The sequence below is a fragment of the Wolffia australiana genome, chromosome 6 (assembly GCF_029677425.1).
Source record: "Wolffia australiana isolate 7733 chromosome 6, ASM2967742v1".
NCBI lineage: Eukaryota > Viridiplantae > Streptophyta > Magnoliopsida > Alismatales > Araceae > Wolffia > Wolffia australiana.
The window spans coordinates 16756128-16828216 of NC_135840.1; the positions used below are offsets into that span (position 1 = coordinate 16756128).

The 72089-nt window shown below is 40.3% G+C and overlaps 3 protein-coding genes and 1 non-coding gene across 15 annotated transcripts; 2 read left to right on the forward strand and 2 right to left on the reverse strand.

Moving 5' to 3' along the window:
- Nucleotides 1-19955: 19955 nt before the first annotated feature.
- On the reverse strand, nt 19956-49190 carry POK (Vps52 / Sac2 family). Its single transcript, XM_078577477.1, has 20 exons — nt 49136-49190; nt 48173-48264; nt 47459-47516; nt 45993-46088; nt 45311-45412; nt 44794-44877; nt 44156-44236; nt 43335-43478; nt 42360-42451; nt 41818-41899; nt 40401-40586; nt 38587-38702; nt 38459-38517; nt 27930-28030; nt 26911-26961; nt 22113-22292; nt 21720-21854; nt 21566-21640; nt 20580-20637; nt 19956-20465 (listed from the first exon to the last, which is right to left on the reverse strand). Exons 1-20 carry the CDS (start codon nt 49160-49162, stop codon nt 20164-20166), a joined length of 2121 nt encoding a protein of 706 aa, XP_078433603.1. The 5' UTR covers nt 49163-49190; the 3' UTR covers nt 19956-20163.
- A 64-nt stretch (nt 49191-49254) lies between these two features.
- TRNAK-UUU (transfer RNA lysine (anticodon UUU)) lies at nt 49255-49327 on the forward strand. The gene has a single exon. It is a non-coding gene; the product is annotated as a tRNA-Lys (tRNA).
- Nucleotides 49328-52921: 3594 nt separating this feature from the next.
- On the reverse strand, nt 52922-55853 carry LOC144704460 (O-fucosyltransferase family protein). Of its 12 annotated transcripts, XM_078576899.1 has the most exons (5): nt 55668-55802; nt 55506-55584; nt 55278-55363; nt 55144-55174; nt 52922-54361 (listed from the first exon to the last, which is right to left on the reverse strand). In XM_078576899.1, exons 3-5 carry the CDS (start codon nt 55322-55324, stop codon nt 53297-53299), a joined length of 1143 nt encoding a protein of 380 aa, XP_078433025.1. In that variant the 5' UTR covers nt 55325-55363; nt 55506-55584; nt 55668-55802; the 3' UTR covers nt 52922-53296. The 12 variants fall into 12 exon arrangements, with proteins under 12 accessions (XP_078433025.1, XP_078433015.1, XP_078433023.1 ...); XM_078576889.1 differs by adding an exon at nt 55818-55835 and having other exon boundaries at nt 55144-55436; nt 55506-55711; XM_078576897.1 differs by having other exon boundaries at nt 55506-55811.
- A 7764-nt stretch (nt 55854-63617) lies between these two features.
- LOC144704623 (uncharacterized) lies at nt 63618-65668 on the forward strand. The gene has a single exon (XM_078577100.1). It carries the CDS (start codon nt 64371-64373, stop codon nt 65022-65024), a length of 654 nt encoding a protein of 217 aa, XP_078433226.1. The 5' UTR covers nt 63618-64370; the 3' UTR covers nt 65025-65668.
- Nucleotides 65669-72089: the final 6421 nt, after the last annotated feature.

The window sequence follows — 72089 nt, forward strand, 5'->3', positions numbered from 1 at the left end:
ACCTTTTGGGGAACTCGTTCCACCCTTGACTTTGCCGCTCCGAGTTTGTTCTAAAGCCGTTCACGCGTCTAGCCTCTAGAAGTATCCACGCGATCACTTGACGCTTGGATCTCCACGTCGTCTTTTTCAAATCTTATTAAAAATATAGAAGATCTCCTCACCATGAAGACGCTCTTCCTTGGATGAGTGGAAAAGAAAGTGGAGAAAGGGAGAGGGACTCTCAAATCAGGCTTGCATGGGTACTTAAAATGAGACCCTATCCCTCTTTATATTTCACTTAACATTTTTCTCAAAAACCCTACAAAGTAAAATATACCCACCAATGCCCTTATGACCTTGTGCATGTGACCCTCTAGGCCCATGTATCATTCTAGTTAATAACTTTAGTGGTCCAATAACATTTATTGACCAACCATATTAATTAACTATATCAACATATAGATTAATTAAATAAGGATCAATTTAACCCAATCGATAGGTTAAGTTTCCAGCCCGTGGGGTGCCAAGCTACACATGGTGCTCTAGAAGATACTGAGTAGTCATGATGCGAATATATGTGGCCATTAAGCCACATATATTCCACATCTTGTTCCATGTTCACAAATACAACATATTTATTATGGTGCACGTGTGATGCTTATAATTAAGTCCTTGAATACATGATCGAACTAAGTGAATTATGATGAGATCGTAATACAGAGATCACTAGTCTTTAAGCATGTGTTATAAACATTCCTATTCAAAGGATACACAAGAAGGACATCGAAATATCCGCCTAGAATAACACTATCTAGTCTCACTCATATGATGATTATGGACTGTATCGTAGCCATTAGTGCGATGAAGTCCTTGGCCAAGGCAGTGAAATATCAGAGGATACACGAGAAGGACATCGCAATATCAGGCTAGAATAACACTATCTAGTCTCACTCATATGATGATTATGGCCGGTACCGTAGCCATTAGTGTGGAGACACTAATGATAGATAGCGGGTGCTCTTTAGTGTAAAGAGTTCACTGAATTGATCTGTACGAATCCCTGAATGGTATTATACCAAACTATCAATCATGTCAATTCACGTCATGGTTGTGTAAGTGGTCCTTAGACCTGAGACACCAAAGACGTCTTATGGACGGACAGTTGTACTTTGGCTAAGGCCAACGAGTCTCTAATCATGGGATTCTAAACGGTCTTAGTTCGGGTACATCAAGAAGTTCACGACGACAATTGAGTGGTCAAGATGGGATCATCGACCCTCAGTATAAGAGGTGATAGCTCAAGGAAGATGATGCAATGAAGTCCTTGGCCAAGGTAGTGAAATATCGAAGAAGAGTTCTCCAATGATTTCTGAATGCATCAGTACTAACTCGGATGACCGATTAGGATTTGACAGTTGACCATGCCCTAAGTCGTCCAAGGTGCGTCAAGTGGATGAGGGATTATATGTATACATTAACTGATGAGTAACAGGTTCCATGAGTGAGTCGATACACACTCCTTTGTATATTCTAGAACACGAGGTGTAGCTTGGCACCCCACATGTTGGAAACTCAACTTAGCGATTGGGTTAAATCGATCTGACATTAATTAATCTATATGTTGATATAGTTAATTAATTTGGAAGGCCAATAAAGGCTATTGAGCTGCTAGAGTCGTTAATTAGATTGATACATGGGCCTAGAGGTTCACACACAAATGGTCTTATGGGCGTCGAAAGATATAATTAAGTTTTAGGGGTTTTATGAAAAATACCTACTTCGTATAAATAAGGGAAGGTCCTGAATGAAATTAAGCCAGGCCAGAATTGTTCAGGGACCTTCCCCTTCTTCTGCCCTCTCCCAACACCCCTCTCCATGTCCGATGCGATCGAAACGGCGTAACGATGACGGTGGAGGTAGAACAGGGCTCGTCAAAGAGAACGAGGAGATTCGACGTGCTGAGGATCGTGTGGATACGTCTAGAGTCTGCAACACTTGAGTAGCTCGACTCGTCTCACTCTGGGTTCCAAGAAATTACGTATGCAATTCGTGCGAACGTATATCGTTTCATGGTTTTAATGATACCGTTCAATCCGCAAAAGTCTTCCGCTGCATGTCGTTTTGATTTCTTCATCCATGTCAAGGGCTCTAGAACCCAACACTCTAGAACTCTCTCATGGAACCTTTACCATCATTGGTTATCGTATATGTATTATCCATCATCCGCGTGAGACTCTCGAGTGACTTAGGGTATAGTTTATCTTCAAACCCTTATCCGTCATTCGATTAGTACTGATGTGTAACAGGGATCATTGGAGAAAGCCTTCTCCAATATCCTCAATACCGTGGCCAACGATTTTTCTACATCGACTTCCTTGAGTCAATCTCCTCTTATACTGAGGGCAGATGATCTTGTCTTGACCACTCAATCATCTCCGTAAGCTTCTTATTACATCCAATCTATAACTTCTTTGAATCCCATGATAAGAGGCTTGTAAGTCATAGTCAAAATGTAATCGTCCACTCACAAGATGTCCTTGGTGTCTCAGGTCAGTGGATCACTTATACAACCATGACTTGAATCAACCTGATTGACGTTTAGGTATAATACCATTCAGGGATTCATGCGGATCAATTCAGTGAACTCTTTCTCCAAAGAGCATCCATTATCTGTCCTTAGTGTCACCACACTAATAGCCACAGGATCAGCTATGCTTATCATATAAGTAGGATTAGCTTGTGTTATTCTATGCAGATAATTCAATGTCCATCTCGACTGTCCATCGAATAAGAATATTTATAATACATGTTTAAAGACTAGTGATCACATTATTATGATCTCATCATAATTCACTAAGTCATTGCACGTATTCATGGACTTTATTATAAATATCACACAAAATAATAATGAACGTAAACATTTTATTCAATGAACTTAAATAAACATGGTTGTGTGATTGGTTTGACACCCACATAATATCCATTAGAGTTCTCATGTCGAGTGGAGTTAATTTTCTTAAATGGAAGGAAACATTACTTTTCCAACTTCGAGACATGGATTTAGGCATATTATTTAATGAACCTAAGCTTATGAACCCTACGGAGGAGAGAGATGTAGAGTCACCTACCCAAAACAAATGGATTAAGCCCAAAAATTTGTTTGAATCCTACTTATTGTAACATGTTCTCACATATGTTAGGTTTTCCTTCTAAGTTTTACCTAGAATCCATATATCTAGAAATTATCAAGCGACAACTTGTTGGGAATTAGAAAGCTAAAGCTGGTGCTGGCGTCAGCTAAAACTAAAGCTAAAGCAGTAGGAGGAAGGCATTGTTGGCCTGATGTCATCCATTAATATTGTCTATGTTAGAACATATGAATCAAATCTAATGTATGTTCTTGAACCAAGTAGAAGAATTGAATCTAATGCCCTAGTGCACATTTAAACCACCTTGTAGGGATTTCACACAAGGAGGTCTCAAACTAAAAATGAAGCATTTATCATCTCAAGCAATAGGATGCATCACATGTCAAATCTATGGGAGGTTACTATGTTGCCCTGCACAACAGAGAATTCCTAATTTTGGAGGATTATTTTTTTCTTTCCATCATTTCAAAGAAATTTGATCTTTGTGACCAAATAATTGAAGACACTCATAGAGTATCTTTTGATTCATCTGGAATGCCTTTAATGAGTGGAAATACTCATATTGGTAAATCAAGAATCAAAGGATTATTCAAACTTAACGTTGCTTCAATTGAATCACTCATGTGCGTAGGTCAAATAAGATGACAAGAGTTGTACAAGATTGTGGTATTTTGTGGCGAAGACAGTTGTGATGCATATCCCAATAAAGACTAGAAAACTAGTAAATACGTGAGTTTTAAGTTCCCATATTTCTCTTACTTATATAAGTGTATTGATTTTGTAAAGGCTATGGCAGTCAATGTCTTCAAATTCTGCTAATAGAAGCCGCAATCTACCAAACGAAGCTAGAATCTTCAATATTTGATACACTGATCTATCTGGATCCGTTGATCATTGCTTCACAGGCCATAAATATTTTGTTACCTTCATTATTGATTAATACGTACACATGTATCTTTACCTCATCTGTGAGAAATGTGACGCCTTTAGAATGTACAAGGATTTCAAATGTGAGGCATAAAAACAACTGGGTTAATCCATCAAGTTAGTGTGATCTGATCAAGGAAGCAAACACTATGGTCAATTCAGTGGTGAATCAAAAAACCCTAGAACCTTTTGCTCTATTTCTAGAGGAACATGGCATAGTTCCTAAATATATCATACCAAGAAGGCTCAAAATGAATGGAATATCTGAGCAGAGAAATAAAACATTTAAGAAAATTATTATTGCTATGATGAGTCACTCAGTCCTAGCAGTCCATCATGGGGTGAAGCATTGAGAAAAATTGTGCATGTACTAAATAAGGTTCCTACTAAATCTATATGGAAAAATCCTTATGATGAATAAATAAATGACCTTTAGGTTACATGCATATTTTGTGGTTGCGTATCTGAAGTCCAGCTTTAAAATCTAAGTGAGAGATCTCTGGATTTGAAGACATTGAGTGCTGTTTTTTTGTGTGTCTAGAGAGGTCAAGAGGGTACGGGTGATATTGTACTACACATACCAATAGGATTATTGATTCTGATCAAGCCATCTTCTAACAAGAACCATCATAGCTTAGAAGTTTTTGTTAGTGTGAGCATACTAAAGGGTTTTTTTAGGAGTTTTTAGAAGACACCTTGGAACCTCATCATGGTACAGAGGATGTCTATAGATATCCTCCTCAAGTGACATGCACATCCTTACATAATATTATTCAACTAATGTATATTATGCTTCCTGAAAGACAATCACACAACCATATCTCACTCATATTATTGAATGAAACTTTATTCATCATTATTATTTTGTGATACTGATGATGAAGTCCTTGAATACATGCAATGACCATAATAATTATGATACGTACATCACTGGCCTTTAAATATGTATTCAAAATCTTGATATTTGAAGGATACTCAAGATGGACATCAAAGTATCTGGAAAATAATATTACTATGAAGTCTCATTCATATGATTAGTACAGCTACTCACATAGCCACCAAATGTGGATATACTAAGGATAGATTCTGAGTGATTTTTAGCTGAAAGAGTTCATTGAGTTCATTTTTACTAATTCCAAAATGGTATTATACTAACCTGTCTTTCAGGTTGATTCATGTCACGATTGAGTAAATGGTCCTTAGAACAAAGACACCAAAGACATCTTGTGGATGGATGGTTGTACTTTGATTGTGATCTTAGCATTCTTATTCATGGAATTCTAAAAAGTCATTGCTTGGGTGCTGCAAGAAGTTCACGAAAATAATTGAGTGGTCAAGATAAAATGGTATGCCCTTGATATAAGAAGATATAGCTCAAGGAAGACTATGTGATGAAGTCCTTGTCCAAGGTAGTGGAATATTGGAGTAGTTCTCTAATGATTTCCCAAATGCATCAGTACTAATTGAAATGATAAACTAAGGTTTGAGTGCTGACCATACCCAAAGTCATCAGATCATCATGGGAATGATGGATTATACATCCATAGTAACTGATGATAACAAATTTATACAACAGAGTGCTCATACTCCTTTATAGATTTTAGAGCATGAGGTATAGCTTTGCACCCCATGGGCCAGCAACTTAACCAATTGATTTGGTTAAATCAATCGTTGGTTAATTAATCTATAAGTGATTTATTTTACAATTGAAGTTGTTAAGTAAACTGATAAATATGCTTAGAGGATCGCATGCACAAGGTTTTTAGATGTTGGTTGGTACACAAGAAATTCTAAGAAAAATTCCCCAAATAATATAACAGATGGGCACCTCATTTAATCATTGAGTGACACCAGTTTCATCTCTTGCTCCTGCTCGTAATTCTAACGTTTCATTTCAATGGGGTGAAGTGGATATTCTTTGTTCTAAAGACCATGTGATACATCAAGAAGTCGGGCATCTGAACAGCTTGAAGAAATTCATGACAATAACCATGCGATTGAAAATGTTGTTCTACATTAGGTGATGTGGTGATTCATACTTTTTGATTTAAGGTTCATCTTGAATTCAGTATTCTTCTCTAAGGGTAAATGTACCAGGTCTCGAACAAAGTCAAATAAAACCATTGTAGGAACTTCAAGTAGATGAAAATCTAGATCAAGATCAAGAGGTTATCAAAAAAACGTATTATAGATGAAGAAGGTGTGAAGTTCTGTCAGATTATGTTGTATACTTGTTACATGAAGATATGGTTCATGGAAAAATGATCCTGGTATTTTTTTCAGAAGCCATGAACTCAACAAACTCTGTTCATTGGCTTTAAGTGATAAAATAGGAGCTTGAATTGATAACCAAGTTTGGGAAATCATGAACTTAATGTTAGGGAAGAAGATGATCATGATGGGACAATGAAGAAACCTAATGCCAGACTTGTCATGAAAGTGTGTACATTGAGAGAAGTCATTTACTAGTAGGAGACCTTTTTCTTATATGATCAAAGGAGTCATTTAAAAAAGCAATGGCCTTAGTAGCTAAATTGAATTTGTAGATACATCATATGGATGTGAAAATGGCCTGCTCTGAATAGTGAGCTTAAGGAGGAAGTGTGTATACAATAACCTCAAGGGTTTGGGATCAATGGAAAGGAAAATATGGTTTTCAAGATAGATAGATCTATATATTGACTGAACCAGCCTCCAGACAATGGTACTTCAGTTTTCACGGAGTCTTCACAGTTTCTGGTTTAAGGAAAATATTGTTGAACAATGTATGTACCTTCCACCGAGATCCGTAGGTACTCTAGGACTATCACATAGGTCTTACATAGTAAATGTGTTGTGGAGGTTTTTAATGGAAAACTTTTATCTTGGAAATGGCCTTAACGTCAAGGTGAAAGACTTGATATGAAACAAAGTGTATGCTACAACTGGTCTCTTAGTTATCCCAAATGTGTGCACAAACAGACCTTGCTTTCATCATTAGGTGTCTTGAAAGTCACCAAAGTGGCCTCAGATTCATGCATTTGCAAGCTATAATAAGATTATATGACATGTTAAAGAAACAAAGAATCTGATGATTATGCACAAGTGAACAGATCATCTCAAAGTAGTGGGATTCTCTAAATAAAACTTTTCCAGATGCTTAGATATAAAAAGATCTGGTTGTATTTTCATACTTTCTCGAGTAGTTGTTTCATGTTCTAGTATAGGTTGGAAAGAATCCTCTACACAAAGAATATGGATTAGGAGTTGATGAAACCAAAATGAGGCATAAAATTATACATTTATAAAGGCCATTTTGGCATCCTTTTATTGATGATTCGCTCACTTTATATGGATTCTCATTTCATGCATTCAAAGGAGCACTAAATCAAAACAAAACTTTTTAACCTTATGTTTCGCATATTTTACCAGCCTATCAGTCCCCTATGAAAATACATTTAAATATTATTAAGGAGTTCAATTCCTCTCTCTATGATGGTATTATATATTTTACAGGGCTGAAGTCAAATTTAGAAAAAAATAAATCAAAAGAGAGATATAGAAGAAGGAAACAACAAAAAAAAATTTGTTTCTAATGAGTGCTACCAACGAAGCATATCAAGTGTTGCGGCACTCAAGCCTGCTGCAGGCAGGTGGCACAGAGTGCTCAAGCCTGCCCGCGGGTGGCAGGCACCGGGCAACAAGTGCAAGCACCACTAAAAGCAGAGCACAAAGCCCAAAAAACATGTGTTCAATCTTTGGCCCATGTGTAGGCCAGAGTCAAAGGCCCACATTATTGTATGTTTCTTAGTTCTATTTGATATTCATATATAAATACAATTTTTTGATATAAGAATCACAATGGTCACTTTAAGTTCTAGGATTGCACGGGCTGGTCCAAGGAGAATAAGAAATGGATTATGGGCCAACGGGCCGTGATCTTAAGAAAAGAGAAAGACATTATGACCAAGCTTTGAGCTTACCTGGCCTGAAGCCCATGTCATAACGGGCCAATTTAAGTTTTTTTATATAATCTCATCTGATTTTTGTCAGGAAGATCGGAAGGCAAGGGGCAGATACGTCATATTTACCCCTGGCCGTCATCCTCCTTTGGCCGGATAGCAGTTTTTGATCGAGGAAAGATTGCCATAGCCGATCAGATGGCCCGGGCCGGCCCCCAAGGCCAGTCCATGCTATCTACGGCCGTTGGAGATCCTTCCCAGGCCTTAAAAGGGACACCATGGCCTCAAAATTCATCATCTTCTGATCAAGACATAAGGTGACAACAGGAGACCCTTCTTGCAAAGGGAAGAGCCAAGGGAGTGTTGTGACACCTTCCCGATGGCTCCAATTGCCCAAGACATCACCTTTGGAGGGTGAGAGCTTCTTGGATTTGTGCAAGCACAGAGGAAGGCGTAAGGAGACGCACTACAAAGCTTGGGGCTGGCAATCAGCACCACCATTCCTCGACTGCCTGAATCAAGGCAACTGAGGAGAGCTTCTGAATTCCATAAGGTAGATTTCTATGAGTTTGCCCTCACTAGATGCGTAAGTTTGATTCAAATCAAAGTTGGTATTGGTTTTCAATCTTGTTTCTAAGTTCGGGCTCTTTAAGGAACTCCATCAAACATGTTCTGTGCATTGGGCATTTTACACAATTTTCACTATTTTTCTCCCAACACCTCCTACAAATATATAAAAATATATAAAATTTATTAAATGTATAATATATATATTATATGTAAGCCGCACATGATTATCAAATTCTACAAATAAATCATCTAATATAATAATAATACTAGTAATTAGATTCATTAACCCTAATTATCCTTTCTCATGATCTCCCTCTATATGTAATTCAATAAAATCTATCTTGCTATAATCAATATTCTTATCCCCTTTCTTCTTCATGTTTTCTCTTATATTCTGATAAAAATAATATTCCTATTAATTAACTTCATACATGTTATTAAAATAAAATATTATTCACTGAATAAATCTTAATATCCATTTTTATTATATCTATATCATATCTTATTTATTACTTACTATTAATTCAATAAATAATGTTCCTGTCTTCTATCAAGTTTTGTATTTTATTATTCTCTCTATCTTACTAATTTTATATAATTCTTCCACTAACTATCTTAATACATACTTTAATGATAATACTTAAATAAATTTTATCATCTTACTTACTTACTATATCCGGTATCTATAAAACTATTTGTCCTAATAAATGATACATTTAACATCGTACTTATAACTATCTCATATCTTTTTTGTACTACTATTTTCTCTTACTACTTATTATTACTTATTATCATATCTAATCCAGATTTCTCCAATTCCCTATCTACCTCTTTTTACTTACTATTCTTCACCATTCACTATCTTTATTACAATTGTCACTTATTTTAGTCAAATTTTATCTAATGAGTTTAATTTCCCTTATTCTAATCCTAAATTCACCATTAACCTAACTTAAGTTTGAATTCACTTCTAAATGCCAGTCCTGGTGGAAATGACCTCACTTTCATTATACAAAACTAAGTGAGTTTCCTATAATCAAGAATTTTATTTTATTTGGGAAAATTAATTCACAACAACATTACAATTAACATCATAATTTTCTTTCATCAGGAATTCAATAAATGAAAGAAAAAATGAAAGGGATGGATATAAATAAAGTGAGAGGAAGTCATGGGAATTTAGCCTACCCAGGATTAGGGGAGGATGATATATTGTCTTAAAGTGATTTTAAGAAGATTGGAGAATACCGGAGACTCAAAGGACACATATCCATGTCTCCTATAATATCCTATGTCATGCTCATGAACAAGGTACATAGGAATGGTAACTCCCACTTTTCTCAATACACATCATGCACATTTCCTGAGATCCCTTTTCTAAAACACAATTTTTAAGGTCATCATGATTAAAAATATCATTCTGCACCTTCATGATTTTTTAATCCTCCAAACGAAACAAAAAAATCATTATTTAACTCCAATTTCTAATAATGTGAATTAACAATATAATAAATATTTGTGAATTAATAACATCATTGTCAATAATTTGGGAATGAATTTTTTATTCTATTAAAAAATATGATACACTGATCAGAGCGTATTATAAAGATATCACATACAACAGATGAAAAGGCCTCTCAAAGAGAGCTTGAGAGACAGAAAAAGAGAAATGACTCTCCAAATCAGAAGCACATATCCACAAGACAACAGCAGCAGAGTGCAGCACAACTGCAAGAGGACACCAAATAAAACTGATCAGCATATTTAACTACAAAAATCCCACAAGCCATATAATCCAATATTATAAAAAGGAGTACAGAAAGCAATTTAAATTATAGTACAATCCAATTTTTGATGATATAATATTCCAACCCACGTGTTAAAGTCCGGGACGCTTGAATATTAACAATGAACCCAGAGAAAAAAATTAGGAAATATTTTTGAAGTTTTTTCTAAAATTTAAGAAAATGTTTATTCAGAAGATTATACTCACCATCCTTTCCAGAACCCATCTCCTCGGCTTCGTGTCTCTGCAGGGACCGTTGATGAGTACTGAACTTGATCTTTAGTTGGATAACCAACAGGCGGTGGTGCCACGTAAGCCGGGTACCCCTCGGCTGGCGGTGGGGGGTAAGCTGTATAAATTTAACCGCATGAGAAGAAATATTTGTTCCCTTAAGAAGAAAAAATATTTTACATATTTTACATAAGAAGAAGAAACTATGGTTGCATATTTAATATGTTTTGAACTTGATAAATATTTTTTCTTGGTTAGTGAGAACTAAGTTATGTTGATTTGTTTCACTGTATCAAGTAAGGATGGATAGACAAAAAAAGATTAGCCTACAGCAAATGAAATAAGGTTTAAATAAAACAGGGAAGGGTAAGTAATTGTGATCTAAGAGGCCAGTAGGACACATAGGGTCGTAATCTTTTGGTCAATAGTCATGTGTAGAGAGAGGGAGAGGGGTATGGAGCGATACCTCGTGAGAGAGAGAGAGAGAGAGAGAGGTGCCTGGTGTGTGCGTGTATGACAGAGTGATGAAGAGATAGAGAGAAAGAGAGAGAGATGACTGAGTTATGTACATCTGTTCCCCTGACAAACCCTAATTGAGTGTGAGAGAGAGAAGCCTGGTGCGTGAGAGAGAGAGAGAGAGAGAGAAAGAGAGATAGAGAGAGGGAGAGAGAGAGAGGGAGGGAGAGAGAGAGAGAGAGAAAGAAAGAGAGAGAGGAGAGAGAGAAAGAGAGAGGGAGAGAGAGAGAGGGAGGGAGAGAGAGAGAGAGAGAGAGAAAGGGTACCTGGTGGGGCGGCCTTCTGATGATCGTAGTAACTCATGTTTCAAAGCTGAGGAAAGAGAGAGAGAGAGGTTTTCTATTTTTTTGGGCAGGACTAAAATGGATGAGAAAGCGATGAATGAAATGACAACCAGTCCGTGGCAATTTATAACGAGCTTTTTCCGATGGGATTACTTGGACTTGAATTCTCTCGCCGACCGCGGCTTGTTTCCTTGCCGCGTGTTTCGCCAACTCCAGTCATCCCCGTGGACGACTCGTCTTCTTCTACCGCTCAAAGTCTCTCCCTCTCTGCCTCTCTCTCTCCTCAACGCTCTCTCGCTCTCTCTTTTTCTGTCTGTCTGTCTGTCTGTCTCTCCTCCCCTCTCTCGCTATCTATCTCTCTCTCCTTCCCTATCTCGCTATCTATCTCTCTCTCCTTCCCTATCTCGTTATCTATCTCTCTCTCCTTCCCTATCCTGCTGTCTATCTCTCTCATCCCCCCTCTGTCTATCTCTCTCTCTCCTCTTCCTCACTCTCTTTTTCTCCGTACGTCTCTCTCTCTCTGTCACCTTCCCCCTTCTCTCTCCATCTCCTCGTCCTCTCTCTCGTTTTCTCTATCTATCTAGCTATCTATCTCCCTTTTTGTCTATCTCTCAGTCTCTATCTCTCTATTTATCTTTCTCTCTCTATTTGTTTCTGTCTCTGACTCTCTCTCTCTTTCCTACTTTCTCTCCCCCTCTCTCTGCCTGTCTATTTCTCTCTCTCTCTCTCTCTCTCTCTCTCTCTCTCTCTCTCTCTCTCTCTCTCTCTCTCTCTCTCTCTCTCTCTCTCTCTCTCTCTCTCTCTCTCTCTCTCTCTCTTCTCGCGTTCTCTCTCTATCTCTCTTCCAAGTTCCAATGAGTATTCTTTAGGAAAGCGCGTAAGAACCTGATGTGACGAAGATACTTCTATGAAAGGGAAGTAAAAATGTACGAAGGTATCTTTCTACCATCAGAAAGAATTTCCGGAAAATATTCACCCGGTATTGCAATCCAGAAACCTGGAGGGGGGGGGACATAAGTTCTTGTACGCCACTACTTTCTCTATTAGGAATATACCTCACGTAAACGAAGATGAGATAATTGCCACACAAGTTGATGGAGTAATCGGTGCATAGATTGAGGGTAAGATAGATAATAAATACATTAATAGATAGATATAAAGACAGATAGATAGGGAGATAGATACATGATCAGACAGATAGGGAGATATATGTAGACGGATAGATAGGGATATGGATATAAAGACAGATAGATAGGGAGATAGATATGTAGACAGACAGATAGGGAGAGAGATATATGCAGACAGGTAGATAGGGAGATAGATATAAAGACAAATAGATAGGGATATAGATATATAGACAGGTAGATAGGGAGATAGATATAAAGACATAGATAGGGATATAGATATATAGACAGGTAGATAGGGAGATAGATATAAAGACAAATAGATAGGGATATAGATATATAGACAGATAGATAGGGAGATAGATATATAGACAGACAGATGGGGAGAGAGATATATAGACAGGTAGACAGGGAGATATAAATAAAGACAAATAGATAGGGATATAGATATATAGACAGGTAGATAGGGAGATAGATATAAAGACATAGATAGGGATATAGATATATAGACAGGTAGATAGGGAGATAGATATAAAGACAAATAGATAGGGATATAGATATATAGACAGATAGATAGGGAGATAGATATATAGACAGACAGATGGGGAGAGAGATATATAGACATGTAGAGAGGGAGATATAAATAAATACAAATAGATAGGGATATAGATATATAGACAGATAGATAGGGAGATAGATATGTAGACAGACAGATAGGGAGAGAGACATATATAGACATGTAGAGAGGGAGATATAAATAAATACAAATAGATAGGGATATAGATATATAGACAGATAGATAGGGAGATAGATATGTAGACAGACAGATAGGGAGAGAGACATATATAGACAGGTAGATCGGGAGATAGATATAAAGACAAATAGATAGGAATATAGATATATAGACAGATAGGGAGATAGATATATGGACAAGTAGATAGGGACATAGATATACAGGCATATAGATAGGGAAATAGTTATATAGACAGATAGATTGATAGAGAGATAGAGAGATATGAGAGAGATAGACATCTAGTTTAGGCTTGCCATAGTGGATATCTAGTGTATGGAACTTCACAGTTAATCTTGTTGCAGCGGGAGCTGTCCAAGATGGGTGACCTCTGTGGAAGTATGTTTTAGCATGCATGGTGCATGCTAGCCAGCACCTTGGAGGGACTGGATGCTAAAAACTTTAAATGCTTGCTTAAGTGGATATCCGGAATAAGAATATACATAGTAGATTGGGCCTCGAGGGCTCAAAAGTGCATGAGTAGGTAGACTGGGTATACCTTGGGGGGACAAAACACCAAAAAACTATACCTTGGAGTGGAGTTGTGGATATTAGACATGGTTTGAATACATAGAAATCAAATGGTCGAAGCTTGACTAGGTCCCCTTGCTTAGGGTTTATGTGGAATATCATAGAGAAACCAGGTTGATAATATGTCGCAAAACAGAGAAAACTGATCACAAAGAGGTCAAGGGTTTAAAATCAACACCAAACCAACCTAAAAAAAAATGGGACAGCAGAAATCCATCCAGGTGACACAAGAAACTATTCCAAGATCAAGGCAAATCAACCGGAGAAAACCTCAGAAGACACCACTGCCAGTAAGAGTGAGACTAATGTGCAAAACATGGTAGGGATAATGTTTGTAAACTGGTTTTAGAAAAACACTGATTTGGAGCGTAAGTTGTGGTAGTTAAATGATTTGGATTGAAATATCAAGAGAAAAAAATAAATTGGGTAGTTTAAGGTATTCAGTTGATTGGAAGCCTGACATATTGTATTGGGGTGAAGATGTGAAACATGTGAAAAGTTTAATAGAAAGGGGAGAGATATTCTTAGAGTGCAACATAAAAAAGAAGTGAGCTTGGCTGAATTTTATTTATGTGAGAAGCAGAGAGAGTTTTATAATTGGATCTACCTGGATCAGGATAGAAAGACTTGAAAAAAGTGTATTTACATTATTTGGAAAATTCAGAGAGGAAATTGAAAAACTATGATCTAGACAATATTCAATCGGGGATAAACTCTTAAAATAGGATCAATCATCAAATTCGTATGTAGCTGAAAAAGCAGAGAAAGGTCCAGATCAAGTCATTTAATGCCTGTGCGGCTTAGGTTAAAGAGTTAAGGTATTGAGCCATTAACTATTTTTAACTTTGTATCCTATAGATTGCTCCTATACATTGGGATAATGTATTTTTTTATACAAATTTGATAAGGAAAAAGTGAATATCTAAGGATTGGAGGTTCTTTGCAAACATAATGATGGCATAATTAGGTGATATCCCACATCGATATAAATCACTGGTCCCTCATCTTATCTCTTGACTCCACTAAAATTATATTCAGTGTAACTTAGATTAGTTATGAGGTATCATTATCACATATTTAATATTTTTACATGCCAAATTCAGATCAAGATTCTGATGGCCATGAGTTTTAGGTTAAGATTTTAAGGGCTTCTTTTTCTATCTTATTTCCATGCATTAGATTGGATCTATAAATACACCCCTCCATTCATGTAAAATTCATTCTGAGATTGCTGCTACTAAGGTAGCCATTGTGAAAGAAAGTAATTTTGGAATACATCAAGTGTTATTGGTGAAGTTTCTCTAGTGAAGTGACAAAGCAAAAAAGAAGGGGAGATGTTAGCCCATTATCACAAATTCCTTGATCATGGCAAAATATAAGGCAGTGAGCTTTCTTACACTTTTTTGTTATCCTCTTCTTGAAATCCACCTCCATCCATATCCATACACAACCATCATTTCATATTTCCATGTCATCTTTCTAAGTTTATTGAAATTAGTGTATTAATTTATATTCTTGTGTGATATTTATAATGAAGTCATTGAATATATGCAATGACTTATTGAATTTTCATGAGATTATTATATAGTTCTTGTCAGTCTTAAACATGTATTAAAAAATTCCTATTTAATGGATACTTGAGATGGGCATCAAATGTCAAAAAATAATAACACTATCGTATCTTAGTTATACATGACTGATCTTGTGGCTACTAGTGTGCATGCATAATGACAGATAGTGGGTGCTCTTTAGATGGTGGGTTCTATAAGTAGTAGGTTGACTTGAGACACAAAGGGCATCTTATATAAGGGCAGCTATGTTTGGACTAAGACATACAGGTCTCTAATTATGGGATTCAAACATATCTCAGATAATAAATAGTAAGAAATACATGAATGTGATAGTGGTTAAGACGGATTATCCATCCTCAGTATGAGATGAGATTGACTAGAAGAAGAAGAAGATGCATCAAGTCTCTTTCCAGGGTATTATGGATATTAGAGAAGGTATTCTTCCATGATCCATATTACACATAGTACAAACTGAAGGATACATTATGACAACAAACTGTACCCGAAGTCATTCGGGAGTCTCACACAGACAAAATGTTAAATATATACAATAACAAATGATGAAAAATGTTCCATGAGATAGTTCAATCACTACTCTGTATCTACAAAAATATGTGGTGTAGCATGGCATCCCATGTGTTGGAAACTTAACTTATTGATTATAAATCAATCCTTGATTTATTAATGCTACGTCTCTCAGAAATCTAATAATACACATCGTTTGATATATAGTGTCACATGTCATAAACTAAGAAAAGGTTTAAAGAGCTTATAGGATAAAAACTTTTATTAAACACAAATTCAAGGTAAATGTATTAGCATGAACTACAACATATGAACGGAGATAATCCCCATTCCCCACTCCAAATTCTGTTATTCATTGCAATATTTTTTCTATGTGAAATAACTCAGTTTATTCCAAAGACCAGTTGAGGTATCCGTTAAGTAAACAGAGGGTGCACTGAAATAGGAAAAATATAATTAATCCATTATCAAATCTTTTTTAATTCATATAAAGGTTTTTATTCACGGTCATAGAGAGAAAAATCAAAAAGTATATGTTAGATTATTATATAACTTCAATGATTCTTCATGTCATATTTTTCGTGCCCCCCAATTTCTATAAGACTCATTTATCTAGATCATTTGGTGTTGTCCCAATAATGATGTGTGGGAGTGACATCTTGATTGAGAAAATGCAACCAAAATTTCTGGTTCTCAAGAAAATCCATTTAATTGAGTTCATGAAACATTTAAGCCAATTAATTTGACCATTCCAGTTTACGATGTTACAACTAGGGATCGCCCGTCCAGATACCGACATCGGATCACGGTATCGGGACGGATGCTGTACTGGGTGCCGGAAATCAAATTTTTGGTATCCATTTTTTCTGATAACCGGATATCGGATAATGATATCCGATATCAGTTGCTGCAGTACCGATATCTGATATCAGTATCCATCTCGATGTCATCATCCGCCTCTGTCTCTCGGGGAGGATGAAGATATCAGATATCGGAGTTGGATATCGGATTTTGATATCCAACATAGAAGGATTGTAAAAATATAATTTAATCGTTGCAGTCGTCATCGTGCAACGGTTTGAAGAGGAAGTACGTGGGACAGAGGGTAAGCAGAGAGCTTTCTAAGTTGTTAAATAGCTCGTTTAATATTTGCAGCTCAAACTTTTTGTTTTCTTCCCTATGGGATAACAGGATTAAGAGTTTAACATTAAACTCCAAATCCTATTATCCCATATGGAAGAAAAAAAATATTGAATTGTATATATTAAACGAGGTAGTAATATTATATATATATATTTATTAAATATATTCTGTATCAAACGAGGTAATACTATAGTAATTATTTATTAAATATATTATTAAACTATTTAATATAAATCCTACCTCGTTTAATATATACAGCTCAAAATTTATGTTCTCTTCCACATGGGACAATAGGATTTGGAGTTTAATGTTAAACTCCGAATCACGTTATCCCATATGGAAGAAAACAGAAAGTTTGAGCTGTATATATTGAACAAGGTAGGATATATATAAAAAACGCATGGCATTGTTAACATAAATCATCTAAAATGATGATCAATACTGATTTTTTCTGTTGATACCGAAATTCGATGTCCGGATACCAGTTCTGATATCTGGATATCGACATCCGATATCCGCCTTGTCCCTACCCATTCGATATCCGTCCCTGATATCCGTTTACACCTGCCAAACAAAATCCGTGCGATATCCGATATCAGACACCGTCCCGATTTTTTCTGGATATCGAATGTCCAATACTGGATATCGAACAGACATTCAGTTACAACGATGAGGAATAGGTAAAAACGTGTTTTGAAGAGTTTGAATCCCACAAAAATTTAGAATGACTTAAAATTGAAGCCCTCCAAAAACTTATCAATCTGAAATATTTTGAAATTTCAGTGTCTTGGAGAGAGAAACCTGTGGAGCTAACTTGGATTAACGATGCCAAAGGATTTCCACAGTTTTCATAATTTTTGTGTTGACCTTTTTATTCATCAAATAATTTTATGTGATGACCTTATCAAAATAGATTTTCAAGGTATATCTAGTTTCTAGGAGTCGTTAAGATATTTCTTAAGTAGACCTAATTTATGGAATTTTTCATTATTTTTCTGAATGAACAGTCATTTTCCATTGAATTGTTCATCCCATTCTATTTCATCAGTCCCAAGGCACAATCACTATTACATAGAAATGTAATAGGCTGGTCTATTAGTCATCGTTAAACTTATTGACAGCACTTTTCCTTGCAACCCTGTACATAAAACTCCAGGATTTATCATCATTTAAATGGATGATTCAGTTTTAAGTGTTTTAAGAATATTTCTATGTAAATTTGCATCTATCCTGACAATATCTTCTACAGTGTCTTAAAATTATATCACCTAAAGACAATATTTGTAATGCCCTTTGATATATTGAAGATTTTTGGGCATTTATAAGCTGAATCGATGTCTCAAAAACCATTTGGAGTAGTAAAACTGTGTTAGAAATAGTTGAATACTGGGCATTGTAAAATTATTAACTTACCCCTTTTATTTTCAAAGCCCATAGGCAAAAAATCACAGTACAAAGTGCTAGCTTCAGATCTACCTTGTACTGAAATTAACTACCTATTTTTAGAAAAGTTTCAATACTGAGTTTTTTTCTAACATCATCCCAAATCCATAGGATTAGAAATTTTGTTTCAATACAAATTAAAGTAGAGCATTCTAAAATCATAGAGAAAAATAAATAACCAACTTGTAAGATGATTTACATGAGATTCACTCAAAGAATCATGACAGAATCAACTTCTGATTATTATCCAAGTTCTCATGATTATGTGGATAGTCTATTTTTTTTTTTAGCAGTAGTTTGAAAGTTATGGGTAAAAGGAGGAACATCCAGAAGTGCTCCACCAAAGTTTCAAAACAAAATTCTGATTTCCACAACTTCAATTGGTGGTGAATCAATCTTGAAAAGCTTAAGTATACATCAACATACAGTAAGAGAAGACTAATTAAGAGATAGGTAAATGCAAGATATATTGAACCATCTTGTTATAATTGATTGTATATTTAAAGCATTTGCTATTGAAATACCTTCAATGAATATGCCTTAGTGAAATTCCTCGCAAAACTATTCAATTGAAATTTTCTACATATTTGTGAGTATTTAGATTAAGTAAATACAAACTTATTGTAGCCTAGTAGACTTTAGTGGTCAACTAGGTGAAATTTTTAGGAGATAAAGCAAAGAAGGCTTTGGGGCCCAAGTTGAAGGAGGTTATGCATCGTAGCTCCATGGAAGACTTTGGGGGTCGAGGATCACAAAGCTTCACCAATATATTTTTTTTCTTGGCATTCTTGTTGTGCTTTATTTCCAAGTGTTTTACTTGGGAGGCATTCACACAAACTTGGATATGCCAAGCATTATCAAGGGATAACCCAAACAGCAATTCATAAATAAATTGAGTCTCCCTATCCTCTATCTCATTACATATATAGCTAGACCATATTTCACATATTTAAAGTGACTAAATTTGGAAAACCTAATTCACCCTCATCCTTTTAGGTTATACCATAGCCACTTAAACTAACATAAAGCACTAAGAAACAACACCAATAGGTTTCCTTTTCGGATCAGAAACCCAAGTCAACTATAATTGATAAGAATTGGTACTAACAATAGCCAACCATTGCACTAGTTTAATCACAAGTTCACCAAAAATACCCGTCTAATTGAATTACTAATGTTTATCATGATCAGGTACAATAAAATTATGATAAGGAATATTAAAAGAATAAAAAAAAACCACACGAAGAACAAAGGTCAAGAAATTTTCTTGTTGGATCAGAAACCCAAGTCAACAATTGTATTTGTTAAAACCCAGTTATAACAATAATAACCCTCTAACAGTGGATTTTAGTGCTCCAAATCACACTCACCAACGAACTATGCATGATAAAGTAGTTCAATAAAATCATCAGTCCCATGAGGTTTTTTTTCTAGGACGAAAAACACAAGTCAACCAATATTATTATTATTTTAGACTCAATTGCAGGACAGAAAAATAACCCTGTTGAGTGAATTTCCTTCATACATCATTATTGCAGGAGAAGTCATAGAAGAAACATATTTCAACAGAGAAGACAGATGTGTCTTACTACTGGCTAAACTGGGACAAGTTATATCTTGAAGAAGCAGATAAACTAAAAGTCTGGGTGACCTTTAAAACGTCCTAGAATACTTCTTGATCTCATATAAGATGGAAGATATTGAAACTAGATCCTTGTTGAGGGAAGAGCCCCCACTAATCCTCTTCGCACACTCGGATAGCCTTGTGTAGTAAAGCAAGAGCTGGGTCAGTGCAGCCTTCAGAATCTCCATTCCACATAGAAAGTTGCTGAAGGAAGTTATGACATTCTTGTGCATAAGCTCAATGGCTGTTTTCCACCTAACCGAGAAGTCCTTCACCAAGGGCTCTACCTCAGCAACAGTGGGTGCCTCCACAGACCCAGAAGAATCTTCGGCTGGAGATGGAAAAAGAATAAAAGGTAATCAAAAACATACAAAAGTGTGGAAAACTAATTCACATTTATTTGGGTTGGTTTAATTAGATGAAGTAGAGTCCGCATTCAGCTCACAGGCTCGGGTCTTCACGAACTTGATCAGAGGACTAAAGTGCTCAAGCAGCAACTCTTCCTGTAAGATGTTAGAACGGTGATTAAATAGTTTCCATGAAAAAAATTGTTCTTTTTTCTGAAAGCTGGCAGGCAGATTGGTAACCAATCATGGCAAGATTGTTAGGACTTCAATCAGTTTATAGGGTTTTTTTGCAAGAAATGCATGTATGTATAACCTTCGCCAAAAACAATAGGCACGTGGCATTGATATAAATGGATAAGCAATAAATTAACTAAAAGATTCCGAAAAAATATTTTAACTCAACTAAGAAAACCGAGCGACAACTTCAGACGCATTAATAGGAGGAAAGCAGATTGATACTCATGGTAACGCTGGGAAGAAATTAATGAGATTATCATTGTTCTTTCTGCCAGGTAGGGATGTTTGTATAACCTTTGTCACAGAAAGTAAATCCACGGCATTAATTTAAATGGATACGACATATATTTCTGAAAAGTTAAACTAATACTATCACTCAACTAAGAAGACCAAACAACATCTTTGGAAACAATGAAAAGTTTGAAATCAAAATAAATAATTTTCCTAATAGCAGGCAGGCAAATTGATAATAATGATACTGCGGTGAAGAACTTGAAGATTTTATTGCAGCTCTTTCTGCAAGATCTACGTCTGTCGATTTTTTTGCCAAAAAGTTTAAGTCGACATTGGCAAAAATGGATAAGACATAATTTAACATAAGGTTTGTGAATTAATATTTAACTCAGCCAAGAAAACTGAACGACAACTTTGGACACATTATCATTACATTCACCACCGCCTCTTTCTAATTTGGATCGACCATCTTAAATAAGGTTGAGTTGGCCTTCCTTTGTTATTGGAATAAAAATAATCGTTGAGGTCTAATTCCCGTTTTCTGAAAATATTTGCAATAATTTCGCAGTTGGAAATTAAATAAACTTGAATTTAGCCTGGAGAAATGGCTTACCACAAAAACAGCGGTATTAGTTTTCAACATTTCATCAAAGTAAACCAGGGTCTTTCCCCCATCAGCATTCGCTTCCTGAAAAATCAATATAATATATAGGCTATAAAATTCAACATTTACTGGAAGGCGATTCACCAATGATTTAACTGATTACCTTCAAGATAGAAATGATCATGTCGTAGTTATTGATAAGGAAAACAGTTTGCAGCTTGAGCTTGGGGAACAATCTGGCCAATTTGGACAGCAAATCATCAGCAGCCATCCGCAGCCGTTCCAAGTTCAGATCAAGCTGTGCAAAAAGCATAGAAACAATAGAAGATAAGACTATTGAATAATTTATATATTGTTAGAAGTAGGGGCATCATAGGAATTTCCGTGTCTTAATATAAGTGTAGGGAACGATTTAGTTAAATATAGTTTGGTCTTGCTTCCTCCCGCCGCTCTACTCTATCCTCTCTTGTTTCTCTCACTTTTACATGGTATCTTCGCCACTGGGGAGTTCAACATATACCTATAACCTTAAACCCTCAACCTCTCAGATTCATACCTGACCGTCTCCATATTCATGATTGAGGTGGACGAGGGAGGCAGTGAACTCAGCATATCGTCTCATCACATAGTGAGGATGAACATCATCTTCCCATAGTGCCTTCACATTGGCATTGCGCAGGCTGCCGAGGTGCATGTCAAATACCATTTTGAAGCGTGGCCACAAAGAAATATTGACCTGATTTCCCAACGACTAAAGTCAACATGCTGGCGGTGGCAAGGAGTGAATTTTTAAGCCATAAAGGAATAAGAAATAAGACTCTATTACCTGTAGATGCTGAAATTAGACTAAAGTATAGATGCTGAAAATAGATTACGGGATGGACTAAATTAAATTATCTTAAAGAAAATAATAAAATAATTTTAATGTCATTTTCAAGATAATCTAATAAAATCAAAAAATTAACACCAATCAAGTATAAGATGAGTATGAAGGGGAAACCTGTGAGGATCAGCCCACTATGGAGGAAAACACGAAGGAGCAGAATAAGATGAGTATGAAGGGAGCAGCGGCGGGGCAGGAAGTGGAGGCAGCTTCTAGATGCGAAAGCTATGATAAAAAAGGCAAGAAACCCATATACGAGACAAACATTGAGATAGATGATCGTATGACAGTGGATGATGTGGTAATCGGATGCCGGGGTGAAGAAGTCAGGAATTCCGACTCTCCGATTCAAAAAGTAGCTGATGGATCGGGATACTGGGGGGAGCAGAGCAAGGAAGGGGTAGATCCGGTACTTCCATGGAATGTGCGAGGGCTACAAGACGAGCAGAGAAGAGGAATAGTGGGGAGATACCTGCGTGAATGGGGAGCAAATGTGGTGTGCTTGCAGGAGACTATGTTGGAACAGTGTGGAGATTTCCTCACTGGATACTTGCCTGTGAATGCGGTAGGAAGATCCGGAGGACTGATGGTGGCCTGGAATGAGACAGTGTTTTCTACAGAAGACAGTTGGACGGGACTATTCACGGCAGCAGTACAATTGAAGAGGAGAAGGGATAGTTTTCAGATGGTGGTCATATCTGTCTATGGGCCGGTGAACCCGGTTCATAGGATATCCCTCTGGGGAGAGTTGGCAGAGGTGGCGTCAAAATATCAAGGATTACCACTACTGTTTGGGGGTGATTTTAACGTGACATTAGAGGCGGAAGATAGGCCTAATGGAGCGGGAGGACGTGACCCTGGATCTGAAGAATTCTGGGCTCTTATCGCAGATGCATCACTAAAGGAAATGGGGCCGGGGGATTGCACATACACATGGAGGAGCTTGGCAGGCCCTACAACTCTCTCGTGGCTGGATCAATTTCTATGCTTGGTGGAGCTCCTTGAAAAATTCCCCCTGGCAGATGTGAGATCGCTTCCTCGACCATTGTCAGACCACACTCCGATAATTTGGCATTCGCAAGAGAGAACCTCGCGATCCACATATTTCAAAATGGACAGGTCTTGGCTTCTAGAGGAGGGCTTCAAGGAGGAGATAACACGATGGTGGACTGATGTTCTACAACAGGGGTCTGCCACAACGAATCTGTCCAACAAAATTGGAGCCCTACGCAACCATCTCTTGGAATTGAGAAAACATATAAGAGAGAGGCGAAATAGAAGGCGAGTCGAAGCTCTGGCCAAAATCAGGGTTTTGGATGACCTAGAAGATGTTAGAGTTTTAACACAAGCGGAATCAAGAGAGCGCCACAAACATAGAGAGATAATTGCCGATGAGGATAAGAAAGTGGAGATGGATTGGAGACAGAGGTTGAGACAACTGTGGCTGAAGGAGGGAGATGCCAACACAAGATTCTTTCATCTCGTAGCAAATGGGAGGTGGCGAACAAATCAGATATTGAGGGTGCAAGCAGGAAGCCAAGAGTACATCGGTGCCCGAGCTGTTGGCAGAGCACTGACAGATCACTTTAGGAGCTTCTCAAGACAAGAGGCTAGACACCAATGGAGGTGGAGGAGCAACTATACTAAATGTGACACCGTAGAGAGACCTGGTGCGTCCTTTCTCAGAAACAGAAGTCCTTGCTGCAATCAAGGGACTAAATGGGAAAGGAGCCCCGGGGCCTGATGGCCTCCCAGTCTTCTTTTATAATGTCTTTTGGGAGACAATCAAGGCAGAGGTAATGGCTACGGTGGAAGAATTTCAACAAGGAAACTTTGGGTTCGAAAAAATCAACTGTGCTTATTTGGTTCTCCTCCCAAAATGTCAAGGAGCTACTAGAGTGGGAGATTTTTGACCTATAGCACTATCGAATTCCATATATCTTATCGTAGCCAAGGTCTTGGCCAATCGGCTCAGGGAAGTGATAGGCGACTTGGTAGGTCCTTTTCAATCTGCCTTTATTCCTGGGAGGGTTCATGTGGAAAGTTGATTTTGCAAAGGCATACGACTGCCTTGACTGGGAATTCTTATAGGCCTCTCTAAGGCGTCGTGGTTTTCCAGCCGAATGGGTAGGATGGATGAAAAGATGTATTACATCCCACTCTTTCGCGGTGCTGGTGAATGGACGGCACGATGGAGGTTGGATTCAACCGCAACGAGGGGTTAGACAAGGATGCCCTCTAGCCCCGTTACTTTTTGTCTTGGCTGTGGATGCCCTTTCCATAGGCATAATGGAGGCCTGCTCCAATGGTCTGCTAAATGGTTTTCGGACCCCAAGTTTCCCGGCAGGTATTCCTCTTCTACAATATGCGGACGATACCACCTTTTTCATAGAGGGGGCTGGGGAGGAGGCCAAAAATCTATCCATCCTACTTGACATTTTCACAGACTGTTCAGGACTACACATTAACCGTGCCAAATCAGCCTTTGTCGGGTTCGGATTATCGCAAGAGGAGGAAGCTCTCTGTTCTAGAGCCTTGGGGACACCTAGTGGTACACTTCCCATGAAATATCTGGGTCTTCCATTGACAGAGGGTCGGATCAAAGCTGTAGACTGGCATCCAGTAGTGGAGAAGATAGAGCGGAAGTTGGAGGGATGGCAAAGCAGAGTGTTATCAAGGGGGGGCCGATTGGTGCTTCTACGCCACGTGCTGTCAGCGATACCTATTTTCTACCTCTCAGTGTTGAAACTACCAGTGGGGACCAAGAAGCGTCTAGAAAGTATGATGAGAAGATTTCTATGGAAAGGTTCAGGATCGGAGGAAGGGAGGGGGATATCCCTTGTATCGTGGGATATTATATGCAGACCAGTTCGTTTGGGGGGACTAGGAGTTCTTAAATTGCAAGATCTCAACCTAGCATTACTGGCCAAGTGGGTGTACAGACTTATGGGACACGATACATCGATGGCTACACTAGTTTTGACAGACATGTATGGCTCGAGTTTGAACTGGGAAGTTCGCTGATATCCAGTCCGAGCAGCCTCTGCATTCTGGCAAGGGTTGAGATATGTGTTTCCTCAAGTCCGTGATTTCTTCGAAGCCAAGCTAGGAGATGGCACGTCATTCCGTATTTGGCTAGACGCATGGATCCCCCTGGGCACATTGAAGACAAAATTCCCACCCTTGTATGCCCTTGCAAGGACCCCCCCATGCCACAGTGAGCGAGTTTTGGGATGGCACATGGACCCCATGCCTAGGCGACACCTTATCCAGCCAAAGACTGGAAGACTATACAAGGTTGCAGCAAACAATAATCCACCTACACCCGCGAGGAGGGACACAGGATGGGTGGAAGTGGATAGGCGCATCCTTTTCTGTTCGAGATGCTTATGCAAAGCTTAGCCGCAGACAGGAATGGGAGGAACCGAGGATACTTTACGCGTGTCGCACCATATGGTGACAAAAGTTTCCCCTTAAGGTGAAAATATTCTGTTGGCTGCTCCTCCGACGAAGAATAGTGATGAAGGTTTTTCGGAGGAGATGGCTCCCAGAGGCTTCGGCATTGTGTGCTATGTGTACAAACGGTGATGAGGATTGCGCTCACCTCTTTTTTGATTGTTCCATTGCCTGAACGGTATGGACCTGTGAGCCACTCAAGGGGGTGAATATCTCATTAGAGGTGGCGTTTTGGGAGTCACTACAAAATGGAGCACCTAAGGGGCGAGCTGGACAGGTTCGGCCCTTCGCAGTGCTATGGGCATTATGGCTGCACAGGAATGAAGTCATCTTCAACGAACGGGAAGCATTGACGGATGGGGTGATACAAGCAGCTGCGGGTTTTACAGTTGCATGGTGTAAAATCCCAAGGCCAAGGCCCTGGACGGCCTCTTAGGCCCTTCATGTACTTTTCTTTTATATTTTTATCTCACAGGGAAGGTCACCAACTTTGTGTGATCTCCCCTATCCTTATTTCAAAAAAAAAAAAACCAATTAAGTATAATATATAAGTCAACATAACAACTGAAATACTTTTAAATTATTTAATTTTAAATGATTTGTAAATCTCTGCTTTCACTTCGAATTTTCACTCATCATGGAAATTACTTCGATAAGTATATAAAAAATAAACCCCAGAAACAAGTAATAGCTACGGAGTAAGGCAGCAATTTCTGTGTATTTCTGGAAATATGGATGACTGGTGAAGTAGGTAATTGTGCAGACCACAGAAAAATGAAATTTAAACCACCAAAAGTGTTCACTTTTTATGGGATCGTGAACAGACGCTAAAACATCATATTCTTAATCATACGTTTTTTTAGATATTACAAATGTTAAAACTTAAAAAGCGAATGCAGACAAAAAAAATCAGGAACGAATAGTATTCTAGGATGTATAGAAACATAAATAGAAAAAAAACAGTATTTATCTGATTTCCCACAAGTTCACTTCAGTGATGATGTAATTGGCATACCTTGTCCAGGAACGAATCTAAGCATGGAATCCGCCGACGAGACATGATTAGCTGTTTAAATAAATAAATATAAGATTAACATGACTAAGTTTCAGTCTGGCAAAATGATATATTCTAAATTTACCAAAAATTGAACTAGAATTATTAATGCGCTAGTATCAGATCTAGGCCGACAAAAGGTCATAAATAGAGCACATAACTGATTGGAGTTGACAGTGGAGGCAGAAGACATACAAAGCATTACCAAGTAATAAAAAATCCATAAAATCAACAAACAGCTATGATCCCATGGAAAACATATGTGAAGAAGGGAAAAGATAGGTCAACGGAAAGAACTAGTCAGCATGTCAATACAACACATGCTGACATAAACGGGAATAAAGACAAAACAAGTCAACATGAGGATGCGGTTGACTCATATGTCCATAGGGCAAGAATAGAGCCTCATCATGGGGGATGAGCCTATATAAAGGGGGAGAATGGGAAAAGAGAAAACATCTTGGAGGTTTCTTCAAAAAAAAATCTTCTTGGAGGTTTCTTAAAAAAAAAACTCTTCTTCTTGGAAATGTCTTCAAAAAAAATTCTTCTTCTTGGAGGTTACAGCAAAAGGAAGAAGGAGATGCAAAGCTGTTGCAGTTCAGATCTTCAGCAACTGAAGAGGTACGTGAATCTTATCCAATATACGGCTGAATTCTTGCATAATTTTTTTTTTTTGCACAAATATTTCATAAATTTAACCAATGTAACAATCTGATAGAATCCCCAGCCCCTTCCAGGGTTTTTATGTCATTTTTCATTTTCATGTACTTTTTCTTGAAATAATTGTAGCCATTGTAGCCTCCCTCCCCCTTTCTTCCTTCTTTTTCAAGATTATCCCCGATGGAGAATCACCCATCGGGGATTGTCATAATCCAAATCCAAAATATTGGGGGTATTTCCAAGAAAATAAGAATTTAACATGAAGATGCCATCAAATATACAAATGCACAGTCCTGGAATCATGGCAAAGCAGATGATACCTGGTGCTGATGTATAATGAGTATCATAAGCATTAAGCCATTTGCGTCAAAGCAGTTCGTCAAAAATGTATTTGTGTGTTCGTCAATCACTCCAAAAGGTCCTGCGACAGAAATAATTAAAAAGACTTGTAACAATCCAAGAGAAAACGTTTTTCCATACTTAGGTGTGTTCTTTCGTAAATCAGTGAGGGGTCTTTCGCAAAAGTTTATGGATTGGTTTTCTGCTATTCATTTTTATTTTATTTTTTTGAAAGAAGGTAGGGCAGGCCACCAGGAAACCGGTGGTCTACCTATTCCATTAAAAAAACAAGCATAATGTACATATCATCTACAGACATGGCCATGGATGGCCGAGAGGAGTTACCCCCCCAGCCCCAAAAAAGATACTAAAGACTCAATGTCCGAGAGGACGCTGACCACCAATGCTGCCCCGCCTTTGAACACCACATCATTTCGATGCATCCATACCTCCCAGAGTATCGCCAATATTTTCCCCCAGTCCGCTCGGCGCCGGTGTCTACCTGTCGTGAGTGACGTCCAAAACACGGTGTCGGAGGAAATATCCACCCCGTGGACGCACTGTGATGCCCATACTCCCCTGGCAAATGGACATGTGAAAAAAAGGTGCGAACAGTCTTCCTACCCCCCCCCACACAGACGGCACGAGACAGGCTCCGTTGGTGCCCATCGCCTGTGATATACCCGTGTGACCACTCGCCGTCTCCTCAACAACCACCCGAACAGGCGCACCTTTAAGGGGATTTTTTGTTTCATCATGTGGTGACATGCAGCACCGGTGGACTTGTCGTCCCTCACTTCCCCACGGATTTTCAAATAAGCCGCTTTGTCTGAGAACGGTGGCTCCCGCCATGCCCACCCGTCTCGGGATGCTCCAGAGGGGCTAAGATGGAATATGAGCTCGAGCATCCTCAGCAACTCCACGAACCGTTCCTCCGACAGCGACCTAGGGAGGTTAGGGACCCACGCCCCGTCCCAGCATTCGCTGACGGTGATATTAGGGTTCCTCGCCAGCGCAAAAAGCCTCAGGGTGCGTCTTCGGGGGGCGTTGTTTTGTCCAGTTGTCTGCCCAAAACCAGAACCGTTCACCGTCCCCCAACTGAGGATCAAAAAAATCCTGGATGTGGGGAATGGTTTGCCTCAGGCTACGCCAGAATGGGGATTCTCCTCTCTTTTGCGCCCATCCCCTCTCCCAATTCAACGGCGGATCATACGCATCCCTTAAAACTTTGAAAGCCAGCCCTTCCGTCGATGACATCATCCGTTCAACCCATTTGGCGAGCAGTGCAAGATTCATGGACTCTAAATGAAGAATCCCCAGTCCTCCCTGTTTCACGGGTCTACATACCACATCCCAGGCCACTAGGGGTATCCCTCCTGTGCCGCCTTCTCCCTTCCCGCCCCAAAAGAAACGCCTCGTTAACCCTTCAAGTCGATTGGCCACTCCTACCGGCACCTTAAACATCGACAGGTAGAAGATAGGGATAGCAGAGAGCACCGATCTCAGCAGTACCAGGCGACCCCCACGTGATAGTATCTTGCTTTGCCAGCCCTCCAACCGCCGCTCCATCTTATCGACCACTGGTCTCCCTGTGAGCGGGAGCCCTAAATAACGCATCAGAAACGAGCCTCGCGGTGTACCAAGCGCACCAGCGCATAGATTCTCCTCGTCAGCAGATAAACCGAACCACACGAATGCTGATTTTTCCCGATTGAGACTTAGTCCCGAGAAGTCCGCGAACAAATCCAGCAAAGACGAAACGGTGTGAGCTTCTTTCACCGAACCTTCCATAAAGAAGGTCGTGTCGTCTGCATACTGGAGCAATGGAATGCCCCCCGGATAGCTTGCCGTGTGAAAGCCTCTTAATAGGCCGTGCTCGCGCGCCTTGATGGTACAGCTAGCCAGAGTGTCTACCGCCAGGACGAACAAAAGTGGAGCTAGAGGGCAGCCCTGCCTGACTCCTCTCTATGGGTGGATCCATCCTCCTTCTGCCCGGCCATTGACCAAGATCGCAAAAGAGTGGGATGTAACACACTGTCGCACCCATGTCACGCACCTCTTGGGGAAACCCCTCCTTCGCATGACGGACTATAGGAACTTCCAGTCAAGCGAGTCATAAGCTTTCGCGAAGTCCACCTTCCACATAAAACCCTTTGTCCCACTTCTTTTCCATGCGGAGATGATCTCTCCCGCCACCACTGCGCTCTCCTGCAATTGCCTACCGGGGGTGAAGGCCGATTGGAACGGACTAACTAGATCCCCGATGATCCCCCTCAACCGGTTGGCCAATACCTTGGCAATGATGAGATAGATGGAATTCGACAAAGCAATGGGTCTGAAATCCCCCACATTCACTGCCCCCGTGCACTTGGGCAGCAGAAATAAGTATGACTGGTTAAGTCTTTCCAAGCCAAACTTGCCCCTCTGGAACTCGTTCAAGGTATCCATCACGTCAGGGCCGACAACTTCCCAGAATTCGCTGAAGAAAAAGACTGGGAAGCCATCAGGGCCCAGAGCTCCCTCTCCATTCAAACCCTTGATCGCCGTCCTCACCTCCTCCGCACTGAAAGTCCTCACGAGCTCATCTTGTTGTGCTTGTGATAATCGGGATACCCCCCCACCCTCCCATCGCCACTGGTTTCGGGGTCCTCGCTTAGTTACTGTTTGGAAATGGCTCGCTAGTGCTGCTCCCACCGCTTGTGCCCCTACAAACTCTTGATCCCCCACTTTCACTGTGGAGATGTGATTTGACCTCCGCCTTCCATTCGCCACCATATGGAAAAACCGAGTGTTGGCATCTCCCTCCCTCAGCCAAATCTGCCGCGATCTTTGCCTCCAATCCATCTCAAGCTTCTTATCCTCCTCCACCACCTCTCGACATGTTTTCCTTTCCTTGAGTTCATCTTCTAACAGGCATCTTGTATCTTCAATGGCATCCGAATGTTGGACCCTCAATAAGGCTTCATCCCGTCTTCGGCGTCTTCCCTCTCGAATCTGTCTCTTCACCCCAATGAGGTAATGGCGCAGGCCCGCCAACTTGGTGGCCAGCCTCATCATGGCTGAGCCCTGCGAAGAGTGACCCGTCCACCATGCTATCACCTTCTCTTTGAAGCCCCTCTCGCGTAGCCACGATCGGTCCAATTTGAAGTAGGTGGGTCTAACCTGCCCACCGTTATCCTGCCATATAATTGGGGTGTGATCAGATAAAGGTCTGGGGAGAGCTCGTACATCCGCTAATGGATGTGCCTCCAATAGGTCGATCGAGCACAGTAATCAGTCCAAGCGGGAGAGCGTGGTAGGACCTCTCGGACTATGCCATGTGTAGTTGCAATTCAGCGGTCCCATTTCTTGCAGTCCTGCCCCCGATATGAATGCCCAGAACGCCTCTGATCCTGGGTCCTGCCCTCCCAAGCCATTCGGTCTATTGCTCGACTCCAGGGTGACGTTAAAATCCCCGCCGAACAGCATTGGGGACCCCTGAAAGAGAGAGGTGACTACCTCCAATTCCTCCTACAATCCGTGACGTCGGGCTGCAATGACTGGACCATATACTGATGCCACCAAGCATTGGAATCCGTCACTTCTTCTCCGTAGATTAACAGCCGCCACGTACTGTCCTGTCCACGACCCTTCCTTAGCATAGGACGCCGTGTTCCATACCACTAGTAAGCCCCCTGACCTGCACGTGGCATTTACGGCCACAACACCCTCCAGAGAACCCCTTCCCACCGAGTTCCATACCTTAGTGTCCCATCTCTCCAACATCGTCTCTTGTAGGCACACCACCTCCGCTCCCCATTGACGCAAATAGCTGCCCTTAACTCCCCGCCTCCCTTCGTCCCGAAGGCCGTGTACATTCCATGATATGCACTTCATTGATGATCCGAAGCTTACCCCCCTTGTACTCTCACCGTAGTTACTCCCACCACCTCGGCCAACTCCGCCAACGTCGGATGTGTGCCATGGACCTCCTCTGTCACCACGGCCTCGGTGTGGCTAGAGGACTCTGCAGCCTCTACCCCGCTGTTTTGCTGATCTCTTGGCACAGCCCCATGTGGCTTTCGACGAGCTGCCATCTTCTTCGATCGTCCGTCGGCGATTAGGCGTATCTGACCGTTGTGTCCGGGCACCACCCAAGTCTTCTTCCCGTCCTCCTCCGTAAGCGCCAATTTTCCCCTCCGGTAAACAACTACCTTAAACCGGCGGAGATCGTCATTAGTTATCTGCCTCACCCTTTTCCTCCCTGGGTTTTGACCTTCGAGGTTGTCGTGCACATTTTCTTCCATGGTCGAGGCCAGCGGGATGGCTGTTGATGTGCCCTCCACGTGGGCCGGGGTCCCACTCGTCCCATCTTGTACGTCTTCCTCCATTGAGGCTCCGTCCTCTGGCACTCCCATGGGGGAATCACCTTTTCCCTCCACCGCCTCCCGATGGGCATCCGGTCTTCCGAACTCTCCTGGCGCGGCTGGAGGGGTCTTGGCCCTTATCCTGGCTTTGAATGACCGTGTGTATCCCTTAGCCCAGACCGATTCAGGCAGCTCCTCCCCTTCTATTACTTCGACCTCAATCAGCACCACATTTGGGTCCCCGAATTCTAACCCCGTCGAGATGATGTTTTTAAGTCGGCCGAAAGAGGCGACCAGGTTTGCTAATGACATCTCTCGACGGTGCACCAGTGGAACCCCATGCACCTCCACGAGTATCCCCATCTTTTTAACTCCTTCAGCCCCATCATTAAACATAAGAAATTTAACTCCCTATTGTTTAAATAGCAGATATTTAACTCCTATTCTTTAAATATTCTGATTTATTTATATTTTTGCAGTCCCACTTGATTCTTTGATTATTTTGTAATGGGTCGTAAACAAAAAAAAAAGTCTAGCTGTTTAAAAAAATTCCCCCTAATTTTGAAACATTTTGCTCGCATCAACCAAATAAAGTTTTCATTGTGCATTTTTTAACAGAAAACCATTTATCTAATGCCATGGATTACCCTTGAACGCAGGAATTTAAAACGTTTTACCACAACTATCGCTTTCAAGAATCAAGGTATTATGTTCTAAAATTAAAAAACAAAAAAGAACTAAAGCTTCATCTGATGCTGACGATCCAAATTCTGAATTTGAAATTGTCTGCGTAGCTTCTTCTAGACGTATCATCTGAAGAGCGCGACAGAAATTTTACTTGTTCAAATGATTGACACCATTGCACTTCTATGGGCCAAGTAAATTTGCTGCTGTAAACGTAAGCTAATTAAACAGCTCTCCTGATGTTAATTGATTTGTTTTTTACTCTTGTTGAGCATTATTTGGCCCTCTCTATGTTTGGCCCTCTCTATATTTGGCCCCTTCCATCTTTGGCCCATTAGGGCCCCCTATATAAACCCTTGTAATCACTATTCTCAGATCAAGAGAATCATTTTCTTGTTTACATGGTATCAGAGCCCTAACCCTAACCCTAATCTGGGTTCTTGGGACTCTCCTCCTCCTGCGCTCAGATCTCAGGCAGCTCTCCGGCCAGCCTGATCTCGCGCACCGCCGTTGCCCTCTGCGCTCAGCCGTCGCCCTCGCACAGCCGCAGCTGCCGCACACCGCGCGCAGCATTCTTCGGCCGCGCGCAGAGCTTTTACGGCCGCGCACAGCCGCGACAGCCCCGCACGCAGCCGCACACAGCCGCGCGCAGCCGCACACGGCCGCGCACAACCGCAACAGCCGCGCACGACCGCGCTCCGCCACGCATGGCTGCACACAGCCGCGCATGGCCGCCCACCGCCGCGCACAGTTGTCTTTGCTTGTCTTTGGCTGTCCTTAGCCTCCTGCACGCTTGTCCGGCCTGCCGTCCGTGAGCTTTGCTTCGACTGTGGGCGTTGCTTTGACTGGGCCTTCATCTGCCGTTTGTGCTGTCCAAGCCATCTCAGCACCTCTCCTTTGGCCAAATCTCAGCAATGACGAATCCTATTGCTGCTGCTGAGTCACCTGAAGCTCCGACCTCCTCGGTTACGCCAAACTCAACGCCGGCTTCGACGCCACATGCACCTGCGGCGCCTATTGAGTCGGGAAACTGGTCTTCCTCCCCAGGACCTTTCTCTTTGCCTCGGGTGCCGCCAGATGGCATGTTCACTGGCTTTAATCTGTTGCAATGGCGCCAGTACGTCCAAATTACCCTAAAGGCCGTCTCATGCGCCACCTTCTGGAAGACGGACCTCCTCGGACCGATCCGAAGTACTACGATTGGCTGGATGTCGAGGGGATTGTTCATCGCTGGCTCTTGGACAGCATTTCACCCAGCGTTAAGGGTGAATTTCTGTCCCTGGAGTCGGCTAAGGCAGTCTGGGGCCACTCCAAGGAGACGTGCTACAAGCTTCAACGGAAGCGCGTGCAACAGAGCAACCTCGCTACCGTCGCACCTTCCGTCAGCCAAGTGCCTCCTCCGGGTCAAGTGCCTATGCCATACGGACTTCTTCCCACTGGTGCCTCGCCCGCCGGCTTTACTCCGGAAGAGATGGAACGCCTCCGCCGCTTGCTTGATCCTCCAGTCGTGGGCTCATGTTCCTTGGCCCACGCAGGTATGTCCACCGTTCTTCCTCCACCCCCATCTCCTTCCGACAATCCCTCTTCATCTTCCACTTGGCTTCTTGATTCCGGTGCCACCGCTCATATGACCCCTAATCCAAGAGCTTTTGTAACGTATGAACCCGTTTCTGGATCCTCTAAAGTCAAAACGGCCTCCGGCGATTTTCTCACCGTGGCGGGTATTGGTCGTGTGGCCGTCTCTTCCTCTATGCAATTACCTAAAGTTCTCCATGTTCCACGCCTAACTCATCATCTCCTTTCCTTGTCGAATCTTGTTCGCGATTTGAATCACGATCTTACATTCTCACCTCATTCATGTTTTTATCGTGATAAGGTGTCGGGGAGGAAGATTTCCATTGCTGAGGAGCATGAGGGGCTCTATCTTGTTCGACCTTCTTCGCCTTCTTTTGCTGTTGCTGCTACGGCAGTCTCTCTTTCGGCTTCTCACGGCCAGTGGCTCCTTCATCGACGTCTCGGCCATCCTTCCTTTGCTACCCTTTATCGTCTCTTTCCAAAACTTTTCCAAGGCCATTCTGTGGACCGATTTGTTTGTAATGCTTGTCGAATTGCGAAACATCATCGCACTTCTTATCCTATCTCGTCTTCTCATTCTTCCACTCCTTTTTCTCTTATTCACACCGACGTGTGGGGACCTTCCCCTATTCACAGCACTTCCGGATCTCGATGGTTATGCATCTTCATTGACGACGCAACTCGTTTCACGTGGGCCTATTTCTTAAAGAATAAATCGGAGATATCCCGTGTTATTCCCCAATTCTACTCACTTGTTCAAACTCAATTCTCTACGTCCATCCGTCGCTTCCGCTCCGACAATGCTAAAGACTATGTTAATACCTCGTTAAGCACCTTCTTTCAAGACAAAGGCATTATCCATGAAACCTCTTGCCCATATACACCCCAACAAAATGGCGTTGCCGAACGTAAATTCCGTCACATCTTTGAAATGACTCGGAGCCTTCTCTTCCATATGCATGTGCCCAAGTATCTTTGGGGGGAAGCCGTCTCCACCGCCATCCATCTCCTTAACCGCCTTCCGTCTAGAGTGCTTGATTTTTCCATACCTATTGACCGTCTTCAGCATGCCTTTCCCTCCTCTCTCTCGAACTAATCTTCCCCCTCGTGTATTCGGATGTGTTTGTTATGCGCCTAACCATCGCCTTGGTCGTGATAAACTTGACCCTCGTGCTGTGAAATGCGTGTTTGTTGGCTATTCCTCCACGCAAAAAGGTTATGTATGCTATCATCCACCCTCTCATCGGTTCGTCACTAAAGATGCCACTTTCAATGAATTTCTCCTTACTATTCTTCCTCTTCTCCAGAGCCACCTTCATCAACACCCTCATCCGATCCACTTGAATTCCTAATTCTCCTCAACCATCTCCTCCGTTATCCGTCTCTCGTCCATCCTCTCCGGCCCCGCCAGTCGTGTCTCCAGAAGTTGTGCCTCCCAACTCGCCTCCAGAAATTGTGCCTCCCGACATCTCTCCGGCCCCCATCTCCGTCCCTCATGTGGAGCTTCCTCCTGTCCCGGCTGCTGAATTCTCCTCTTCGGCAGCACCTTCTTTGCCTCCACCACTTCCTATCCGCCGATGCCCGCCTGAAAAACGCTATGGTATTACTCTCGCTCGTCGAAGACCTCGGGTTGTTACGTCCTCTTCCGATGCCCCGCCTCAGTCGTCCTCCCCACCTCTAGAATCCTCATTAGCCGTGCTGCCCTCTTCACGTTCTTCTCCTCTCTATCCCTTAGAGGCATCCATTTCGTCTCACCGTCTCTCACCATCCTATCATGCACTTCTTACCTCACTTGATGCCACTTCCCTTCCGAAGACGGTGGACATTGCACTTTCATTTTCGCATTGGCGTCAGGCTATGGAGGAGGAGCTTCGTGCTCTTGCTCAAAATGAGACGTGGGATTTGGTTCCTCTACCGGCCGGGAAGCATCTAGTGGGTAGCCGTTGGGTTTATGCTGTGAAGCATAATTCCGACGGTTCTATTGAGAGGCACAAAGCTCGGGTTGTGGCGCAGGGGTTTACTCAGAAGCATGGCATTGATTATCAGGCGACATTTGCCCCCGTTGCCAAGCTGAATACGGTGCGGATCCTCTTGGCTCTTGCTGCGGATCGTGGCTGGACTTTGCAGCAATATGATGTGAAGAATGCTTTTCTGCATGGCGATTTGACTGAGGAGATCTACATGGCATTACCTCCAGGCTATACTTCTTTAGTGCCGTCGTCTCCGAATTCTGTTGTCTGTCGCCTGAAGAAAGCACTATATGGCTTGAAGCAATCTCCTCGAGCGTGGTTTGGTCGTTTCACGACGGCCATGAAGCGCCGTGGCTATCGTCAGTGTAATGGAGATCACACCCTCTTCTACCGCCATTCCACGTCAGGGGGAGTCGCTATTCTGCTTGTGTACGTGGATGACATCATTATTACGGGTGATGATACGGCGACCATTACTGAGCTGGCCATGTATCTCTCGTCGGAGTTTGCTATTCGCCATCTTGGCCCGTTGAGGTATTTTCTTGGCATAGAGGTGGCATATTCTTCGAGCGGGATTTTTATTTGTCAGAGAAAGTATACGGTGGATCTTCTCTGCGAGCTTGGAAAGGAGGATTCCAAGCCTATTTCGACACCGATTGATGCGAACCATCGACTCGGTGCCGACGAGAATGAGGAGCTTGCTGAGCCCGGACAATATAGAAGACTTGTGGGCAAACTGATTTATCTCACCCACACTCGTCCAGACATTGCTTACTCAGTGGGTGTTCTGAGTCAGTTTATGCAGACTCCTCGCAAGAGTCATCTTCATGCTGCTCATCGTCTCCTCCGGTTTCTGAAGGGCACCATTGGTCGTGGACTACTGTTTCGTCGTCATACAGGCATGCGTCTAGAAGTCTACACTGATGCTGATTATGCAGGCTCTGTCGTCGACCGACGGTCCACATCGGGCTATTGCACCTTCTTGGGCGGCAACTTGATTACGTGGAGGAGTAAGAAGCAGAAGGTGGTCTCCCGCTCGAGTGTTGAAGCGGAGTTCCGTGCTCTGGCGCATGGTCTTTGCGAAGCACTTTGGATTACCAAGCTCCTCCGGGAACTATGGTGTCCAGTTAGCTCTCCTGTCCAGCTGTTCTGCAACAATAAATCGGCGATTAGCATTGCTCATGATCCCGTTCAGCATGACCGTACAAAGCACATCGAGATTGATCGTCATTTCATCAAAGAGAAGCTTGAATCGGGAAATTTTGGCACGCCATATGTTCCGTCCGCTGAACAGCTAGCAGATATCTTCACCAAAGGGCTTCATGCTCCTCGGTTTGAAGAGCTCTGTTCCAAGCTGGGTGTGGAAAACATCCACGCTCCAGCTTGAGGGGGAGTGTTGAGCATTATTTGGCCCTCTCTATGTTTGGCCCTCTCTATATTTGGCCCCTTCTATCTTTGGCCCATTAGGGCCCCCTATATAAACCCTTGTAATCACTATTCTCAGATCAAGAGAATCATTTTCTTGTTTACAACTCTCTTTCTCGTATCGTCTCTAGAAAGATGGGGAGGATTTTCAAGAGACAAGATATGTCACTTGAAGAAATTTTGAAGAATAGAAATTAAAATTTTTCTCTCTTTTTCTTGGTTCAGCGAGAAACTTTCCTTTCTAAAAGGGTGATGCAAAAGCTTCTTAAATACTAAATTTATGATCTAGTATACAACGTCTTTACAGATGAAAAGTCAGCATGAAATATCCGACTTTTGGCAGATCAAGATGTTAAACTGCGAATTACGATTTCAAAAAATAGGAATTAATTATTTTGAAGGAGAAGCATTTCGGTTTTCTTGATGTTCTTATTTTAAAATATCTTTTATGGAAGTGGTAGCCAATTTGTTAAGATTTCCGAACAGACCCAACCGAAGAGGGAAAATTACCTGAAAATATTTCATAGAACACAGAGTCTTCACCGAAGAACTCATCGCAGAAAAGGTACCTAAAATGTGTCTATAAGTCTGACTTTTTTATTCAAATGCCATTTAACAGATAAAACAGGAAGTCATACTCTGAAGTAGCCGTATCCATGAGAAGTTTGTGTAAGCTTCTAAAGAGGGCTTCATAAGGGAATTTAAGACCATTTGCTTCTGCAATATGTGGAATAAGTGCAGGCTGTTCAATTTCCTGAAAGAGAGCAAATAAAACTAGATCACCACAGAATCTTGAACAAGTAGCTCCATAACATTTGCAATGAACCCACACGGTAAAAATACAAGAAGCTATATAATATCTGTTGGAATACATTCATGTTTATCCGTCCGTGAATTTTTTTTTCTCCTTTCTCTTTCTTAAAACTATTTCTTCCAGAGGTAGAAGGTTTCAACGGACGGGCTAGCCCATGACGTAGAAGGTTTCATGGCGGCATGGTTCCCTCGAGGTGGGGGTGTAGAGGGAAGAGGACAAACATAGATGTAATAGAGCCTCAGGGCTCCAGGAATGTACTTGTCGGGTGGTTACCGATTAGTTCGGGTGACCGTCTCATGAATTTTCAAAAAAAAAAAACTATTTCTTCCAGTAATTGTGTGCATACCCTTGAAACCGATTTCTTGAAATTGCCACCTTAATGTCAGGATCCAATATGCCAACATTATGTGATTACTCTTTGTTCTTCCAGATCTCTCAATGCTGCTACTGTGATTTGATGCATCTTCCATATCTTACCATATGACAATATCAATACCCCAAAAACATAAGGAAATAAGTTCCAATTTGACATGGGATCTCCATGTTTAGACTTTCTGATATTATTACAACACTAGATGACAAGTGATGACCTGAGCTTTGAGCCAAAAATCTTAGATCTATTTCAATAAAACATTGCAAGGGACCATGTTCTATGCTCCTTTGACGAAGGCCGGTGACAAAGGTTGTCAAGAAGAGGTGGCTCCCGGAAGCCTCGGCAGAATGTGTTATGTGTGCAGGCAGCCACAAAGACCGCCCCCATCTCTTCTCTGAATACCATTTTTCCTGAGCAGTGCAGGCTCACCAGCCAAACACATGGTTGGAGTTCTCAGGGATTCTATACAGGGTGGTGTACCAGAAGGCGAGAAGGGTGTGGTTGACCCTTTGCAGTGCTCTGGGAAATATGTTAGGAACAAGGTTACCTTCCATGGAAAGGAGACATCGTTGGATGCTGTTGTACAGGCAATGGCAGGTTTTGCCTCGGCATGGTTTAAAGGGCCATGACCAAAGGACCGGTAGCCTTTGGGCCTTGTGTGTACTTAATGATCATATCTATTTATCACATCGGGAGGGTCAAAAATTTTGGGTGATCTTCATTAATTTCTTCCAAAAAAACCAAGGGACCATTTAGATGATGGCCAGCAACACAAGATTTCAGGCATTCAATCGGTATCTTAGGAATATTTTTCAGTCAGAAAGGCCTTTGCTTCAAAAGAAATTCAACGTCAGAGTTTATTCATCCAAATAAAATAGTAATTATCAACAAACATGGAGATGAATGACGGATATAAACAAATTAAACAAATGTAAGGCATATAAACTTGGTGCAACTTGCACCTCCCAACAACAGACGAAAAATACATCAGGACAAAACAGAAATGACTAATAACTTCCTTGAGAAATCTAATCACAATGTCCAATCATATGAGCATATTTACTGAAATAGGCCACCTTTAACAAATCAATCACAAGGGTTACAGTAAAACAGGAGTTTAGGTTTATGAAGTCTACTATTTTCTCAGCACAAACAAGAATAAGACGTAAAGTTTGGGAGTTTTCAAATTGAAGATAGCACCATTAATTGTGGAACAGGGGAATAACATAGTGCATGAAAAGGTCAATTGTTATCTTATGTCAAACCTTTAAAATATTAAGCCGGTCGCCAAGTGCAAAAACAGAGGACCGGTTTTTAATGTTCTCCTTTCCCCTGGAGAAAACAAAAACACCACTCCGGGCTTCAACTCCTATAAGGTCATTAGAGTTTGCGATATCCTGTTGGAGCTTCTCTAATGCTTGTATATACACCCGAAAATGTGCACTGAGAACCTGGAAAAAGATCAAATAATAATGTACATGATGAAAAAATCAAATACTTTTTAAAATCACCACATTACTATTTTTAATGAAGCCAAGATAATGAAGTATTTATTATGAACTATCTGAGTTTCTGATGAGCCACAGATCCTGTCTGACAAGTGGTAGAAACCAAATGTTCTCAGCATCAACAAGAAGAAATGGGGGGCCAAACAACCCCCAGTGTTCTCAGCTCACAAGGAGGACGATCCAAGGCCAGGACCATCTGGAAATATAGCCAGCGGGGATCTCGGCATATAACACAAACGTCCCGCAACCTGAACACTGGGAAATCACCAGTAAGTTCTTTTCCCTTGCACTCTCTTACTCTCAACCCTAACCCTGAACCCTCACCTTCTGGTTCCCTTCTCCATTCTTCAGCTATCGCACCGGAGCAAGAGTAGACACAACGGGAGCACCACAGCAATTAGCTGACTGTACAGCCCTCCTTCCCGCATCTTTCTGCTCTCCGTCCCCCTCCCGGTACTTTCTTCTCTTACGTGCTCTGGACAGGATAGCTTAGAAACAGTAATGCTTTACCTCAAAGAGAAAGTTCATGGAGAAGTCACAGGTCTTTCTAGTTTCACATATTCATATGCCCTCTTTTTGCATGCGAGAATCTTAGTTCCTCAAATAAACCACGGAAATTTTACAATATACGTAAGAAGGGGACAAGATCCAACCGGAGACCACAAGACGGAGGAGGCTGGAGGAGTGGACATCGACAAGGGGACAAAATCCATCTGGGTGAGCATCGTCGATAACTACGAGGACAGGGAAGTCATCGATTCAGAATACTTCTTCAAAAAAAAAAAGGTTTATTCCCTGCTCTCCAGCAAGGAGGGATACATATTTTAAAGGGACGTGGAGGAAGGGGACAGTGATGTCTAGATCTCCAGCGTTAGCTTGGTGCATGCCTACCAAATTTTGAGGTCCACCAACATTCAATCAAGACCCATGAATGTAAGTATATCTTATAGATGCATTCAACAAAACGCAAATACCATCCAAGATATCTTTATTGCAGTGATCTGTATTTTATAAGTGCAAACATCAGTGATGCTATTTTAGCATTCTTCACATTAAGAGGAAAGAGCTAAAAAAATAACTGCCTGACGCCATGGTTAATTCACAATAAAGGAATCATAAAATGAAATATGAATGCTTCAACTTCTTTCAGTAAGAGAACCAAAAATATGGGTACCTTATTCAAAGTGTCAATATATGCTGAGCGGACCTCATTATAGATCTCTTTCCCATGTTCCTTGAGAAATACAACAATATACCTGCAATCCCAAATTCAGTATGATCAAAGAACTGTAATTGATAAATAACTCTTACCTGACAACAGATATCCGGCTCTTCGAAAATATAATCTAAAAACCAAGATCGGCTCCCTCAAAAAATTGATTGACATCTGTTTAGGGACTTGAAATTCAAACCTCACAAAAAAACACGTCTAATTTTTCCGAAACTGATTGTCTCTGATGAAATGTTGGTAAACAAGTCACGCATACTTGCAAGAAGAATGAAATGAAGTAAAAATAAAAATAAATGGACACATAAATAATTAGAATCAAATGGCTACGCTCTGGTAGATGTCATTAACTTCAGAAGTTCATTTCAAAGCACCAATTTTTTAAATATTTTGCCCATTAATAATCATTCACTTTCTATGTGCCAAAAGTATAACTAAACCATGTAAAAGGCGAGACAAATGGGAATCAATAAATGCAGGGTACTTACTTATATTTAAGAAGAACACTTTGCTGAAGGATCTGAATGTTAGTTTTTGGCTTCCTCAATGCATAAAGCTTCTGAACCATGAATTCAAATACCTAAAAAAAAGTAAAAAAACTACCTCAGTAGCTCAGAAAATCATCACAACTGAAGCTATGTCAAAGCTAAAAACTTAGACGAAATGCTAAACACAATGAATAAATGAAAGTCAATTAAATGGCTGTTCTATCCGTTAATGACATCAATCTTACATTTTCAAAAATTTCCAAAGTCAACGTTTATTGAGTCAAACAGGCGTCATCTCACTTTATATAACTCAGGTGCGCCAATCAAAGCCTGACAGTTTCAACCACACCTTCACGAGGCAGTGGGATTCGAGCTTGTGCCCTCCAAATAAGTTTTAAAGCAGTGTTTGATGAATTCCATAGATACTCTAAACACGGAAGGCATAGCCCCTGTGGTTATCACTTCAATATACGGCTATACCTATGGAGATAAAACAAGAGGTAGTTCTTTTCTTTTCCCAGAAAAAACATATCAACAAATTTCTTGGAGGAATGGTTAAAAATACCTTCCAGAGATGTAGAGGTCTACACGGAAATTGGTTCATTTCCTACCACCCCTGTACATGTATCTAATCAAATAATTTATCTGATCTTATGAGATTAGCGTGACTTTTCTTGTTAAGATATTATTCGATATCAGCCAACGCCCTGCGCTCATCCAGACTGCACAATGATAACCTCTCGTGGGATCTTCAATCTAAGTATACACCAGAAAGTTATTATTACATGAATTGGTTTTGCGCTAAGGTAGGATTATATGAAACAAAGTAAAAAAGAGTAATAAATCAAGTCATAGAAGAACAAGATGTTTCAATATCTTCTAAAAACTAGGTGATGACAGTCCAAACGAGTCTCCACAATCTCAGACGAACAAACGAATGCTAATTCAAGTAAACATATAGCCTCTTAAATTGACCTTTGCAACTGCCTTTTGTCTTAGTCTTTCCAGCTCTGGCTGTACATCTTTAAGTGCGATGGAAGCATTGACCATGGGATCAACTTCAGTGAACTTAATCTTCTTGCTTAGGATCTCAAGCGTTCTTAAATATTCATCATTCACCTGTTTAGATAGTTCAAAAAAAAAAAATCATTCGCCTGTTTAGATAGATAAATAATTTAGCTTAACACGCAAGCTCGGGTTAGGTCTCTGTAATCGGAAATCTGACAAAGTCAAACACATGATAAATATAAGCATCTTAATGAAAATATACTTGCATTGACTCCAAAAAAGTGATGCATTGGGACAATATTCAAGCCGATATCCACAATAATCACATCCTTGTCTGTCAGATTGTATACAAGTGACATTCCAGGTACGACTTCAACATTCAGACTGTAGTCATACTCCAGTTTCAAAGAATTAATTAAATTAAGCCGTGACAATAAACTTATCTTTATGCACCACAAACAGAAAAAATAAGCGATAGGATTTTATATAAATTTTTAAGTTTTTAATTCACAGCAGAAATAAGGAGCGATATAAACGGTTGATGGTCATTACGACCTAAATCATTTAAGAATCCCATAAGTAAAGGACATTGTTTTGACAAAAAAAATGCATCAACGAATGCCAAAGTCTTGGTCTTGACTCATTAAAATCATCGAAAATTATCCGTTGCCAGGGTAAGGAGATTTATTCACAACAGGCATCACTTAAAAGATTGGTAAGACCTCATAAAAAAAACACTTGTGGAACCCCGAATGAGACTTAAAAGTTAATAAAATGGGCAGATTTACCTCTCCATCAACTATCAAATCCACCATCCTTGGGGAAACAATAATATCTTCTACAAATCTTGCAAGATTTGACTCCGCCACCTAAAATAAAAAAGACATTATGAAACACGATTTTATCAAGAAAACGAAAAGAAATAACACTATTCCTAATCAACCGCCACGCAACAGATAATGTATGTAGTCTCACAGAGAGGTAGCGTACACCATCAAGGGAGTAGAAATTAATCCAACCAAAGTATTCGAAAAAAGTCAAAGCCATAAGTATATACGTAGAACATCCTACAACCAAAAATGGACACAGAGCTAACATCTTCACTACAGTACATCATTTCTTCATCTATAAATACTTGAATGTTTAATCTTTCCCGAAAATTTTATTTGTGTTTCTGAGGAGGACAAAGTCACTTGAAAGGCAGGAAAATGAAGTATTGATGTAAAACGACAGAAACCAAAGTCATGATAAACAGAAAAGCAATGTCATTGTCGCAGTATGGAAAAGCATAGAATGATCCAAATTAACTAGATACCTAGCATTACAAATGTGTTACAATGGAGCCTACTACATCAACTCTAATCAAGAAAAAAAGTAAAAAATACGCCCTTGATTCGTTGTTATAAGATACACTAAAAAACCTCACCTTTCGATTTTTAAGTTTCAGCCCCATGTCCATGGATTTCTCCTGAAGGCTTTTTATTTCCGAACTTATTGAACCGATTTCTGCCTGACAAATAGCTGATAATCAATGACTTTCAGACGATATTCCATTGAGATGTCAATTTATAATCGCAGGATGCAAGCAATAAAATGTCATTTGACAGGGATAAGGACAATACCACACATCTGCAGAACAGGAGTATAAATGGTGGATACAGATCCGCGAGAAATGGCACAAAAGAGAGAAAAAATGAGATATCGAATAGTGAATGCAAGGGAGTTTGTTTTTCTTCCTCACTTGGCGTATGAAATGACATCAACAGAAGATGCCAGGAGTTAGGATGCAAATCCAGAGGAACTAATGCATTTGATTTTGAGGCGATTTCAATTGAAAGATAAAATATACATATGAGTGATCACCAGCAGTTTGAAAGGACATTATGTCCCAGCTTTATTATATTAAAAAATACTGAATGTGACATCGAAAAAATGTGGAATACCTGAAATCCGCTAAGCATGGTTTCCATCTGAGATAAAATAATATCACAATCACGAATTTGATCATGAAGCAGAACCAAGTTATCGCTCTCCTTAATATAATCCTGAGTAAAATGAAGGAAAATGAACCTGAATAAGTGGATGAAATATAGCAAACAAGAATAAACATGCATGCACAAGGCAAAATACAGGGGTAAATGTGAATCATTCCTATAGCTCCCATAGATCCCTTGAAATATCAACGAGAAACCACAAGAAAAGCCATGGCGACCCCAATTGTTATGTTAGCTGAATGTTAAGGGAAAATCGATATACATTGCTGTAGGAGTGTATAGCTTCAGCAAGAAGAGAGAGAGAGAAAGAGAGAGAGAGATAAAGAGAGGCCCAGTCATCAGAGCCAGCATTCACGAAGCAGTAGGGGCACTGACAAACATCAAACTGCCAAGGGAGAATAGCTTTAATGTGGTCCAAAAATTACGTGTAAAACGACAAAATAAGAGTAGAAAATGGTGATGCAAAATACGTCATAAGTAGATGCTTCCACTTCTGCAATTTCAGGGCGAAATTTTGTTTTACATCAGCTGAGAGTAACATTTTCACTAAAGTTGCAAACATTCAGTTCTAAATTGATAGGAACATGCATATTTCTTGAAACAGATAACTTGAAGATGCAAAAAGCCGCACCTGTATGGATTCCAGTTCGACTTGACGAACATTGTTTTCAACACCCTTTGTATAGTCCCTTAATTTTGCACCATTTGCCAGTATCTTTGCAATATCCTGTGAAACAACTCCGTATGAACATAGAAACAGAAACTTAAAATGAATGGGAATACGTTCTACCCATATGGTCGATTCAAAAGTCATTCCATCATATTGAATCGCAACAAAACCGCTCAAGTTTTTTAAGCAAATGTTTGGAGAGGTATCATAAATAACTGATGATTGTTTAAAAAAAAAAAAACAGATAATATAAATAAACTATTAATGAGTATGATTTCTAGCCACAAATAAAAGAAACATCCTTCAATGATTTCTGTAACCAGAAGCTCTCTTTCCTCTCTTTCTGTTTTATTTCCTTTCTTTCCCTTTCCTTTATTTCTATCTTCTTATTTTTCTTATGTGGACCCTGTAATTAAGATGCCCACTTAAGTCACATGCACACACAGGTCGCGCCCATTTTGGTATCTCACTGGTTTTTAACAAGTGAAACCCCACCAATTAAAGAAGGCGGTCTTTTTTCCACTCCTCTCTTCTGTCTAGCAGGTAGGTCAATATCCGTCTACAGACGGAGCTTGAAGACAAACTTCTCAAAAACTTAGAGAAATGGAAGGAAAGGGAGGGGTTAGAGAGGGCCAAGACATCAATGTACTTAAACTAGAATGATTAGATATAAAGATGAGGGTAGAGATAAGGACTGACAGGACCACTGCATAAATTAACAATGTGCTATGATCCCCAATCCCTTTGAAGGCTATTTTTGTCCTCTTTGTCCATTAGGGGCATTTTGTCATTTCCCTCTATGCATTTTCCCTTTCAATAGGGGAAGCCATCCCTTTAGAAGGGCTGCCAAGAAGAAGAATTTTGAAGTTTTTTATCATTCCTCTCTCCGCCATGCGAAGTTCATTCTGCTGGTATCCATTGTCCACTGACAATCTCCCCAGCATCCTTTCCTTCTCTCATCTCAGTGACGACCTTACCGTGAGACTTGCATTTGATCTTCTTTCCTCTTGCTCCCACCGATTGATACTAAAGCAAGGGCTGAGTTCCTCATTATGAGAAGCCCTCCCTTAAGGGTCGTGTTCATTGTTACCCAATAATATTTCTTTTACTCCTTTAAAATCACAAGCCAGCCCCTTAAAATTAAGAGTCTACCAGGTTCAATGGTCATTAGGTCCAAGCGAAAGCTTGCTTGTATCAAAACATCAATTTCTGCGTCTAAAGTGGTTTTTGAAAATTTTCTAAATCTTAAATTTTTTTAGAAAAGAATCTTCTGTTTTTTAAAACTTTGATTACTCCAAAACTTAACTACTTTGTAGCTCTGAGGAATTCTTCAGAAAAAAGTAGTCAATCTTAGATTACTTCAAATCTTAAGCCATAGACAACCAAAGTAATTTCTTTTGAATGAATATTCAAATAAGAATACTCACGTCATTGTTTTGGAAATCGTGAAGTTCATCTTCCAGTCCATTCAATGATACGTCATCCCTATGAAAAAGAACATGAGTACAAACATTGAATAAAACACTGATACATAAAGAGATTTGTTTAGAAGAAAGATACCTAAATAAAATAAATATAATTGTACAACACAAAGGAATTTGTAAAAAAAATACTCTACGGATTCGACCGTGATTTTATCAATGATATCAGGCTTGACTTTTTTGTTAACGAAACGTTTCTGAAAAGAAGACTGGTAATGTGTTACGGTATCGCAATTGAGCTATAAACAGAAAAGGAAGAAGAGAGAGCAGCCAACGAGGAACAAGGCCGGCAATGGGGAAACAGACCAGCCCGTACAGTAATAAGTGCTGACCAAGAGGAATAACCGGCAAGTCATTCTTGGAAAAAGAGGAGGTTAGAATAAAGCCTATAAATAAGGACGGAAGAATATGGGGAAGGGCCGAGGGATGATCCTCAGACTGGAAATTTCATAGCAGGGGAGGTCTATTGTCAACAAGTATACTCTCTTCCTATAAACGCATATGAGGCATATAGGTGCTCGACAGACAATGTGTGCGAAATCAAATCTTTTGCTGTTTCTTTTTCATTATTAGAGTGGTGGAGGCGTATCATAATCCATCAAATATAAAACCTAAAAAATCAATTTTCTAATCATATCACAGCTAAACTTAAGAACTTACACGAAACCATCATCCTCTATACTCAAATCTCCAATTAGAGTTCCCAAAGTGGACCCAGATTTGGGGTTGTCTGCAAAGTTATCTGCAGAAGCCTAAAATCAACGAAGAAAGTTAAGATGAAACAAGTTAGAATGTAGAAGTTCATGAATTTCAACCTACATAAGGATCAAGAAGTAATGGCCAAGACAATGATTGATCTACAGCAATACCGTATCCTCAAAACTCAATAAAACGACTTCTGATCTGATTATTATTGATAAATGAAATTTTATTCAAAAAAAATTTCCAGGTAAATGTAAATTGTTAACTAAATGCATGTGAAATCAAGAACACGGCAGAGACAAAACACGGCAACAACTTTTCTCCAAGATAATTTTACATAATTCACGAGCTTTTCTCAAAAACTGAAAAGTGGAAACCCAAGGACAACGTTAGATCACCAAAATATAAATAGTCGTCATAACCAATTTTTCTCCCGGATAATTTCAGATAATTCACGAACCTTTTCTCAAAAAGTGAAAATTAGAAATACAATGACAAAATCGACGAGTTTAGAGAAATTTAATTCACGACTTTCTTCCCACGATAGGGGCCGTAGCAAGACACATTGCCCATGACAATGATCGATCTACATCGGTACCCTCTTCTCAAGAATGAATAAAACGGCTTCTGATCTGATAATTATCGATACATCTAACCCATTTAATAAAGGCAGGTGAAACGGGCGAAAAGCAGCCAACTGTCTAGCTGCATCGGATCTTCCCAAGGAGATATAATCAAATGGGTACCAATTTTTCTCAACAAAAAGCGTAAAAAACACCATATTTTGGCAGAAATTGAGTTCCATCAGATCCAATGTATGCGATCAATCGGCGAGAGCGCACTCCACAATCTCAACGGGAGAAATAGTTGAAGAAATTAACGAAGATGCAAAATCGGGCACTAAACAAGATCCGCGCGAACCTGCAAATCTCCCGCGGGTGAAGACATGACTGATTTGGTTGAACATACGCTTTGGAAGTGCGTTTAACTGGGTATTTAATAATTGTATTTATATAAAAGAGACTATTCATCCACAACTAGCCGTCTTAGCTCAGCCGGTAGAGCGCGTGGCTTTTAACCACGTGGTCGTGGGTTCGATTCCCACAGACGGCGTTTTTTTATTATTCCCTTGGGTTTTGAAAATAGTTTTTTATTTAACAATTATATATTTTTTAATGCCACCTGAAAATGAAGAAATTTATTTATATGACCTTGATCTTTCCATTCATCGAGATATAAAAAAATTATATTCAATCGACTTCAAGGTTTTTGTTCTACAAATTGTCAAAAGTATATAACAAGTATAGATGTTATAATGAACTCACAGATAATTATCTCCAATGCTCAAAGTTATTAATACCAAGCTAAAAACAACTCTCAAACTGTGAATTTTAAAATGCTCAAACTGTGAATTTTAAATACATCCCGTGATGCTCAAACTATATAAATTCACAGTTGAATCTTCCATTCTGAGATCTCATTAAAATTCTAAAATCCCTTCAATCCAGAAAAGACATCGTTTTTTAACATGGGGAATGGAAAAATTACAGATTGAATTGTTGATTTTTATGTGTCATCCGAGTTCTAAAATCAAAATATATTTTTATTGAAGGAAATTTAGAGCTTGTGTGATACAAAAAAATCAATGATTCAATTGTGATTTTTTGTACAGAATACAAGATAATGGAATACTTAAAGTGAGAAGGTTATAGCTAATGTGAAATAAGGTGATGACAAGTAATATGAAGGATATCAGATATGAGATAGTGATAAAAAAGGGAAACAAGAGAGAGAGAGGATAAAATGATGTGAAAACATTAGAATAAGAAAGTGGAAAAATAGATATGGGTACGTTTAGATATGTGAATAGATGCAAATGTTTATGAGAGTTTAGTGCAATGGAAATATAAATGGCCAGCAACCAATCATACATTCTACATCTTGTTCATTGTTCAAGAGTAAAATATGTTCAATATAGTACACAAATGATGCTTATAATGAAGTCAATTAATGCATATTATGATGGGATATATCTGACTTATTATATTATGATGGGATTATACTGTGGAGATTGCTAGTTTTCAAACCCGTGTTCCAAAAATTCTTATTTAAAGGATGGTCGAGAAGGACATCAAAATGTATTGATAGAATAGCACTATCTAGTCTCACTTATATGATGCGTATGACCAATCCCATAGCCATTAGTATGGAGACACTAGATAGTTGGTGTTCATTTCTATTTGACAAATCTAGTGGCCAATAACCTTTATTTTCCAACCCACATGTCGGAAACTTAACTTATGGATTGGGTTAAATCAATCATTGATTATTTAACCTATATGTCTGAGTAAATAACAAAGTATGTTGGCAAATAAAGGATATTGAGCCACAAGAGTTGTCGACAAAAAAGATACATGGGTCTATAAGGTCGCGCATAGATGGTCTTTAGTAATTAAAACAAATTTTTAAAGTTTAGGGCTTTATGGCAAAAATCCATGCATTGACAGATTTCATTACAAGCATTGCACATTCATTATGATGAATATATATTGTATCAGTGAATATTGAATAGATGTGGGATGTATGATTAGCTTGTTGGTCACATATATTTCCATCACGACCATACAAAGCTAGAAATTTATCGGATCGTCTAGTTTTTTTATAGAAATAGAGAAATGATACTGGGGGGGGGTAGAATGCTAGGCAAGGGAGATTGGCTAAAACATAATATAGTTTTTGCCTTCTAATGGATTAAAACTATTTGTTGTGGACTGGTATGCAGTGATAGACTAAATTAAATAAAATGGAATTGAATAAATCAGTGCTAAATAAAGCCATTTTTCAAGGTTTTGAGAAATGGTTTTGAATGAATATACTAGTTTAGGAGGAATAAGGAAATTTCTATTTAGATGTTGATAAACAAAACTAAGAAGTTTTGAGACACAATAAACCAACCTTAGGTCTATGTTTTCCCTAGGCAAAGCAATGCACTGTAGCAAAAAGACCTCAACAAGTGAAGAAAAAATATTCATACATGTAATCTTCAGCCAGGTTTATCAACCTGTATAGTGGGCAAGTTTTTTCCTCTATCCCACCATCATTGGTAAAGGGAAATGTATTTGTTTTGAATCGGTAAAGAAAACTACATTAATACTCTCACACACCCTTACCTCAGTGGGGATACACGCTAATCCTCTCCGTCTACTTTTATATTTGTGTATCTACATAGCGTAAAAAAAAGAATGAAAAAGTGAGGAAATATGGAGGGAAACATAAATTTTAACGTGTTTATCCCCAGAATACCCCTTTACTCTATCATATTTCATTCCAATACCATTTACTCTTTTCTTAAGGTGTTTTGATGCTCATTCTCCAATTTCATGAGTTTAGGAGAAGGTGGGTCTATTTAAGAATATCCATGACCTGGCCCCCCGAAAAATGTTTCTTAAATTTAATCCACTAGGCACATGTCTCCTCATGGCTCAAAATACTCTGTATCACACACCTTCACATAACCCATTCAATAAAATTATAAGTTGATCATAAATTTTGACTCAATTTGAATACTTTCTAACAAAATACGCATCAATAAAATTATGTACTGGTAAAAAGAGATCCAATTTAAATACTAGCTAATTAAGTGATTTCATTGTTTCGTTAGAGTACCCTCCATATTCTCCCTACTACATTTGTATAAATTGTGCAGGGAATTTTGAAAGAACTAAATTGTGCAGGGAATGTCGATTTCCATATCAGTAAATAAATATCTTCATCGTGGCTAGCCAGATGGATTTAAATTTGAAACATAACGAAATATTTGTTAATTTTTGGAGATAATGAAATAAGAGTGACTAGATAAAAACTTAAGTTTTATATGCTCACATTTTTCTAGACTCCTTTGATATAATCTTGCACCTTAAATTAAACTAACAATTCCCATCCTCGGTTAATAATAATACCACTATATTATTCGAGGAAACATTAGTACTGACAATCATCAGAATATCATTTTTTGTGTGCAGAGATTAGTTCAATATTTTTCTGTAGATATTCAAGTACCTAGCTTAAGATTTTTTCTCAGGACATTGATTTTTCTAGTGGATATTTTTAGCAGCTACAATTTCCAGTTATTTTGATTTTTTTTTTGATGGCTTATTGATGGTATGGTTGTTTGTTCATCCCAGACTGAAGCTATATTGTCATTTGAATTTTCAGTTAGACCAAGGTTTGGTCTTGGCCTTTAGATGAATTTAGATTTGTTACCGCAGGGTCCCTTTCATAGTTTAGATAAAATTATACCTTGTAGCAAAAAATATCAAACCATCACCATGACTTTTTTACTGATAAGTCCAAAATCAAACTAAATATTTCTTGCTAAATTTCATTATCGCATGGAAATTTTTCTCTTGGAAGGTGCATGGGTGACTTTAGAAAGGAATTGAATGAACATACTGGAATAAAATGAGGCATTGAAAGTCTTAAAATTAATCTCCTATTTGAAGCATAGAAAAACATAGACGAGGATTCTTTTGAAATTATTTGGGTTTATTAAGTTTTATGAGTAAAGGATTGTTGAAGTTGATAATAAGAGAATCTAATACCAAAAAAATATGTTTAATGTGTTTAATTGTTTTGGCTCACATATATGTCATTAATGGACGCAAATATAAGTTTAACATTTTATAAAAAAGTATTTTAGAAGCCCTATTTCTCGAATAGAACTTTGTATAACCAATATTTTGGGGCTCTTTGGATGTTTCATGAATAAATACAATCCTCTTATATATAGATAGAGAGAGACAGAGAAAGAGATTGAGATAGAGAGAGACAGAGAGATAGAGAGAGAGAGATTCAGATACAGATAGAGAGTTATAGATATACACAGAAAGAAGAAGATATATACAGAGAAAAAATATAAAAGTAGACACAGAGAAATAGAAATAGGATAGACAGAGGAGACAGAGATAGACACATACAGAGAAGAGGTAGATATAGATAGATAGATAGATAGATAGATAGATAGATAGATAGACAGAGAGAGAGAGAGATAAAATGAGAGAGAGGTAGAATGAGAGGGAATTCTCATTTGTGGCATGATATATTGCTGGTACCATAACTGATGGCTTGGAGGTCAGAAGCATCCATATCCGTCGTCCACGCCCTGATCCCACCATCATCCCCGACGAGATTATACGCATACGAAGACCCACACGTCTTCGCCCCGCCTTTCCTCAACGTCTCCGTCCTCTCCAGAACAACCAAGCTCGAAAACGTCGAGTAGCTGTTCCCCACGAACACATCAGCCCTCTTGCAAACCTCGAAATCGATCGCCGATCTGATCAAATACGGCCACGGCTCATACAGCTCCCACGCTCCGACCGTCTTCTTATCCAATGGCACGAGCCCCGTCTTCCACCCCTTCAACAAACTTTGATCTTCTAGAAGAGAGTCCGCCACGGCGACGTACACGATGGCCGGAAGAACGAGCCCGGGAATCATCCCAATTCTGGACACAATCTCGTCTTTGCTGCTGCAGATCTCGCGCTTGTTTGATCTCTGCTCGAGATGCTTGCAGTGGATCATCCAGTCTTTCTCAATTCTCATGTGAACTGCGATGTAGGAAGGAGAGCCGTCGGATCTGATCTTGGCGGTGACTTTGGAAGCCACGTCGGCGATCTCGTCAACGAGAACCATGCAGTCGAAGATCTTTGCGTAGTGATTCAATGGCCAGTGATCGGGCCAGAGGAAGGGGTTCTTGCCAGTGATTCTGATCACCTCTGCGGCGTCGTCATCGCCCGATCGGATCTGATTCAATTGCTCTAGATCTCTCTCCGCCGTCCATCTTCTTCCGCTGCCTTTCTGGATTTCAATCTGATTTCCTTTTTTGGAAAGATCTGATGATCTTCCCAAGCGTACGAACCCGCCACACTGATTGTTGAATTTGGTAAAGTTGAAAACCTTGTCGAAGGATATCGGCTGCAGCTGATCGATCTCTTTGTAGAATAAGGATGCGCTCAAATTCGGCAGAAGAAGCGTGCGATTGAGCAGTCTTGCGGTCAAACAAGCCCTGGCGAAGGCGATCTTCTGATTATTCAGCCCCCACACGATCTGAGGAACCTTGAGGAACTTGTTCGTTCTGATTGGAGACTGTGAATTAAGGCAAAATAAAGTATTTTAGGGAAATCAGATCCATTTGCTATTATAATTGGTTGACTAGACAAACTATAATCATATCAAATGCAAGAAACCAATTGAAAACTAGCGATCTCCGGTGATCATAACGGCAATGGATCAGTGATGAATTGAATAATAAAGTGCATAATCAGAAAGAGGATGAACAGCAGAACAAGGAACAGATTGCATATGAGGGTTGAATGTTATTCTTGTTCATCCTTTCTATGTTCGGTATTGACCAATTAGACCAATTATGATCACATCAAATGCAAAAATGAATTCAGATTAACTGTGCGAATCAGGTGCACAGTCGAAAAAACAATTAGAACGAATCCTCAAACGCCTTAATCGACATTCTACTATCGAAAAGCTGCTTCAAAACAACCGATGCCGAGGAAATCTCTTCACATAAACTATTAAGAGGGTGCAAGATTCCAGAAGACCGATGAATGATGACTCTTTTTAGCAAATATTCAGTATTTCATTAAAATCACCTCCATTTGCGATTCTAAGTTGATAGTCGACCAAGGTAATCATATGAAATGTAAGAAACCAATTCAAAACTAGTAATCTCTGGCGATCGTATCTGCAACGATTCTTAACTACAGAAATCGGATGAATTAAAAAAAAAACTCTCTCGAACAATTCCTCAAAAACCTAGACCTTAATTCTGCCACAGAAAATCTGTTACAAATCGACCCGCCGATGAAATCTCTAGAAATAAACTGATGAGGGAACGCATGATTGCAAAAAACCTCTGATTGGAGACTGTTCGTCCAGGTGAAGCTCAAGAAGGTTGTATCCACAGCAGTTCGCAGGAAGAGAAAGATCAGAAGAATGAGGCACAGATTGCATAACACAGTTGTACGCGCGTTGAACACGTTCTTACTGTGGCAGATGAGGCCGTTCATCGAGAACAATAATTTTCCCCAACATTCACCGAAAAACTAGTCGCTTCAGGTTTTCCGAAGAGCTCTGCATCCGAATGAACGAACGAATGAGAGATTCGCAGGACTTCAGGAAATCAGCTTCATCCGATGATCTGAATCTATTGATTAAACAAAGGATTAGCAAAATAAAACGGAAGACTCATAGCAAAATCAGCGGTAGAATTTACATCGAGAGCGTTGTACGCGCCATGAACGCGTTCTTATTGTGGTAGATAAGGTCGTTCATCGAGATTAGAAATAGATTTCCTTCAACATTCTCCAAAAACAAGTCGAATCAGGATTAACGAATCAAATGGAAGAATTTCAGCAAAATCAGCAATAGAATTTACGACGAGACTCGCAGTACTTCAGCAAATTAGCATCATCCGATGATCTGAATGTGTTGATTAAACAAACGATTAAAGAATCAAATGGAAGAATTTCAGCAAACTCAGCAATAGAATTTGCGACTAGAATCGAGTATATAACCGAAAACTCACCCAGACAGATCGTCAAAAAACCTAGATCTACACTCTGTTAGAGGGAATCTCTTGAAACAGACGACGATCACTTCAAGATAGGGAACGGCACGTCCGGGACGTGACGCCCCGGACGTGACGGAACGGATGACGGAACCTGACGGACGGTGACGTGACGAAAATTTATTCACGTCACCGTCCCGTCACGCGTCCCAGCATATACAAATAAATCTGTCACGTTACGTCACGCGTCCCTCCGTCGGGTGTCCCGTCACGTCCATGTAGACATGGTCGTTCTGTGCGAATTTGTGCGAATTGTTCGTTCTGTTCGGTTTTCCGATCAGAACAAAAAACGAATTCGAACAGAACATCGCACAGACCCGTGTGCGGTTCTTTTGTTCGCCTTGTGCAAATTTTTTTCTAGTTTTGTGCAAATGTGTGAATTTGTGTGAATGTGGTGCGAATTTTGTTCGCTTTTGAAAAAAAAAAACAGAACGAAGAACAAGGCCCCGTGAGGTTCTTTTGTGCGAATTTTTTTTCGTTTAAAATGAACAGAACAGAACGGCCATGTCTACGTCCACATCAATGTGACGGCGTCACTGTCACCGTCACCGATGACTTGAGAAAACCCTTATTCTCAGCATCCTAGATCCTCTTGACAATCATCTCAGCTCCCCCAATTGCCACGCGACTCCATCGCAAATGACCACTCAATCCTGCACCCCTCCCCTCCCTCTCTCCCACCCCCCGTCACGACCCTCATCTCCGCCTCGTATCCCCTCAGGAGAGAACGAGAGAGATGAATGGCTACATGCAATAACGCACTGCTGGCTGGGGATTCTGATTCGTGTCACGGAATAGTTGTTGGTAAAGAGATGGGCTGGTGGGGGTTGAGTGTGGGTTGTACTGCCCGCCAAAGGAAAAAATAAATTATCGCACGATGAAAAAGTTAGGTTAATAGATATCATACTCATATACAGACATCGTATAACTTCCATGTGACTATAGCATGCTCCTTCTCTCTCGTCAGTCGGTCGGTCTTTCTCCCTCGCTCTTTCGGTCGGTCTTTTTCCCTTCTCTCTCTCTCTCACTCGGTGTGCCCTTTTGTCTTCAAAGCTTTTCTCTGGTTTGTCCTATGTGACTTCCTCTCTCTCTGTCTGTCTGTCTTTCTCTCTGTCAATCTCTCTCTCTCACTCGCTCACTCGTTCTCTCTCTCTCTCTCTCTCTCTCTCTCTCTCTCTCTCGCTATCTCTATTTCTCTCTCGCTCGCGCTCCCTCTCGCTATCTCTTTCTATCTCTCTCTCCCACAAACTCTCTCCCTCTCTCTCTCTGTTTGTGGCTCATTCACTCTCTCTCATCAACCATCCATGAGTCCACAACGACAACGAGAAGCTCTACATCGTCAAGATCCTGCGAATATTTTTAAAATGTATTTAGAAATAATGTCACTGCCATCATCCGTGAGGGTCGTTATATCACATCACGCGTCCTGGGCTCCCGCCACCGTCACACCCCCTTTGTCATCTGTCACTGTCACCGTCACGTACCCCTAAAACCGTCACCGTCACGCCTCCTCCGTCATCTGTCACCATCACGTACCCCTAAAACCGTCACCGTCACTGTCACACCATCCATCACATTTCCGTCATGGTGACATGTGGCGTGACAGATGACGCTTGCCAAACCCTACTTCAAGGAGAAAAATAGAGAGAGAATTTATAATAATAGGAAAGGGTATAATCGTCAATTGATAGTGTAATTGTCAATTTATAATAATAGGAAAGGCAATGGCAGACATCATCTGTCACGTCACATGTCACGGTGACGGCACCGTGACAGATGCCATGACACTGACAAGGACAAAATTCTTGGCCCCTGACCTTGACGGTGACGGTGACGGAGGTCCCCAGACGCGTGACGTGACAGGATGGACGTCACAGATGACGTCGGTGACGGATTTGTAAAACATTGAAAAATTACAAGAAAGCTTAAAAAATAATCTCCTTAAGAGAGAGAGAGAACTGAGCTTTGAACTTTCATCACCTGTGACGGTCATGTCGTCTGGTGATGGGATGACATGTGTGGTCACATGTGACCGGAATATGACAGATTTTCAAAAACCTGGGACGTGTGGCTGGACGCAGACGTGACGAAATACTCGTCATGTCCCCATCCATCACCGTTCATCGTCCGTACCATCACTTCTGGGCCGTCACGTGCCGGACGTGCCGATCCCTAGGTTTTAGGGAGTTTAATCCGTCATCCGTTCTGTTCCATACTGATGCATGATGACTATATTTGATGCAGGATGACTAGGACTGACGGGGGTAGGATCGCTAACTCAACTAAGGAGGGATGAAACAGAACACAGATCAACAAGGTCGACTTCGAACATTTAAATTCGGAGAAAATGTTGAAGGTGCATCCCCTTTCCACGGTCGAGGGCGGGAGGACTGTCTTACAACCACCGCGATGAAAACAAAGCTCCAAATCCAATATCTCAAATGGTCGATTAAGAGAAGACGCACACCTATTCTATTAAGTCTGACGGCGGTGGAAAAACACAAGAGAAAACACTGGAGGAAATAATGCAAAACACCAAAGAGGGAAGAGTGGACCTTTAGCGCCAGCGTAGTGCGATGTGGAAAGTTGTCGACATGTCGTTGGCGGGAGCAGGTGACGTGCACTTCGACAGGGTGGACGCAGATCCAACGGTGGGGTCAGTTGGCGGGGGGTCAAGGGGGGAGTCGCCCCCTTGCGAGGTTCGAGGAAATGCCCCGAAACCTAAATAGTAGGGGCGACAAGTGGTGGCTGCGCAGGCGGTCATGGGGCTGGGCGGCTGCACAAACGGCCATGAGTGCTGGGCAGATGCGTGCGGCGACCGTGGGGGCAGGTGGCTGCGTGCGGCGGCCAAGAGGGCGGGCGACCAAGAGGGCGGGCGGCGACGGAGAGAAAACTAGGGCAAATTCTTTAGAATAAAACTTCAATTCCAAAGATAATCACCAAGAAGTTTAGTACAACATTGGCCTATCTATAGGCCTTGGAGGGAACAGAAAACTTCAAATAACTATGAAAATTCAAATCTAATTTTAACTGACACTCGGATCCCGGGTTCGAAGTTGGCGTTGGCGACATGTCATGACATGGGACATCTCCTTCGATAGTGATGTAACGTTCGGTGATGGTGCGTGGTCGTGTGCGCCACCACTTACCGTCATCAATCATCTGAACTGACCTCTTTTATAGTTTTTGGGGAGGATAGTCCGTCATCTTTTTTGTTCCTTACTGTCATCAGTCATCTGACCTTACCTCGGAACAAAAAGCCTTTGTGCCTTGCGTCCCGCTCCTTACCGTCATCAGTCCTTGACCTCAGAACAATAAACCTACAAAAGCCTTGATGTGACACTTTCCATCCTAGATGAGTCATCCATCATAAACTTTCTTTTCCTTACCATCAGCAGTTATTCATCCTGACTTCATAACAGAAAGCCAAATGATAGACTTCATCATACATTTCGTTCTGTCCTGTCCTGTCCGTCATCGTCCATCTTCCATCCCAACCCATAGTAATATTTTATGTGTAGACATCGGGATTCGAAGCAAATTGAATCAATCAGCGGTTATTATGGCAAGTCAAACGAACAAAGATGCACTTCAATCTGATCTAATCGAATTAGTCGAGTGAAAGCCTATGTACCATTTGTTCCGTCCCGTCCTATCAGTCATCCTCCGCCTTCTGTCCCAACCATATTTATTTATTTCTATGTAGAACTTGGGTATCAAACCAAGCTGAACTGGTTGGTTATTGGTTGGGCAAGTCAATGATCAAATATGCACTTCAATTAGATCTGATCAAATAACTCAATCAGTAAAATTTTTGTGATTTGATCAACCAGATTGAATACTTTTGAGCAGATTCAAACCTTTGAATGATTCAAATATGTTAAAAAATATTCAACTTTGATGTTGCATTCAATCTTTCTTCAAGAACCAACTTGTCCTTTTCTTGATTTGGAAGAAGTTCGAAAGACAGGCCCCTGCCACTAGTCTGAATAGCTAATGAGCGGTTCTTTCGGGCAGAAAGGAGACATCCCTCGCAACGCAAGCAGCATCATTCACGACCACCCAAGAAGCAAAATATTTGAGAGCCAAGCAAAGTGCGAGTTTAAAAGCAAGCACAACTTTAGGATCAATAAATGAAACGAAGGATCAAATTTAGTTTAGGATACATACATGCTCCGACTAGCCCAGACCCCTTGCATTGTGTAGAGCAGTTTTTTTTGGGGATTGGGGAGGGGAACTTGCACCACATTATGGACGAAACAACACAGCTGATCCGATTATTTGTTTTAAAAAATGTCTAACAAATATTATTTATATAGTTTAATCACTTTGTATTTAATATTTATAATATTGGCATTAAGTAAATAATATATATATATATATATTAGATATTATGTAGATAATAGAGAAACAAATTCAAGAGGGAGAGAGGGTATCATCTTGAATATGACATATATCTTTAATATTCAAGAGAGAGAAACAATGTGAGATTAGAGAGAGAGGGGATAATCTTGAGTATGGCATCTCTCTTTAATATTCAAGTGAGAGAGATGTGAGTATAGTTTTGGAGAGTCCTGGATGTGGATGATGGACGGATGGGACGAATTTCATCCCGTACAACATCCAGAGAAGTTTCAGGGATGAAGGACGGGACGGTTTTTCGTCCAACGATAAAAAAACCGTCCTGTCCAATCATACCAGGATGGTTTTTCGTCCTGTCCAGTCCTCCCGGGATGAATTTTCGTCCGGGCCCTCGTCCCAGACGAAAAAACCCCATTTTATATTTTTAATATATTAATATCGATTTTTTCAAGTTTTTTAGGGAATTATGGAGGAGAGAGAATGCAAAGGGACATATTTACAATTATTTCTGAGCGGTGTCCTTTTGCACACACGTAAAAATACAGGGACTTTAATGCAAGTTGCCATAGCGAGTCCACGTGGCAACATCTCAACCGTCGGATATGAATCTGGCGGTTCTCTGGCCAGATTCGTCCGTCCATCATCCGAGACCTCTGGACAGACGGTTTTTTCGTCCCATGGCACAAAACCATCCCATCCTATGGTCCCGGGACAAATTTTCGTCCCGAAATTTGTCCATATCCCTGATTTTTCGTCCTAATTTTTTCGTACCGGGACGAAAAAATCGTCCCGTCCGCATCCCTGCACACATCATGTGAGACAAGAGAGAGAGATGGCATCATCTGGAATACGGCATCTGTATTGAATATTCGAGAGAGATAGAAGGGGCATCATCTGGAATACGGCATCTGTATTGAATATTCGAGAGAGATAGAAGGGGCATCATCTGGAATATGGAATCTTTAAGAGAGAGAGAGAGCGAGAGGAATCGATGTCTAAAATCTAGACTTAACCAAATCATAGTATGTCATCTTTATTGAATATTCGAGAGAGAGATAGAGAGAGCCAGAGAGAAAGAGAAAATAGAAGAGAGAGAGAATAGAAGAGAGAGAAAGAGAGAGAGAAAATAGAAGAGAGCTGGAAAAGCGGAGCGAGAGAGCGCGAGAGAGTATAGATGAGAGAGAGAAAATAGAAGAGAGCTGGAAGAGCGGAGCGAGAGAGCGCGAGAGAGTATAGATGAGAGAGAGAAAATAGAAGAGAGATGGAAGAGAGGAGAGAGAGAGAATAGAAGAGAGAGAAAGAGAAAGAGAGAGCGAAGAAAGAGAAAATAGGAGAGATAGAAGAGAGAGCGAGACAGAGAGAATAGGCGAGAGAGAGAAGAAAGAGAAAATAGGAGAGACGAGAGGAGAGAGAGAAAGAGAGAGAAGAAGGAGAAAATAGGAGAGAGAGAAGAGAGGAGAGAGGAGAGAGGAGAGAGGAGAGAAGAGAAACAAGAGAGAGGAGAGAAAAGAAGATAGCGAGAGGAGAGAAGAGAGACGAGAAAAAGAGAGAAACGAAGAGAGCGAGAGGAGAGAGGAAAGACGAGAAAAAGAGAAAGGAGATAAGAGCGAGAGAAGAGAGGAGAGAGAGAAGAGAAATGAGGGAGAGGAGAGAGGAAATCGAGAGGAGAGAGAGAGGGAGAATTGAGAGGAGAGAGAGAATTGAGAGGAAAGAGAGGGAGTCTAGGAGACTAGGACTACTGGACTAGGAGCTCCGCAGATATTTCGGATACGGGCTGAAAAATTGATAAAAAAGCGAGAACTAGAAACAGAGTTAGACAGAGAGTTAATATAGGCTACGAGCTCCTCAGATATTTCCCAGACCCACAAACCCACTCTCACATCAACCACCAGGATCTAGAAAGAGAGAGATAGCTCTAGAGAGAGAGAGAGAGATCTACTAATAAAGAGAGAGAGAGAGCTCTAGAAATATAGAGAAAGATATCTCTAGAGAAAGAGCTCTAGAAATAAAGAAGAGATTGCTCTAGAGAGAGAGAGAGCTCTAGAAAGAGAGCTCTAGAAATAAAGAGAGAGAGCTATAGAAATAAAGAGAGAGAGATTGCTCTAGAGTCTAGAGAGAGAGAGCTCTAGAAATAAAGAGAGAAATAGGTCTATAGAGAGAGCTCTAGAAAGAGAGATAGCTCTAGAAAGAGAGATATTTCCACAGATATTTCCAAGACCCACAAACCCATTCCCAAATCAACCGCCAAATATCTAAAGATTAAGAGAGAGGGAGCTTTAGAGAGATAGAGAGTTATAGAGAGAGGGAGCTTTAGAGAGATAGAGAGTTATAGAGAGAGAGAGACTATGATCTCCACAGATATTTCTGAGACCCACAAACCCACCTAGGCATCGGGGATCGGATCGGATCCGATCGTTTGAATCTTGATCAACAGATTCGAACTAACAAAAGCCGATTCGAACGATTTGTTCGAATCATTTGATCGAACAGACCCTTTGTTCGTGTTTGATCGAAAGTTTTGAACGAACAATTTGGTTTGGTTCGTGTTCGATTGCCATTTGTTCAACCTTGTTCGAACAAGTTCAAACAATTTCGAACAAATGGCCAGCGGCCAGTGACCGCCAGTGACTTTCTCTGGCGGCCGCTGGCACCGCTGGCGGCCGCTGGCCGGCGCCACCTTGGTCGAACATTCGAATCTGAACAGCCACCTTGTTCGAGCAATCCTATCCGAACAGATGCTCAGATCCAGTTCAGATTGGATTTCAACGGGGCAGATCGGTGTTCGGATTCGATCGTTCGAATGTCCGATCCGATTCGATCGGCCAGTGACCGCCAGCGACTCTCTCTGGCGGCCGCTGGCCGGCCGATGGCCGGCGCCACCTTGTTCGAACATTCGAATCTGAACAGCCACCTTGTTCGAACAATCCTATCCGAACAGATGCTCAGATCCGGTTCGGATCGGATTTCAACGGGGCAGATCGGTGTTCGGATTCGATCTGTCCGAATCCCCGAAGCCTAAACCCATCCCCAAATCAACCACCAAATAGCTAAAGAATAAGTGAGAGAGAGAGCTCCAGAACTAGAGAGATGAACAGAGAGAGAGAAGAACAGAGAGAGAGAGTGAGAGAGAGAGTGAGAGAGAGAGAGAGAGAGAGAGAGAGAGAGAGAGAGAGAGAGAGAGAGAGAGAGAGAGAGAGAGAGAGAGAGAGAGAGAGAGAGAGAGAGAGAGAGAGAGAGAGAGAGAGAGAGAGAGAGAGAGAGAGAGAGAGAGAGCGAGAGCTAAAGAGAGAGAAACAGAGAAAGCGAGAATGTGATCTCCACAGATATTTCCGAGACCCAGATCAGCCCTCAAATAGCCAGAGAATAAGAGAGCGATACACCTCCAGAAATAGAGAGAGAGAGAGAGATAGAGCTAGAGAGAGAGAGAAGAAGAAGCACACGATGGGTTCCTCATCGCGCGAGCTGCCGGTGGCGATAGCGATGAAGGGCCACCCGGCGACGGGCAAATCCAGAGGAGAGAGCTCTAGAGAGAGAGAGAGCTCTTGAGAGAGAGAGAGAGCTCTAAAGAGAGAGAGAGAGCTCTAGAGAGAGAGCTCGAAAGAGAGAGAGAGAGAGGGCTCTAGAGAGAGAGCTCTAGAGAGAGAGAGAGCTAAAGAGAGATAAAGAGAGAGAGATCTCTAGAGAGAGAGAGCTTTAGGGAGAGAGAGAGAGCTCTGGAGAGAGAGCTCTAGAGAGAGAGAGCTCTGGAGAGAGAGCTCTAGAGAGAGAGAGAGCTCTAGAGAGAGAGCTCTAGAGAGAAAGAGCTCTAGAGAGAGAGAGAGCTCTAGAGAGAGAGAGAGCTCTATAGAGAGATAGAGAGAGCTCTAGAGAGAGAGAGCTCTAGAGAGAGATAGAGAGAGAGCTCTAGATAGAGATAGAGAGAGAGCTCTAGAGAGAGATAGAGAGAGAGCTCTAGAGAGAGATAGAGAGAGATAGAGAGAGATAGAGAGAGAGAGAGCTCTAGAGAGAGAGAGACTATGATCTCCACAGATATTTCCGAGACCCACATCAGCCCTCAAATAGCCAGAGAATAAGATAGAGATACACCTCCAGAAACAGAGACAGAGAGAGAGAGGTAGAGCTATAGAGAGAGAGAAGAAGAAGCACACGATGGGTTCCTCATCGCGCGAGCTACCGGTAGCGATAGCGATGAAGGGCCACCCCGCGACGGGCAAATCCACGCTGGCCCGCGCCCTCGCCGCGGCCCTCCACATCCCCCTCCTCGATAAGGACGACGTCCGAGCCTGCACGCGCAACCTCGAGCCCACCCTCGGACCCTCCCCGCTAAACGACCTCGCCTACGCCGTCCTCTTCCGAGCCGCCCGCGCCCAGCTCCGGCTCGGCCTCTCCGTCGTCCTCGACTCCCCCCTCTCCTCTCGCGCCCGCCTCGACCAGCTCCTCCGCGCCGCGGCCGGCGCCGGGCGCGCCGTGGTGGTCGAGTGCGCGCCGCCCGCCGAGCCCGTGTGGCGCCGCCGGCTCGCCGCACGCGCCGCGGGCGGCGCCGGCGCGGCCTGGCACAAGCCGGCGGACTGGGCCGCGCTGAGGCGGCTCGTGGAGGGGTACGCCGGGGAAGACGAGTACGAGCTCGGGGACGTGCCCAGGCTGGTGCTGGACGGCGCGGCCGAGGGGGTGAGCGTGGAGGACAGGGTCGAGCAGGTGGTCCGGTTCGTCTTTGGCTCTGGGGTGCGTGTGAAGAGAGAGAAGGGAGAAGAGAGAGAAAGGGATGAGTGTGAGAAGAGAGAAGAGAGAGAGGGGGATGAGTGAGAAGAGAGAGAGGAGAGAGAGGGTGATGAATGAGAGAAAAGAGAGAGGGTGATCAGTGAGAGAGAGAGAAGAGAGAGAGGGGGATGAGTGTGTGAGAGAGAGGGTGATCAGGGAGAGAAGAGAGAGAGGGTGATGAATGAGAGAGAAGAGAGAGAGAGGGTGATCAGTGAAAGAGAGAGAATAGAGAGAGGGTGATGAGTGTGTGAGAGAGAGGGTGATCAGGGAGAGGAGAGAGAGGGTGATGAATGAGAGAGAAGAGAGAGAGGGTGATCAGTGAGAGAGAGAAGAGTCAGAGGGTGATCAGCGAGAGAAGAGAGAAGAGGGAGAGGGTGATCAGTGAGAGAAGAGAGAAGAGAGAGAGTGATTAGTGGGAGAGAGAAGAGAGAGAGAGAGGGTGATCAGTGAGAGAGATAGAGGGGTTGAGAGAGAGAGGGGTGATCAGCGAGAGAGATGGTGATGGGAGAGAGTTAGAAAATTGTAATGATTTGATATGGGAACAATTTGGGTTCTGGGTTGAGTCTAGAGAGAGAGAAGAGAGAGAGTGTGATGAATGTGTGTGTGAGAGAGAGAGTGATGAGTGAGAGAGAGAGAGAGTTATGAAATTGTAATAATTTGATATGGGGGCAATTAGGGTGTTTTGGTACTCTCTCTCTCTCTCTCTCTCTACTCAATTCACATTTCATAGTAAATCTCCTCTACTAGGGCAGATTCTTTGGGCTAAGGGTAGAGATAGATAGCGAGGGAGACGTGTCTGAAAGAGAGAGAGAGACAAGCTAATTTTCATAGTAATTTCATGCACTTTATGTGTTTCTTCTCTATAAAATTATCATAAATCCATGTTTTTAGAGTTTAAAATGATTTATTTGAATTTTATAATGAATTTCCAATTTTTCTTTATTTTAACATAATTTTCTTGCATCAATTTCATGCATAAAATACTTTCACAAGTCTTAAAATATCTACTTAGATATATTTAAATATTTAAAGGGATTATTTATATTTTTATGGATTTTCTTGTATTCTCACAGTATTTGCTGAAGTTAAATTCATAATGAAAATAATTTTATAATTCAATAAATATAATTCTGAATTTATTTAAATATTTTTAGTGAATTAATTGATTTTTTCCACATCAAGAATTTTGTGCCAGGCTTGGCAGTTCTCTACAAAATTATAAGGAGAGAGAAAATCCAATGGCTTAGATCGCTTGAAATTAAAACAATGATATCTAATGATCCAGAAGGAGTTGTGGGCTGAAATCTTGAGGGTAGTTCCAAAATTCTCTCCTCTATCCATTCACCACCTTGGATATATAAATAGAACCCTCCATCATTCTAAAGAAGACACCCTTCAATTTTGTTCCTAATTATGATTAGCAGAGTGATTTGCTCATTCAAAATCTTGTTTGTGTCCAATTTTGTAGTCCAAGAGCAAAGGATTGAAGGAGTGACATTCAAATCAAGAAACATGAAGAGAAAGCATCATTCAGCCCGTTGGGCACGTGCCGACAAGGTTAGTGTGATCTTCGTCTTTTTCTGACTCACCTCTTCGTCCTTTTTTTCCTAGGTTATCATTGCTGAGAGCCTAGGTTTCCAGTCTCAAGCACACCATGTTCAACTTCGCTGCTCGCCGGCGCATATCCGTGATACACACAAATTATGGATTTATTTCTATGATATTTACATGTTTTATGCATTAAAATAACTAAATATGTGGGTTATCAAGCTTAAGAGACTTAAGTCTAATTTAATATTGATAGTCTGGTTTTTGTGGATTTAAATGAATTTTGAAGGATTTTTTCGACATCATATTCTGCAAGAAATTCATTTTCTGATTCATAATATAAATTCTACAAATTTTTTGGACTTATCCTCAAAGATATGAAAATTTATAAGTCAAAATGTATATTTACTGTATTTTGATGAATTATAATTTATTTTAAAATCATATATTAAACCTTTTATTGGATTAAAAATGTGCCTCCCATGTGTCGCCATTCAAATTGTCTAATGAGGACCAATCACACACTTTTGCATTGATTAACTGCGCTAATCATTATGAATAAGTGCAATTATGGCATCCCAGATTGCGATGGCATAATGCGCAAATCATTGTCTAACATGCCGACATTTTTTTTGAGGGTGACCTGGACCAATGAAAAAAAAGGAGCCATTTTATCGCAATATATGTTACCGAGAATTGGGAAAAGAAAGATATAAAAGAAAAAAAAAAGTCAAAAGTTGTGGCGGTATACGTGGCGTGCACGTGTACCAACACAAATCAATAAAAAAAAGAGGATAAAAGTGCTGACACTACTTGCAAAACATGGGCCATGTAACACTGACAAGGGAATATACCTTTATATCTAACATGAATGAGGTGTGTCAGCACGCCATTCACTTAAGAAGAGTAAAAGGAGAATATTCCATGATGTGGCGTGCGGTAACGCAACACCATATATTGGAATAATTAATTTATAAAAAGTGGCTTTTGTCATTTTCCTTTGTAGGTACACGTGGCGGCTTTGAATGGTATGAGCGTAGAAGAGGAGGTGACGTGGAATATGGAGCATGTAACAGCTCAACCAAAACGAAAAAAGAGGAAGCGTCAGTGCCAATGATAAGGAGAGAGGAAAAATCAAGGGCAAGGACTGCTCCAATATCAAATCGTGATATTTTACAATCCACATGGCCGATTGAGCTGAAAGTTTCAGGGTTTCTTCGTCTCCCCCTCCTATTTCCATCCATATCCTTAGATCTAGAAGTAGATGCTTGGATCACTGTGAAAATCATCATTAAACTTGCTTCCTAATCATGTGGGCTAATTGAAAAATAGTGAGTTTTTGAGATCCATCAAGTGTGTTCTTGGTGCCTTTGGTGTGTGGGAAGGAGCATTAGAGAAGAGGGGGAGCTTATCGACACTTATAAATCGTTGTGATCCTGGCAAAATTTAAAGATCTATGGTAAGGGTGTTCGTCTTACGTTGCTTTTTCCTGACATCTTCTATAGCATAATCTGATTCCACGATCATCTTTCACAGTCACACCACCTCCATACGTTTGCATAATCTCATTTCTCCATCATCGTATCGTTCACTTATTCAATCATTATCTTAACCCATGCATTCTCTACTCTACTCACGTCACGCCTCGCGTCATTCTACTTTCATTTCTGATTTTCTTTGTTCATTCGAAGTTTGAATTATAACTATGTATGATCTTTGACTCAATATCATTATCTCATCTAGTATATTCTCGTCATTTCACTGCATATTAAGAATTATCTATTCTCATCTCAATAATCACTATAGTAAGAATATTGAGTCATTAATCACTGTCCCCTATAGAGACAATCCATACTCATCACTGGCTAAATATTACTAAGTACTGGTTTATATATTCATTGAATAAAATCAATTACCGACCACGAGTGAAACCCTAAAATTGAGATTATTAGAAGGCCATAAATGAAATCCACCAAGACAAAAAATATTTAGGTGTTTATACTTTGTCCCCCTTCGCCCCTTAACTCCTCTCCCCCTTGACGCAATCAGAATGGTGTAAGAATGGTGCTGAGGCAACAAAGAGGATTATGTAGATGAAAAAGGGGTTTGATGTGCTACGGATCATTTGGATACATTTAAAGGCTAAACCCATGAAGATCTCAACTCATCTTTCTTGAGGAACTAAGAAATTATGAATCCATTATGTGCTAGGCTGATTAGATCATCAGGTTTTAAAGATACAATATAATTTAGTTTAACTCTTCCATTGTGAGAATCTTCTTAGTTTTAAGTCAATCACGACCCTAATTCCCAACATAAAGATTAGTAAAAATTAACCATAATTATTAATAACTTATACCTTTACCAAATAAGGTAAATCAAAAGATGTAATTTTTTTCTAAGAGTGAAATATTATTATCCAGATATTAAACATCATTGCATTTCCTCTTGTATCTCTTTCATCATTGTACTAAAGTTCTCAAAAAGCTTCTACTTATTTCATTCAGCTTAGATGCATTTTTATCTCTTTTTGAAATGATAAATAACTATTAATTTTGGAATATTTATCCATATAGATAAAGTAAGTACGAACTTATGATAAGAAATAAAAAGAATCAGGGAAGGAAAGAAAATGGTTCTCCGATTATCTGTGCACAGTTATTACACTATCCTTTTGACTGAATGTTAATGACCTTTGGTGTTATGATAGATTTTTGGGTTAAGTGATGATAGTTTGATGAACTTAAACATGGAATTGTTACAAACCCTATTTTTCATCTTTTCCACACAAGAGACTACGTGATTATTAAGCCAATATTAATTTGTACCAATAAAAACTCAAAAAATCTTTATACATCTAAATAGCATCAATTATGCCTAAAAAATGACCAATAAAAATCAATACATTTTATGAATTTAAGAAGCCTAGAACATGAAGGAGGTTACGTGAAGAATGAATGAAATCACCAGCATTATTAGGGAAGTTGATAAATATTTTATAGATTATGATGGTATCAAAATTTCATGATTTCTTTTAAAACTACATATATTGATGAGCATTGAGGAAACGAAATGTTATTCTCCTGCCACCCATGAGATAAAAAAGAAGAGAAGAAGGGAGATCATTTCAAGGAAATACCATAATGAGGTAATTTATTTTCCAAAATAATGAGTTGATTTATTTTGGAAAAGGTAAACAGTGAGGTTCAGATTATAAAATCTGCAGACGAGGAGGTAGATCTTCAATGTTTACCCATCAATCTCACTTGAGTTGTGAGAAAGCAAGGTCGTATGTTTAGAGAAACAATATTGATACTTAATTTTAATTTGTGGACCTCCACAGAGGATGATGAGTTAAGATAAAAGGGTTGTACAAGTATCTATCAAAAGGGGATAAATGAAGTATATACGGTTTAATAATGCTTTTATTAAATAATTAATCATTTAAAGCAATGACAGCATGTATTTGATATTAATATAATACATTCAGGGATAAACAATAGGGAGAAGGTATTTACATTGAGCTCAACTAAAATAACGCTCTACTTACGCATATAAAAATTCAGAAAAAAATTAATGACTAAAAAAACTATTATATATGATATATACAAACATATTTCAGTAAACGTCATGTATTTAAAGATATTTATAACTCTTTAGAAACAACTTCTCTCAAAGTAATAGTATAGAGGGTTCATTACAAATTTATCTTTGGAATGAAATTAAAATGTACTAAATTAATTTTACAGTAAAATATGATTCTCGTTTCTATTAACTGTGATATCTTTATAATATTTCAGATTTTATAGTCTGAACCTCACTGTTTACCTTTTCCAAAATAAATCAACTCATTATTTTGAAAAATAAATTACCTCATTATATTTTAGCTCAAATATATGCTCAAGTAAACATAAAAAATCTAATTAGTTTTTTATCAGACATATTAGTTCCATTTCAGAAGGCATAAATAGAATGAAGGCATTATTCAATAGTTATCTAAAATTATCTTTGAGGCATTGTTGACATAGATGTTGCTCATCAAAGATAATTTTTTTTATTTGGTTGATTTTTAAAGTGAATAAACATTCATAGATTTCACATTTTCATTAACACAAGGGAGTTTATTTACTTAGACCTTGATGACATGTGAGAAAAAAATAAACATATCTAAGCATAAATTAGCGTTTTATATCATAAAAATCACATATTTTGTTTATTTATTGAGGAAAAACATATTTTAACTTGATTGCATGAAAATATTCATTTATAAAAATTAAAATTTCACATTTTAAAATTAATTACATGAATAAATATTTTTGGATTATTTGAAAAATTATTCACGGTATTTTAAGGTAAAATAAAATATTTATGTTTTAACTACATTCTATGATTTTTATTGAAGTTTTGAGAATTATTTTACAAAGACTAATAATATTTGTGGCCTTCAAATTCTCAAAGAAAATAATTAAAGAAATTGAATAGGTTTTTATTATACTAATAGATATATATTTGTACTAAAGTTTAGCTGATGTAGCCCATAAGCCCATTTCTTGAGTCCCATTAGCAAGTGGTAGTGCAAGATGGATATCCTTCTCAAAGCCAATAAGATATATAGAAAAGTATCTGGAGACCCATAGAATCCAGGATTTCCTCTTACAGATTTTTTTTCTGCTAGAATCTACATAATATCTCAACTACACCTTTTCAGAGGTGCAGATCTTTTCTTTTGCCTTGTAATAATCTTCCTGAGCATGCAGCATCATCTTGCAAATTCTACATGCCCCATAATCAATATAATACCTATGCTCACGTCTGTCATTTTCCTGATATTATATTTTGTCTTGTTAGAATTGTTTATCCTAATGTTTTAAGATATCTTTTCAGGGGTGCCGTCATTATGGACGACCCTGCACTTTTAGTGGCCTATACAAGGCCCCTTGTAGCCTTTAAGGATGGTTATTGAATTTTTTTGTTTTGTTGAGAATATTGTTTTTCTCATTGTAGTGTTCTCTTTGTAAGAGAGTGTTCCAGTTCTTGTGGAATCAAGCACAACCCCCTTGTGGACTCAAGGGTTAGAGAAACTAGTTTTGTGATTTCAATACTTGGATTCTTCAAGTAGACAAAGGCTTGTGGATTCAAGTTGTGTTCCTATGCTGTTCCCACACGAAGGCTGCAACACTAGCCCAATGAACTAGCTCACTAATGGTGATCTATAGAGCCTGATGGAGCAAGCAGTCCCACTCCATCAAATACGTCATCGTAGCCCACACCGCCGTCATCGACAGCCGCCGGTTTGAGCCCATCCTGACCGGCACACCAAGGCGAAGGCGTAGACACACCCATGCTTGTAAAGTTCAACATGTTTCGGGCCATATCAACCCGCAAGTCCCTTCCTTTCAACCCCCCCCCCCCCCCTCCCCAATCTATTTTCTTATGTGTTTTTTCCCTTATGTTTTTGGGTTTTTAAGGGGGCCCATATGTCTAGTGGGCCCTCCTTGTTGGACCTCTTTCAAGGGGTCCATTAACATCCCTATATAAGGGAAGGAGTGGGCGCCCTATCAA

Coding starts and splice junctions, on each gene's coding strand:
- POK (XM_078577477.1), bottom strand. CDS start 49,162: ATGTCTTCACCCGCGGGAGATTTGCAG. Junction 48,265..49,135: donor CACCCGCGGGAGATTTGCAG/GTTCGCGCGGAT, acceptor CGTTGATTTTAG/GCTTCTGCAGATAACTTTGC. Junction 40,587..41,817: donor ATATTGACACTTTGAATAAG/GTACCCATATTT, acceptor ATCTTTTTCCAG/GTTCTCAGTGCACATTTTCG.
- LOC144704460 (XM_078576894.1), bottom strand. CDS start 55,299: ATGAACGGCCTCATCTGCCACAGTAAGAACGTGTTCAACGCGCGTACA. Junction 54,362..55,143: donor CGAACAGTCTCCAATCAGAG/GTTTTTTGCAAT, acceptor CTTAATTCACAG/TCTCCAATCAGAACGAACAA.
- LOC144704623 (XM_078577100.1), top strand. CDS start 64,371: ATGGGTTCCTCATCGCGCGAGCTACCGGTAGCGATAGCGATGAAGGGC.